This window comes from Anticarsia gemmatalis, chromosome Z (genome assembly GCF_050436995.1).
Source record: "Anticarsia gemmatalis isolate Benzon Research Colony breed Stoneville strain chromosome Z, ilAntGemm2 primary, whole genome shotgun sequence".
NCBI classification, from domain to species: domain Eukaryota; kingdom Metazoa; phylum Arthropoda; class Insecta; order Lepidoptera; family Erebidae; genus Anticarsia; species Anticarsia gemmatalis.
This window is the reverse complement of record NC_134776.1, coordinates 17,315,615-17,387,703: the sequence shown is the minus strand read 5'-3', so window position 1 is coordinate 17,387,703 and position 72,089 is coordinate 17,315,615. Positions and strand designations below refer to the sequence as shown.

The 72,089-nt window shown below is 34.7% G+C and overlaps 4 protein-coding genes across 5 annotated transcripts; 2 read left to right on the top strand and 2 right to left on the bottom strand.

Moving 5' to 3' along the window:
- Window positions 1-14,734: 14,734 nt before the first annotated feature.
- Window positions 14,735-27,705, top strand: LOC142986610 (uncharacterized). Its single transcript, XM_076135142.1, has 4 exons — window positions 14,735-14,857; window positions 15,046-15,101; window positions 25,831-26,132; window positions 26,779-27,705. Exons 1-3 carry the CDS (start codon window positions 14,840-14,842, stop codon window positions 26,105-26,107), a joined length of 351 nt encoding a protein of 116 aa, XP_075991257.1. The 5' UTR covers window positions 14,735-14,839; the 3' UTR covers window positions 26,108-26,132; window positions 26,779-27,705.
- Window positions 27,706-27,881: 176 nt separating this feature from the next.
- LOC142986506 (mitochondrial thiamine pyrophosphate carrier-like) lies at window positions 27,882-39,396 on the bottom strand. Its single transcript, XM_076135020.1, has 5 exons — window positions 39,054-39,396; window positions 38,327-38,418; window positions 37,655-37,850; window positions 31,823-32,053; window positions 27,882-28,533 (listed from the first exon to the last, which is right to left on the bottom strand). Exons 1-5 carry the CDS (start codon window positions 39,279-39,281, stop codon window positions 28,312-28,314), a joined length of 969 nt encoding a protein of 322 aa, XP_075991135.1. The 5' UTR covers window positions 39,282-39,396; the 3' UTR covers window positions 27,882-28,311.
- A 5,216-nt stretch (window positions 39,397-44,612) lies between these two features.
- Window positions 44,613-64,940, top strand: LOC142986518 (putative 3',5'-cyclic phosphodiesterase pde-5). 2 transcript variants are annotated; one of them, XM_076135034.1, is made up of 15 exons: window positions 44,613-44,720; window positions 52,378-52,474; window positions 54,273-54,398; window positions 54,703-54,750; window positions 56,464-56,591; window positions 58,867-58,944; window positions 59,239-59,397; window positions 59,646-59,816; window positions 60,086-60,306; window positions 60,625-60,909; window positions 61,079-61,643; window positions 61,819-61,977; window positions 62,493-62,668; window positions 63,295-63,487; window positions 63,815-64,940. In XM_076135034.1, the coding sequence occupies exons 1-15, from the start codon at window positions 44,685-44,687 to the stop codon at window positions 64,295-64,297; spliced, it is 2,925 nt and encodes a 974-aa protein (XP_075991149.1). In that variant the 5' UTR covers window positions 44,613-44,684; the 3' UTR covers window positions 64,298-64,940. The 2 variants fall into 2 exon arrangements, with proteins under 2 accessions (XP_075991149.1, XP_075991150.1); XM_076135035.1 differs by lacking the exons at window positions 44,613-44,720; window positions 52,378-52,474 and adding an exon at window positions 53,916-54,015.
- Window positions 64,936-68,141, bottom strand: LOC142986519 (macrophage migration inhibitory factor-like). Its single transcript, XM_076135036.1, has 3 exons — window positions 67,962-68,141; window positions 65,529-65,704; window positions 64,936-65,225 (listed from the first exon to the last, which is right to left on the bottom strand). Exons 1-3 carry the CDS (start codon window positions 68,067-68,069, stop codon window positions 65,159-65,161), a joined length of 351 nt encoding a protein of 116 aa, XP_075991151.1. The 5' UTR covers window positions 68,070-68,141; the 3' UTR covers window positions 64,936-65,158.
- Window positions 68,142-72,089: the final 3,948 nt, after the last annotated feature.

The window sequence follows — 72,089 nt, the reverse complement described above, 5'->3', positions numbered from 1 at the left end:
AAAGCTATCGTCAACCAAATTTGTAACCAACAACGACAACCAAATGTATGAAAATCTGATCAGCGCAGAAAAACAAACCTAACCGAAGAAATTAGAATAACACTATCACATCGCTTAAGACCCACTTTTTTAGGATTGCTTTGCTACATATTTAAGCTCTTTACCTAACAGTTTGGTAATCTTAGTTTAGTAACTGTATAATTGCTTAGCTATTTTTATACAAGTAATTAAAGAAATATTCCACGTGTTACTTAATGACAGTTGATAGAAATGTGTTCTGCTATTCGTTTAACCTTCAAATAATAAGTGCAAGATATTATCATAAATATTGTCGAAATACAATGTAGTGAAATTAATTCGGTTACACAATGTGGGCGTTTCTTTTCGCTAGAGGTCACGGGTGTGTATAATTATGTTGGTCGGATGTGTAACGTTGCTAATCTATAATTTGATGTTTGGTAAACATTTATCATAGAAAGTGTACAAATTCGCCCATTATTGATGTCTTAACGGTTCAATGAAAACAACTTTTAGTTTCATCTTATGTTTAAACATAATCATGAGAAATTGCATAAACAACTACTTCATTACGAGATTCCTAAGCTGTCTAAGCTAACCCGTAGACTTTAAGCAAGTTTATTTTACAAATATAAACAATAAACCTTTGATTTTGTGGACATAGAAATTAACACATAACTTCTATATCTCAAAATTTCGTAAATTTATAAGCCTAACCTAACTATACGCGTGCTTCAAATTAATTAAGTGACTTTTACAAACAATGGACACAAAGTATACACAACGCTGAAAAAACTTTTGCAGTTTACACAAACCCATGACAATGGAATTTATGAGGCGACTATCTTAATTACTTTTTGACATCAACCTAAACACTAGTCAAGAAATAAGTCATAAAGTTCCTTTAAATTCAGGGGATGTAAGTGTCAATAAGAATAGAAATACCTACGAATAATGATGTTTGAAAGAAGATTCCCGTTCTTTGTCAAACAAGTTTGTTTGTGCGTACATTGACCTACGACAACACAGACCGGTTTTATTTAGGCAACAGGTTTTTGTCACGGCAGGTCACAGAGGTCAGACGATAAGCAATTTATTTTTAGACTGTGTTTCTTGCATATGAGAACAATAATTATAGTTGCATGCAAGACCTGCTCTTTTGACCCGTGTTGCCTTGCCCTGCTGCAAATATTATTAGGTTTCCTATTACATAAGTTTTACTAGAGCACTAAGTCACGGCAAAGGCCTTCGGGCGGCTTAAATAACTTTGACACTTGGTTGACCACTAATCATACGACTTTTCGCAGTTTTGTTTATTAAAAATAATTGTCACTTGTTCCAACGGTGAAGAAAAACGTGATGCAACCTTGCAAGTCTCAAAGTTCTTTAGAACAGTTCTTAATGGTATGCAAAGTCCCCAACCTACATTTAGCCTAACCCCTCCGTAGTTCTTGCAGAAAACCCTTGCCCAGCAGTGGGCCATTAATGGGTTAAATTAGTATTTTTTTATTTAATAAACCTTTTGCTTCATTGCATGTTAAAAATACTGGCTGAATATTCAGAGTGTATGGCTACAGATCACGTGTTCTCCAATTTGATTTAACGCAGTTCGGGGGAACACACACTGTGACGGATTTGCCGATTGCGAAATCATTGGAATACGTATTTTCAATAAGATACCTGTCGTGTTCCGGTAGTGAGTGAATACCAATCACGAGGACGATACAGGCTCGGGTTGAGCGGTTTTACCAGGATTTTCCCGTATTGAAATACCTATTTTCAATAGCAAACCAGTACAGTTACATGCACGATATGTGACAATAGGCTTGCCGGCATAACATGGGACAGTATAAACGTTGGTACAAATATGGATTTACGTATTCCATACACTTTAGTTTCATAGTTCTCACTTTCGAAAATTATTGTGCTTGATGTTTGAACAGAACTATGTAACTATACTCAACAGTGGATACGGGCTGATTAGAAATATTATAAATGCGAATGTTTGTAAGTATGGATAGATACGTGTGTTGCTCTTTCAAGAAAAAACTGCTGGACGGATTTTAATGAAACTCGTTACGCTGATAGCTTATAAACTAGATCAACACAAACTCTTTACTCCAGAAACCTTTTCTCGGGGACGAACTCGCGGGCAAAAGCTGGTTTATAGTAGTTTGGTAATAACTTATTACTTATTACTAATAAGTTATGAAATATTAGTATTTTATTAGGGACCTACATAATATGTCTAGGATCCTAGATTTCCTCACGACCATGACCGAGATCACCATATGTATCTATGCAAAAACGAATAGCATTTCTCATGCTAATTTATTTAAATATATTGTGACTCACTAGTGCATAATAAAATAATTTGAGAAATATAAATGAATATCATTATAATGTGATGTATATACGGAGATAGAAGTCATATGAATGAATAATATTATAGTGACATTCAACGATTGATAATATAATCTTAACGAAATATGTCTGCCTTGTCATATGCGACGCCTATTCTGTAAGATGGTTACAAAAATTTATTGGTTTTACAGAATCACATTTCTCCTGTATTTTTAGTAGTTTTCGGTTCCTGCATAAAACCACGCCTTTTTTCATATGGATCTATGTAAGAAGGCGTGATTTTACTCACGCATGTTTTTGTTCATTAAACTTTTTTCTAGCATTTTTCGGGAACCTTTTCCTGTCGTACTGCTTTAGGATAAAGACGACAACTTATCGTGAGGTTTCTTAAAGTAGTCGAGTAAAGTAGACTGGTAACTTAGAAAATTATGGGATTCAGCCGTGTTTAATATTTTCTATCTTAACATGAGGTCTCATCAGTCCTAGTATTCTGTATCACGTATCTCAGTTGACATCTAGTGTACATCAAATAAGTGGTCACCGTTCAGTAAATTTCTGCTTTGACGTAACGTGTTAATCACTGTAATCTAAGGGAAAAATTGTTTTTTACAGCAAAGTGGCTTTTAAATAGTTATCAACTGAGTTACGTGATAACCCCTTCAGGCATAACTACGAAGATCATCGCAAATTGTAATTAGTTACAGCGTGTCACAGGATTTTTCAACGTCCTATGAAAAATAGGGACTGAATTTTTTATCGATATCGGTAAAAATGGTGGACATTTTCGTGATGCCACGAACCAAATTAGGTTCATGACGCCCTAGGCAGGTCACAGCCCCGACTGAAAAATGTGTAAAAAATACCCGTGCAGAGTTAAAAAATGTAATCAGCTTGTTATCGTAATGGTGTTATGGAGGGTAATGACACCGAGCTCTTGTTTACTGTTTATTTAGTGTTTAGTTAAGAGAAAGGGAATTTCTATGTGTTTGGAGATTGAAAAATCTATTAAGATATGGATACGGAAGGCTTTGCAAGGTCATTACCTAGATGGGTGACGACATCGTGGTATTCAAATAGAGCGTTTCTCTGCTCTAGGAGACACGTAAAATATTGGTCTGAGTTGTTGCCTATTAAGATTACAGTCGTTAAGTCATGTCAAAGGCCTTCAAGCGGCTTGATCAACTTTGGCACTGGGTTGACCACTAATCATACGATTAAATAAATTATAATCCATACTAATATTATAAATGCGAAAGTAACTCTGTCTGTCTGTCTGTTACTCAATCACGCCTAAACTACTGAACCAATTTGCATGAAATTTGGTATGGAGTATTTTGATACCCAAGAAAGGACATAGGCATATTTTTACCCCGGAAAAATTATGCATTTGGGAAAATTCAGGTGGCGGACGAAATCGCTGGTAAAAGCTAGTATTATATAAATTTAAATCTGTAGAACAAGATACTCGATCGGTTGTCACACAACTGTTCTGTAATAGGTGTCGCGCGTGATCTTTGATTCTGACACGGAACAAAGATTGGTTCGAGCATGATTGTGATATCTATCGAAGTAGATTATAATATGCATTTCGTGACAGTGATAGTAAGATGTGTTTGAAGTCTTCTGCAGTAAAAGATATGGTGCTATAGTGCGGGAGATGTCTTTTAAAAGGTTTTTAATTAGATATTTAACTAAAGCTATGTGTTATTTAATTCCTAAAGGTCGAACAAGTTAAGTTGTATCTTTAGTAAAAAATAAATACATAATAAACTAAAAGAATAAATTTAAGAAGAATCTATGTAATCAGCCCGTATCCACCCACTGTTGAGTATAGGCCTCCCCCTCAGCACGCCACTTTATACGGTCCTCCGCTTGTCTCATCCATTTCGGCCCTACACATTTAACAATGTCGTAGAAGAATACATTACTTTAATTAAACGCTAAAACTAATGATATTTAATTAACAAAATTACAACATATTACTATCGCTACATGTGGAAACTATAACACATCTCAGCAATGAAGGGGCATGGTAGGATAGTTTCAAAGGGAATGCTTTTACTAAGATGTTGATTACCGTTGCACACGATGTAATTGCGAACGCAATCTGGACGCAATGAGCTGGGGAATTGATCCTGTGACCTACATCTAATTACTAACTATGGCAATTTCTGGTACCAGTATATATTTCACTTTGATAGCTAATTATTATTATCAGCTGTTATTGTAAGTGCAATGACCTCTCTCTCTTATACAGGGTCTTCTCATAATAGCTGGTGACATTTTAGTAGGCGTCAGGCGACACTGTGATTCTATGAAAAAAAAAATGTTGAATCCTTTTGTTTTTTGCATTTTGGTAATCACGCAAAAAAAAGTTGGTAACCCGACAAGGTACATATTTACACCGTGTTTTAGAAGTCTGGTCGCTATTTCAACATATGCTACTGATTTTTTTATAATTAAACTCACGCTGTAAGTATTAAGTTAATCAATCGAGATTTATTATTTAGATATATATTTTTGCTTATTATCACTGTAAAATTTCACGAAGATACAAGTCTTTAACTAGACATTTCACAATTTCTTTTGTGCTTTAAATTTTGAGAATTCCCACTAAGCTCAAGTACTAATAAAATAAGTAAAACGAAATAAACAATGAACTCCTACAGGTTAAGTACCAAAGTTGCTCTTACCTCAAGTGGTTGGTTAATAAGATCATTAAAATTCTGAGTACTAAATGGAATTCTCGATAAAATTTTCATAAAATGATTAGTTAGGTACAGTAGAGTGAATGTTCTTTGTCATAGGAGCTCTTTAAAATAATGGAAGTTTTTAAATATGTTTTAAACTTGAGTCCCTGCTTCGTCCAGGCTGTAGAGTAATGCACAGAGTCGCATTTAAAGCAATAAATTAGTAGTTGTCTGGTATATTAAACCTTTTATTATCAAAAGGCTTTTTAAGTGCCCGTTTGTTTCTTAAATTTTTTTTTTACAAAATTTTATTTCACCAAATGCTATCGTGTTTTTTTTTTGTTATATTGGTGTCTACCACTGCATACCCATACATACATAATTCTTGCTTCTGTGTTTATACTAATTTAAATTTAGTTTTTGTATTTGCTTCTCCAATATTCTACCTACACCATAAAATTTAAAAGGCTCGCATTTGGTCGCTTTTCATAATTTTCTCCATGGAGCTAAATAAATTTAGTAATTGCAGACAGGTACCTAATGCACTGAAATAAATACCTGTAATAAGTACCAATCGAGAGCGCATAGAGGCTTTGATAAAAACTGCTTACAGACATTTTAACTGTACGTTCAGTAGAAATCAAGTGAAATGAACACATAATTATGGGTAGCCCATTTGAAATTGAGTCTCATTTTTGTTATAACTTTTTTAGGGTTCCGTACCCAAAGGGTAAAACGGACCTTATTAGTAAGCCTCCGCTGTCTGTCTGTATGTCTCTAGGCTGTATCTCATAAACCGTGATAGCTGGAAAGCTGAAATTTTCACAAATAATGTATTTTTGTTGCCGCTATAACAACAAATGCTAAAAATTAAAAAACATATATTAAGGGGTGTCTGCATAAAATAAACGTGATTTTTTCGTGTTCTTTTGGTACGGAACTCTTCGCGCGTGAGTCCGATTCGCACTTGGCCAGTTTTTAATGTCTCTTGCGGTCCCCTCTGTTTGCAGACTTCTTAATTACCTATGTCCTAGCTCTCTGCCTGGACGCATCAAAGACCAAGTAGGGCTGATTCGCCTTTGATACATATTTATGTATTTATTTACTGTCTGGTGGTTCCGACTGAATTGGGTATGTACCTATGGTCTCTTATAAATGCAAAAGTGTATGTACGTGTGTTTCGTTTTTCGCCGAATCGGCTGAATCGATGAAACTCGAAGCCCATAGAAATATCAACTATATAGTTTTTAATTTACGAAGTCATACGAGTAGTCGTCGTACATAGTAAATTAGACATTATATACTATATTTTTGTCTCACAGTGACTGCATTTTTTATGTACACTTTATACCCCAATTAGGCAGTTATAAACCCATCTCGTCGGTGCCGCCCTTAAATTGAAAACTTACATAAATAACACATAATTACCGCTAGAACTTAAACGAAAAAATAATTATAATTGCTTCATAAATATTTAGAGTAAAACGTAAGAACGTTACACAAAGATCGCTATCAGCTTCATAAATATGATTTATCTTACAAAACGAGTGAATATCGTGGAATTATAACATTGTACCAACACTGCACGGCGATCATCACTTTCACACAATATTGAGGCTTTGTTCCTACCTTACTTTAAGGAACACCTGAGATTTAATATAAGATTATATAGATATTAAACGATTTTCTGCATGCGCCTTTCTTTACATTTGTAAAAAAATATTTCCCTAAGTAATAAGAACCATATGTGTAAATCTATGTTATAAACTTTCTGTACACCAAACGTTATAGTTCGTTCAGTAGTTGTTGCGTGAATCAGTAACAAACGTTATCGTTATCGCGAAAGTATGTCATCGTTAACATACTTTCGCATTCATAATATTCGAAGGATAATAGAATCTTTTGTACGTATTGAGATATAGATATAGGTAACGTATGTAAGTATTAAAGTGAATTCTTCTTGATATTTATCAGTAAAAATGACGGAAACCCGAAATGCGATGAAGATTAATATAGACATTTCTAACGTATTTCCTCATTTTCGAACGATTATTGAAACGCTGACGCTTGATCATATGATGATAAAACCTATAATTTGTAATGTTTTTATTACAAGAACCTGCTTTGTAAGATGTGATCTAAGATATGTATATTATATCCTTGTATTGATTTTATCCGTTAAGTGATGTAACACTCCGTACATTGCAGCGAATAATTAAGATTATCGCACTTGATGACCAAAACTAGGTGACCAGACGGTACATTTTGAAAGATTAATGGCTGGTTTCACCACTCGCAAATAAGTATCCTTTAGCTAATCAGATAGAATTTTTTACAATTGTTTTTACACATTTGCTATCGTTTTAACTATTGGATAAGTTATAATATCTATTGGACACTTATCTGAATTCTGACAGTTGTTTTTATACATATGCTGTCTTTTTATCTATCGGATAGGTTAACCGACACTTATTCATAAATGTGGCTGCCTTAAGTGTTTTGGATTAGAATTTAGTGTTATACATACATTCAAAAGGTGATCGATATGCCACTTTTATTACACGGAGGAGTTGATCTCAAATCGGTACAATTATTTTTGTGATTTAAATAATATTGTGGTTAATTGTCTAAGGTCCATTAATAGACTAGAATGAAGTTTTCAAGCACGGTTTTTGGAACCTGTTTGACTTATTACGATAAGTTGGAACAGTTTACTAGACTTATGTTTACTTTGTTTTGTAGAGGTCCATAGAAAGCTGGCAAAAGCCGTTTCTGCAGCAGTCGTCATAAGAAAAATGTAAGTTTCCGTAATTTAAATTTCCTTTTGTATTCGTTCCTTACTTTGGCTTTGTACTTCACAATAGTAATGTTTTACAAAATTAAAAATACAAAAAATGTTTAATAAATTCGTTATGAGCTAATATATTTTAGTATTTCAAATGTCTAGACTTAAATTTCAGTGTTAAGCAATTACATTTTATGTAAACTAATGCACTACTTTAATATGAATGAAATAGTAAAACAAACTTATTAGGATATGCCAACGAGTTTTGATAACGATATAAATTCCAATGTATTTTTAAGATATTGTATTTGTCATAGTTTTATGAAAGAAAGCGTACATAGTTTGATGAAGACGGTCCAAGCACGATGGAAAACGACAGTGCTGCCGGTTCAGGAAGTGATGAGAAGATGGAATCTCAAACAAAAGTTTTTCCAGAAAACTTTAAACAGATAGACAGAGCTAGATGAATATGATGAATAAACTGCACGTTTGGCGCAGTGGTTAAAGTGGTCACCTCGCCGCAATAGCCGCAGTGCCGCGTGTGGTGGGTTCGAATCCCACCCGGGACAAATCTTTGTGTGATGAGCACGAGTATTTGTTCTGAGCCTGGATGTTAATGTATTTATATAAGTATGTATTTAGAAGTATATAAGTATGATTATCAGTTATTTGGTCACCATAGTACAAGCTCTGCTTAGTTTGGAATCAAATGACCGTGTGTGAGTTGCCCAATGATATTTATTTATTTATTTATATGTAGTTCGGGCTGACCATAAGTACTTAATTTACAAATCAAATTTGATAGTCCTAAGAATGCGAAGACGCTAGGCCTTTAATAGAATGACAATGGAAATTATTTCTCCGTCTGTGGATATAAACTAGCAATATATTATTAATACCAATTATGACATTTATTTTTATGACAAGATTAATGAAGCAAGGAAAGATTGTAAGATTGTAAGAGGTCTCTGCCTACTTCTATGGGAAATACACGTGATTTTTTGTATGTATGTATGTATGTATGTGCGTAATAGTAAAGGCAGGTATCCTTACCACCCGCGTCGTCAATATTCTACAAGTCTAATTGTTATGTAGTTTTACACACTTATGTTCATAGTACTCGTAACATTCTCATTATGATAAGATATACATCTCCGAAAATAATTACGATTACTTTTATCACCGCGCGGAGAAATCCTACTACGTTTTTATATTTCTTCAGTGTACGAATAATTTCAACTGGTTTGCATTAAATAATTGTTATTTTATGTATTACAGTCTTTCTGTTTGAATAATTAGTTGAAATGTTTTTGTATGGATTTTGTACTGATACTTAAACTATATGTTTTATAATTTTTGCTATTCTCTTATGACTTTCTTGATAAAATAAAATATTTCCGTTTTTGACTTGAGAGGTAAAATTTCGAATATTGCGTATGATACATTTTTTTATAGTTAAAATATTTGTTACTTACTCAGCGATTGTTAAAATTCGTGTGTATTTTTTTAAAACCTGTCGTTATCTGCTGAGATTGAGTTTCCTACCGACACAAGGAAGGGTTAGGCCTTGATTCCACGACGTTGGCCAAGTGCGGGTCGGGGACATTGCATACCCATAAGAAATGTTTAAGAAAGATAAGACTTAAGAAATGTGTTAAACCACTTTTATGTCAAATCAAAGAACTATTTCTCATCGAGATGATTTCCTTCACCGTATGTACATGTGTATGTACTTTAACGATATTTAATTATTGTTATTGTTCATAGTATTAACACTTAACAGCTAAGGGTCACAAACTATAAACGAAAATATTTAGTAAAGGCAATTTCCACCCAAAAATTAAATACCTACATTAATTAAAATTAATTTTCGACGCCGACGGCTAATAAAACATTAAAACACGATTTGAATAGTACATTATCATTTTATTGTTGCTGTACTGCAATATTGATTTGTCCAAATCTGTATTGCATTACTTAGTGTAATCCCCCAGCCATTTGCGAGCGAAGCCATTAATGGACGCATATTTATACTTGTGTAGAATCAGAAACTAATGTACTAAATAATCTCCATCACTTTGTCTGCTGATATTTCAACGGTAAATCCGAAAATTCGCATACCTCCATTAGTAAGGATTAAATTGATCTATTTCTGTCTAGAAACATTTCGGGAAACTTGTGGGTATAGTCGCAAAAAGTATTTAGTAGCAAAAAGTAAGTTTGTGAATTATAAGATTGTATTGCAATGTCTTAAACGCAATTGAAAAAAATAAAGAAGGATGCCTTATTGGCCTAGCAGTGGGACATTAATGGGTTAAATTTATTTATTTTTATTTTAAATGCTTTATTTGTTTACCTGAAGTTCTCGATCAAGTCTCATCGATCATAGTCACGCGTTGCCACGACTGTGGTATCGTAACTTTGACTTTTAAACGCACTTAAGACCAGTGTCATTATTATTATATGTTGTGTTCAATTTTGAGAGTAAAAACTTGCTAAATTATGTTAATAAACTAGGTGTTATAATACATTTTATTTTGTTAAGAATTACGCTTTTTGTAAAACTCATGTACACTTAGTGAGTATGCTGAAATAATTGCATTCGTTCTAGTTACTAAATGAATGCAGTTTATTAACATTTACCTAATACGTAATTTCTATGAATTATTATCCTACTTTACGTACAGTGTTAGTTACAGTGCAGTGGGCCAAACTATAACTACGTTGGAAAATTTAATGTAGATCACAAGAATCAAACTCATGACTTGCGAGCTCAATGGTTACAAGTTATGACTTTGTTTGTACGTCACTTCCGCGTCATGTCTTCACATTACCTATATTCGGCCTGGTTTGCGCCTTAGATTCTAGGATAGTGTGTTAAAGTAGGATAGGAGGACTCCAACGATATCTACCCGTTAAGACTCCTTGTAAGAAGGTTCATATCTCACGGAACATGTCGCGTATTATCGGTCGCGTTACGCTAGAACAGACAAATGTATAGAAAAACACTTGACCGTTCACACTCAGCCGACGATGCGTCGAAACGAATCCCATACTATTTAGGCTACGCTACATCTTCCGTCAGATATGAACCGTCCATTTATCCTTCAGCAATACTGTTTAAGGTGTACCTAGCCATAAAACTATTGCAAAACTGTAAATACCATTTTATACACGCAATATTCTCGATGGGCATGTGGGGTGACTGACCTGCCCTATCTGTCCCAACTTAGTTATAAAACTGTTGCGGTAGCCACGTGCATCCTCCTATAAAACCTTGTTATCGGCTAGGCAATTACCAGGATCCGATTTTCAAAATGTACAGCTAAAATCCCGCCACATTTTTAAAAAAACATGCTAGCTTGCTCAAAATTAGATCAAACGCTAACGACTTTATTTATCGCGCAGATTATGGTTTGTAAAATATCAGTGATATTTTGTAAATATGGGTATGTCCTGTCACGTTCCAAAATGACTGCCGAAACGCCAGGTTACATAAATACATTAATCACGCCAATTTTCTCATAGGGGTAGGCAGAGACTAAAGAACACCGCTCGCTGCGATCATTACAATCTTCCTTTGCCTCATACAAGACCGCCAGTTTCGAGTACTACGATCTTTTTGCAAGTCGTCGCCGCAGCTTATCTCAAGTATAATGCATGTTCGCGTGAATTCTTCTATATTATTAGATAGTAAACAAAAAACAAACAACGCGAATGTTTAAAATTGTATGCCTCATTAATTTTCTTTTATTATCTCATAAATGGTCTTTACATTGTAATAACTACTATTCAATATATCGTTATGTGCGAACCTAAGTAGTAACTATTAAACTCAGAGTAACTATTCCTGTATTCTCAAAGTTTTGCTTTAGGAATCGAACCTACACGGTGACAGCCAGACAACGTCTCCCACGCAACAGACTTACCTATGATACTTGAAGTGAGGTCAATGACTTACAATATCGATTAACAGATTATTATAAAAGTATTGTGCGACTTTTGGTTTTAGATATTTTCTAATTGCTGTAAATCAGTCAAAGAAGTGTATCTAAGATTAATAGTTGTATCCAGTTTTCCATGATTGTTTTCCCTAATATAGACGAAGATAAAGGCATACTAATATTATTATTATACGTTTCTTATACCCAACTTACACTAACTTATTTTATGAACTCATATACTAACTTGATAATGAAAGTGTATATTGTAGTTTACATACACTTGTCTTAAGTCGGACACGTTGATAAATCAAGTAATAATTTTCCAAACCTGTAATCTACTGGATTAAGAGAATAGAAGCACACCTCAAGTATATGTACCGCGATTACTAGAATATTCTCTAATCTATTTTTTTTAAACAAACCTACCCTAAATATGAAAGCCTTTTATTACATGGGATTAACAACAGAATTTTATTGACCACCTTTGGGTTTAACACCATTACGTTATATCAAATGCTTTAATACATATTTTCACGGTTTTATGTAAATGACGAATTTCACACAATTTTTCATCCCTTATTCAAACATTTTCCACCTTTTTCCTGAGATTTAAATAGGACACACGGCAAGCACTAGTTTAAAAAAAAAAGAATCATCATAATTGGTCCACCCAGTTATTAGGTAAAAAAAAAAAAATAAAAACAGTTGAATTGAGAACCTTCTCCTTTTTTGAAGTTTACAAATGTCTAGATTTATTACTACAAAAAGCAGCCCGGCTATCGAACCCGGAAGGTATCGCACAGATCACAGACTGTCTCCTAATGTGCTGCTAACATGTTACATCATAATGGGGCACTTTCCATACGCATGGTGATTACAGCCACCCCGTGACATGCGATATATACTCTGAATAACTAGTGGGAATATGGGTGCGCGGAAGAAACACGTTTTCCGTAAGAAAAGGTATTATAACGATTTATTTTTGATTTATCATATGGTAAGTGGTCCATCTAGTGTTTAATGCTCGGTTTCTGAGGCACATTTAGCGGTAGTTTATCTATTCAAACTGTCATGTTTATATGAGCTTAATTAGCGCATTTGAACAGTTAAACTACCGCTAAATGTACCTCAGAAACCGGGGGTAAAATGTTCGAGCCGCCCAGAAAGCCTTGGAAATGGTTTAACGACTGTCATCTTAATCAATAACAATCGACCAACTTTTAACCTGCCAGCCAAAACACGGAGACACCCAGTCCCACCCAATACCACTATGCGGTCACCCATCTATGAAATGTCCGCGCAAAGGGTTGCTTAGCTCACAGATCGTTACCGATCAGAGGACGTGACTGGGTTTGAGCGCCTATAGCGATAATATAATTTTAATATTTAGTTTTCATATCAAAAAATATGTTTGCGAATAATGGGCGCATAATTTGCCCACATTTATTTATTTAATGTCTTGCAAAAAAAGTCAGCTCTGTAGTACTCATATCCGGCGGTCCTGTATGACAAGATGCATGGAAGACAATGAAATAAAAAGAAGTTTGTAAGGATCGTACCAAGTGCACTGGTTTCTGCTTACCCCTATAGAAAGAAGGCGTGATTTTATGTGGTATTTATTACTATATATTACTATATTGGTATTTTATTCTATATTGAACTAGAACCTAGCGTAGTGGTACGGCGGTTCCTACCCGCTACTTTAAACGGATGATCCTTGTCCTCAAGAAATCCTGTTCGTTTAAAATCTAGTATAGTTATCTTGTCACGTAGATGATACAATGGTTAGATTGATTAGCGTGTTACTGTCAATAGGCACTGGGTTTACAGTCTGATTTATACCTGGATCTTATTTTATAAAGACAAATCCCGCACTAAGAAATGCTCTTGATGTCGCGTGGACCTTTACAAACATACAAACAACGGACACAAAGTACAACCGGACTTAAGAACTATTTGTGGATCGCACAAATAATTGTTCCGTTTGAGAATTGAACCCGCGACCTCTCGAGACTATTGTAACGGCATGGCGACCACCTTAACCACTTCGCCACAGAGGCAGTCAATAGATGTATTTTGTATACGTCTGTCGTTAACGATTCCAAGATGAAGAGATTAGTTCTTACTAGGAATATTAGTTAAATAAAAGGTTGTAAAATAAATTCACACTAGTTATAATAGAATAAGACAGTATTTATAGATTTGACATAAATTAGAAGAGACATTACTGAAAGAAAACACAGTCGCTTTTGCTCATATTATTTATATTCGCATTGCATTATAATAAGCACATCATGAAATATATTGATTAATGTCTAGATAGTTACTTCACAGTAATTGAAGGGATTTATCACTAATACTATAAACGTATACACATTGTGACATAGCTATATAAATTGCACAAACATATTAAGAAACTTACAATATTCCAGAAATTTCAATCAGTATCTTCTGCTATTAAACTCGGTATTAACGACTTTAAACATTTTATAATGTCCATCACACAGGTCTATAATGGCCAGTTACCTCTACAATTACGTCATCCAACAAATCCAGGATACTATCAATATACTATACACGGAACGCTTACCAAATAGTACTCGTAAACCTTTATGAACCTCATTAACTAAAATAACTAAAACTAATTAAATACAAAACTACTTTCGAACAATAAAACTACGCATCCTAAAAATACTTAAAGTTTCTCTATGGCACTACACTAAGACCACTTTTGTCACTTCAAAAATATGGAAACTAAATAAAAGAAGTGCCAACCGTCACTTGCCGTACCACCACCCGCTATAACCCCACCAAATGTACTACGAGCCTTTCTACGTTCGAATTTAAGAGGTGTGTTACCTTTCTAAATTTGTCGGGTAAATCGGGTTAGTAGGGATGGACCAAGGGGCTAGATTATGCAATTGTTGGACCCGCAAACGAACGAGTATATAAGCTTGTGGTGCGTTCAGAAGAGGAGAAAGTAAGCCAGTCACAACAGGCTAAGTGTAATACGGAATCAGTCCAGCTATCCACGCAAGATGTACGCGAAACTCGCTGTGAGTGTTCATAAACAAAACAATATAAATTATAAATAAATCAAATAATATTTTTTAAATTTATAACTTAATATTTACATTTAATAAAAAAAATACAGTGAATTTGACAGTGTAACTTTAGGATTTTTTTATATATCCCGTGAATTTTTAATTAGTAGGAAAAGTTCTAATATTATTATTGTTTCCAGCTTGTCTCCCTCCTTGTCGCCGCCGTTGTTGCCTCGCCGACTCCCGGTGGCCATCAGTAAGTAGCTTTTCATCTTACTTGAAAATCGACAAAAACTTCGCCTTATCTTAAAAGCATTTTTATAAAAACAATACTTGCATGTCTAGGAAACATAAAAACGCAACATTTGTAAATATCGCTAAGTCATTTATAAAAGCACTTGTATTTATTTCGCACTAACGATTTGTGGTTTTTCTATTTCAAAGCATCTCTTAATACCACTGGCATGTTGTAAAAAACTAAAAAAGAAATAATGTTTTGTGTTCAAAGTGTTTTGAATATCGAACAAAAAAAGATTGCCAACGTAACGATGTTCCAAGTTCAACGTCGAAGAAACAAAATAATGTCTCATTGTTTCTTTTACAAAAAATGCTTTCATTCATCTTTCGAATGTAGAAATAATTTGGTAACATTATTTAGGTCGTATTGTTTTGTTTTGTTCTTAATAGGCAAGGCTGTGCATTTTGTGTCGCTATTTATTTAATGTGACGTTTCATAACAATCAGATAAAAACACAGTGACAGCTGTAAATTATACGCTAGTAACCTTTTTTTAGGAGATAGATAACTAGATCAATCCTACATAAATCGATCTATCTATCTATCGTATGGTTAGTGGTCAACATGGTGTCAAAGTTATTCAAGCCGCCCGAAAGGCCTTTGACATGGCTTAACGACTGTTATCTTAGTTGACAACAACCGGGACCGACATTTTACACGTGCCCTCTGAAGCACGGAGACGCTTAGTTCAAAAGAGAAAAAGAAAATAAAAGATATAATCTAAAAAGATACTAACTTATATCAAAGTAAAAAATTAACATAAGTCTCGCAACAGTGTACTTGCACAAGAATAAAAATCGCATAGCAAAACGGGCCAGTAATTTTCGAGATCGCGAACGAGTTGCTTCATATTTAATCTATCATAAATAACTAGGGTAATAAATGGTATAATGCAATATAAGTTATAGCCATAATCATTTTATAGATTATTTTAATAAGTAAGGAAGACATCGTGAGTAGAATACATACATATCATCACGGCTCTTATACCCGAAGGCGTAGGCAGAGGTGTGTAAAATACACCGACACGGTGAATTCAAATTCAAATTCAAAATATCCTTTATTTCGTAAACTTTTCACAAAGTATTTGAAATAGTCATGTATTGTATTTCTTTTGTTCGTTCCGAAAAAGCTGGTAGCTCGTGCAATGTGCAATTGTGCAATGCTTAGTCCCTTGTAGACCGCCATTAGTCCCATGTAATATGTGGCAAGCCTATAGTCATATACCGGGCATGTTAAATGAACACAAGTTCTATCATATGATCGTTCCTGTTATGTATTGCCAGTGCAGTCTCCATAAGTTTGTGTTTAAGGCATTTTGCTTTGCGAAAAAGTTTAGTTACTGAACAGTGATGTTTTTAATGAAATTTTATTGCAAGATTCAATATACTAACGGCCATAAAATGTATTCAGTAGTAGTTTTTGTGGAGTCAGTATAATACTAATGTAAGGTGATCACTACGCTGAGCAAGGGTTGTGGTTTGTAGTACTTTCTGTCAGTTGCTTGTAAATGTAATAAGTGCGGCTGCTGTCTTTTTATACGATGAGCAATGTTTATTCAGTATCGTAAAATGTAAAATAATGTAACAAGAAAGTTTCAACTAAAGAATTTAGTATGTTTATTAAAAAACAGTATCATTATGATAGAGAGCTCAGTTTATGGATAGAACAATTACTCGGTGAAAGCCTTATAAAAATCGCTCCAGTGGTTTCGGAGATTGTGTCTAACAAGGCATTTAAATTGTATTAGAAAACGATGTTGATATGTAGATGTTATTTGACTATGTAGTTATCTCAACCGCAGAACAAAAATAGTATAACTAATTGTCTTCTGTATCACACACCGGTGATCACGAGATTTCTATAATAGATTTGATTCTACGGAGATGCATCTAGCGAAGATGATCTTGTAAAAGTTATTACAGAAAATAATTAAGTTTGCAATGTGGAAACGGATATTTTCTTCTTTCAATTAGTAACGAAGGGTATTTTAATAATCGCGTTTTATTTATAGTGCGCTACAGTAGCCAATAGTTCAAGAAAATATGACAAAAATTAGGAAGATTTTTGTTCTTCTCCTTCGACTTAATAGTAAACATCATGAAGAGATCAGGCTATTGAAATTAGTAACAGTATTATCTATGTTTCATCCTTAAAAAACAATCAGCTTAACACTTTCAAATACTCCCTTGTTTTCGCGAATTTTAATTCTTCAAATATATTGTAAGTACAAACTAATGAAAGCAGTAAAATAGAATACCGTATCGTATTTTAAACCACTGTCAATGATGCTCTAATGCCCGGTTTCTGAGGAAAAATTAGCTTATCTATTCAAACTGTCATGTTTATACAAGCTTAAACGCGATTGAATAGATAGACTACTGTTTAATGTACCTTAGAAACCAGGCATAATAGTTCTAATCTCATACGGCTGTAAAACCTATTTAAAGTGCACATTATCCATGGGTTACGCAACAAGGAATACAAGTAATACTGACTCATCGATCATAGATAGATCGTAGACAACATGCCGTATTACGTCACTCTGCTAACAGCCTGACAGGGGAAACTCCATCATTACCTGTGTCTTTGCACCTGTAGCGCGATTCTAGACACCATCTAGTATCGAGAGTTTGACATTTAAAATGTACTGCCAAAATAGTTTTGACGACGTCCGCTAGGGGCGCTGATCAGATTTTCATACGATTTTTTTCGATAGCTAGCCGGTTGTTTTTGTTTAAATCCTTTAGTCCTTCTTTAAGGACTTATTTCACCACTAAATAAGACGATATTCATACAGACATTACTTACTTCAGATAAAATATTTGAAAACATCGCATTATTTTGACTTACTAAATTAGCTGCGTTATTTGTCCCGAGCATTTACAATTATGATTACACATATTTAGGACCCTTTTTTTCCACGGGGACGGAGACGCAGGCGGCTTTTTACAACACTGTTTATACAAATCAAATAAGTAAAGTACACTCTCAATTCAATAATTTAAAATCCACCATACTTAAAAACAAAACCTTCGCCAAAGAACGTTCCAGAAGTTCCGCTACTGAGCATGGCAACACCAACACTGACATTCTAATCATATCACATCGCTGTTACACATTTGGGTCACAAACACGTAAGCACACGGTTGGCTGGCCGATCGATTATAATTGGACATGGCCCATTATTGATGCAATGCTTAGCTCCCCGAGGACATTATTATCCCGAATGCATCATTCGAAGCTGATTACCTTGTATACAATCATTCCAGAGAGATTACATTTGAAATGACTACGGCCCTTGTCAATCTAGAAACACGGTTTTAACATGTCAAATGGGTTTTTGAAACTTGTTTCTAACCCCCGGTTTCTGAGGTACATTTAGCGGCAGTTTATCTATTCAATAGCGTTTAAACTCATATAAAAAACGCTACTGAATAGATAAACTACCGCTAAATGTACTCAGAAACCGGGTATTATACTACTCTATTTATACAAACTTTGTGACTCGAATAAGCATTAAACTTGTATACAACTCGATCAAATCTTAAGATTACCTTTACTCTTGCTGAAAAAAGTCAAAAGATAAAAAAAGAGAATTGTTATCGTGAGACTTATGACATTAGTAGTGATTCACTGATGTTTCGCATGTAATGTAGAACTAGACAGTTAATTTCACGCATGCATATCTACACTATTAAAACAGTAATTACTTACGTAAAAAGTAACCTATTTTAACAAAGAGTAAACATAATGTTGTATAATATCTGATAATTAATAACTAGTTCAAGATACAAGACGTTTGTAAAAAGATGTAATAAACGAAAACACGGCCATTGTTTTTGTTTTAATGAATAAAAAAAAGAACATTACTTGCACTTTGTAATTCGAACGCATTATGCAAAAAGAAAACAAAATAAAATTCGAAATGTTTTTATTTATTTTTAATTTTGGTATACGGCTTTTAATCCGTCTCACAGGTTGTATAAAATAGAAATAGTTCTTATAAGGTTTCTTTTCGCGAGAACGTGTGTAACCTTTTTTGTATCGAGTCTCGTTGTTTTGTATTAAGTGCGTGGCTGTAACCGGTCGACGTTCTCCGTTATATAACAGCTGAAGACTTTAAGGCTTAACTCCGCGATTTTAACGAAGTCTACCTGCTGTGAAGATCAATCGCTTGATTAAGTAACGATGCAATCAATATTAATGTTGATAGTTTACATTGATAATAACGTTTCGATCCTTACAAAACTGTGTAGAATTGAAAATTGCTCTTTTCCCTTTCTCTACTATTGAACAGTATATTATTATGGTTTAAAAAAATACCCAATAACACTTTTCTTAGGACATGAACACAAAACGAACGAACTACGGCGATATTCAAACTTATAACAGCAGAAAAAACCGTTTTACTTTGCATTAATATAATTTATATCTATAAGAAAACATACAGAAAAAGATAGGTTAATTGTCGAAAGTAATAAATAGAAAAATATAAGTATTTTGCATGTCTTCGGTCTACTTAATTAGCCGTCAATCTGCCTCTAGTAAGATCTAGACTCAAGATAGTAATTGTACAAGTAATTCCTATGCCTATACGGAAATACGACGGTACATGTAAATCACTAACGATTACACTGTCTTTACAATTAGTTAGTGTACTATTACCGTCTATCGTAACTTAACTATTTACTAGAGATTTTGTCTAAGTATCTACTAACTTAGTGCAAAGAACGAGGGTTATAAAAAATCTCTACTTTGCAAAATTTTTCTTTTGGTTTTCAGTTTATGCTCTCAATTTGCGTTTAACTTTGATGATGGCCAGGCACAATAAATAAGATGATTGAAACGCAGGCCCGCAAGGATATTGATTTGGGAGTGACTGCTTTTTCCAAAATGTATTTGGTGATAATACATATGAACTTGTAACTATTGCGAGTTGCGAGTGCGAGGCCTAACTCCTACCTCATTACGGGAGGAGACCCTTGACCAGCAGTGGGACATTAATGGGTTAAATTTATAATTTTATTTTTTATAAAGCAATAATAGTTATAAATACTAGTTTTCCTTTTATATACTAATTTTATTTACGCGCCGGCTTTAAGTGATCTTTACGAGTAAATCTCTTGTACACAACTTTATAAGAAAGTAACTCTATTTAATAAGTTTTAGTGTTTTATGGCTCAATTTGTGCTACCAATAATAGCCGCGGAAGGAAAATATTACATACAAGCGGCATTTTGATCCTTAGTGTTATGAAATAAAGTGTAAATTAGAATGAGATTACAACGAAGCCTCCGGTTCCTTCGCCGGTAGTCCTGTTGGTCTAATTTGTACTTTAGATTAAGGGGACAGAGTTTATTATACTTCACATACTTGAAGAACTTCCGTGACAATATAAACTGAGGTTAATCAATTACTTGTTGAATCTTACCTGCGCTTGCGGCCCTTTACGTGCGTAAATATCTTTAAGCATTTATCTTCCAAATTACTATTTATCAAGCAAAAATGACTATCGATGCACTAGAAGACCAATTTTATTTCAACTATAAATTAGCAAAAAAACGACTTTTAGACTAGCGGAACAATTTTTCTTTCTTTTCATAATAAGTCCCGCAGAAATTTCAATAAAGAAAATGAAACTGTCAAACAGAATAAAACATTGATTTGTAATAACTAACTTTATTCAAAGGCAAGCATATAATTTAAAACTGCAGCATTGGCTATAATTTACTCCGACAGGTTAATACCTAGGCGTTATTTCCTCGGTCTTAAAACAGTCTTCAATAGAAATACTGTCAAAGCATTTCACAATAAGCGTATTTGTTTTTAAAATGAATAACTTCTAGTATCATTAGTGTTTTGATGTGTGACTGTGAGCGGGGAGCGGACGCGGAAGCGATTTAATAAGCATTACTTAAGCGAGCGATTAAATAAGCATTACTACTATAATTGAGCAGTTTAGTTTAATATTGGGCTTTATTAGTAAGATATGTACAGCTGGTTTTAAAATTTGTAATTGGGTTTAACAAGACAATATCACTGTGATTCGTTTAGCCTAATCGGAAATCAAACCTAAGACGCAAAAATTTTGATATATCGCTTAAAATAATTGCACCACTACAACGAGTCCAAAAAGTAGCTTATAATATATTTCAACCTACATTTTGAATCTTACAAAATAGTGGTTTGTAATATTAAAATCTTGTTGCTTATCTCTAACCTTCAAAAACGAAATCTGTTTCAAATTGGAGGTCAAAAATCTCATGACGATTAGTCTGATATTTTAATGTTCGCGTGTTGTGCGAATATTATATTTTATTACGGTCCATCAACAGTTTTATACTTACAGATATTAAATTGCTAAGACGTAATACATTTAATCTCAATGTTCCTGAAAATAAATCTATAATTAAATACCTTAACTTGACAATCTTTATCGAAACAATATTACTACCAATTAATGCGACATAGAATTGAAAAGACTTTATCGAAGGATATTCTTTAAATACTGAACTTATTTTTTAAGCTGCTATAAGCTAATGCTTATAACCATTTCCCCGCTGTCTTTAAAACATTTCCTCATTCATTTAACGAATATGATGCGTAAAAACAAAACAAATGATCACTATTTTCCTTTTCACACTTCTTTAAATTTCGTCTTAAATCTTACCGGATTGCTTTAACAGGTGGATTAAAATAAACTCCGTAATCTACTTATAACGTAACTACTTAAGTTACACTTGTCAAATACAAAAAAAGAATCAGCCGTTCTCGAGATACCGCAACACAAACCGACATTACGCACTTACATAACAAGTACTTACAATGTTGTAATTCAACTTGAAATATTAAAAACAAGTTAAACTCAAATGTTAAAACATCTGACATTTGAGAGCTCTTGTTGAGAAATTGAGAATCCCTTTCACTGTAACCTTTCGACATTCTTAAACCGGGTTCGATTCCCTGCGAAATGCCGCTTCCTCGTACATTGTTTGGTAATTTATAGACACCTCAGCTTCATCTTTAACTTAACCTTTATAATCCATACACGCAGTTTTATTCGATTGAGACGTAAGCCATCAAGTTATAGATTTTCGCTCCACACAATGATTTTGACTCGTATTGAACAAAAACTATCGTGATACCGTATAGTACCCAGCATTACATGGTCATGGTATAAAGTATAATAATATGTATGGCACTTAATATTTTCCACAGTTCTATTACTAGTTCATACAGACCCCTTTGTAAAAGCTTTATGGAAATACATAATTATGTGGAAGCTCTTTGCAACGTATTTGTACAAAGGGTACCAGGAAAACCAATATTCTATGGACAAATTAGAAAACGGCTCTAAACCTTAATTGAATAGGCAGTAATATTAATATAAGTACCCTCTTTTATATCAGACTGATTGAATCTAAATATTGATGCATTCGTTCATTTACCGAAACGCAATCAAATTTAGACAGTCGATACATAATTATTTTGGCAAATATACCCTTAAATACAGTCGTAAAGGTTTTATAGTAAGTGCGCGGTTATTGGACAACTTTCGTTTAAAGTGGCCAGTGGTTATTGTCTCCTCATTAAGCTAAACACTTAAGATATTCATCTTTTCATTTAAGTGCCCCAAAATTTTTATAATCATTTTCACTTTTTATCCGGTTCTTGCGCAGCGAAACTAATATATTAGGCCAGTTAAAGAAGCGAGTGCTCTAATAGACATCTTAAAGGTCTGTTCACAGCTTATAAGTGTCAGATAAACTATCTACTACATTAGGTGACAGCACATTGCATAATTTTAGACGATAGAAATAACTGGGCCTTAGTTTTCCACGTAAAGCTCTGTTTAATTTTCAATATTAAGGTGACATTTAGGAACTGCACCTTTATTCTAGACATAATATATCTCTAATACTTTAAGTTAAGAATTCATAACTTGGTTATTAAGAAATGGCTACAAAACGTATCAATATTTTGTAATATTCTGCATGCATATTTTCAAATCCGCTGACGTAGTTAAGGATTTGTGTTCAGTAGCGTAACAGACAGATTGATATGAGAGCAACTACGAGTGTGTTACGCCCGCGTGAGCAAACGTCGCGACACTTAGATCCTCAACCCTACCGAACGATTTTGATGAAGACTGTTGCAGCATTATATCAGACTTTAAGCTTCACATATTCTCTCATTTGCATAACTTAGTAATAACGCTCAATGTTCAGTCTATCAACACAGTGTTTTAAGAAAAATGCTTGAACTTCTTTATATTAATCGCTAGCTTAGCGACTGATTAACTTATTATATTAAGAAAAAAATGCGATTAGTTTCTGAATGCTGAACTCTGACATCACTTGAGATTGCCCATCTATGGGCTAGCCGGGACAATAATCATCATATCTTTCTCCAACTGCACATTTGGCGCAGTGGTTAAAGTGACCCGTCACGTGTGGTGGGTTCGAATCCCACCCGGGACAAATATTTGTGTGATGAGCACGAGTATTTGTTCTGAGCCTGGTTGTCAATTTATCAATATAAAAATGTTCTTAGAAGTATATCAGTATTGTTTATCAGTTATTTGGTTGTCACAGTACAAGCTCTGCCTAGTTTGGAATCAAATGACCTCGAGTAAGTTGTCTAATGATATTTATTTATTTTCCAACTGATTTTATGAATCACATTAGGTCACATTACTCTTTCAAATAGTTTTCTACAAACTACAAATTCGTAAGTAACAATTACAAAACATTTATTCATTGAAACACTGATAGTAACACTGAATAACAAATGCTAGTATGTAAATACAGACAGGTGTAGACTTTTACTATGTTTATGCAATCGACTAGTTGCCTGACCAGGCGTCGCCTGCATTTAAAGTCTTGAGTTGCTACACGACCGATTGACAGGTTCTTCCGTGTGTCCGTGATTTGTGGCACTTTATTTATAAACCTTTATATTGTAAAGGTAGAAATTGTTAGCTATCTTTATGTGTAAGAGTAGCTACAATAATTTTGCTGAGCATTTGGTTCGAGTAGCAATTACTAAAATAAAGATAAATGAATTTGAATTGACTACTAATTGACTTCAAAATTAAAGCTTGAAATACTGTAGATCTCAAAATCAAAACTTAAATACATTTGACAGAATTAGTATAAAGCGTAAATTTAAAATTTAACTAAAATTAAAGAAGTTTATAAATTCTTTCGTAAAAATAAATTTAAAAGCTTAAAAACAATCTTACAAATGCCGTACTCCAAAGTATGACATAGATAAACGCTCAATTCCTAGTATATTACAAGATGTAATAAAAAAAACACTAAACAGTAGTCAAATGTGTGTAATATACAATTAGTGTGGGTGAGCACCGGAACGCTCCTAACATATGCAAGAAAGTGATTCATTGGTATGTATGACGCGCTCTGATGCTATCATTACTACGTTATGGCTCTGAGCAGAGTTACAAGTAACTTGGATACAACTCAGTAGATTTTTAGGTAAAATACTGAAGAATTTTCACCAAGAACCTCCCTACAATCCACTTTAACGACTTTAAAGAAACTTGAAGTTTTTTATGTCCATCCTTTTTACGAACTGTCCAATTATTGTCCTTAATAATGCCATTATTAATGCGTTAATTATTCTCAAATCAATAATATGAAAACAATCAATCACACAAATCTTCCAAATCATATGAAATAATCTGCAGGGCTCTGCAGTTGCATCCTCATTAATAAAATGACCCTGCTTGGTATTCTAGAAAGAAACAGAACATTAAATATTTTCTAGCAATCTTAGCTAGATTCTAAGGCCTAAAGTATCAATTTCAATGCAGTAGCACTAACGCACTAAATTCACATGCCACCATTACTTGACCAACATTACATAACAACACCCTTACAGCACATCACGTCATTACGTCATCAAGATGATTTCGTCAAATTATCCACTTTACCAGGGAAAGTACGCATTTGTAGGCATCGCATTACGTTTGCATTGACCAAACTATCGCATCATGAATTAATTTATTTTGTATGTCGGAACAAACGACACGTTTCTTTGTATCAACCGACGTTTTTGTCGACTGTTTACTAATTTGTTGAATTGACAATTTGCGAAATACGATCAGTAATGCAATCTTGATTTCGAAATGTAATATTGCGTCAAACGAACTTGGAAATCTATATCAAAACATTTTTTTTCGTGTCATCACAAAGCATAAAACACATTTTTATCATATTTCTATAATGCACGTGTTTTAGAATTCATAGCGGGCGTAAACCCAAGTTTATCATAATCATGGGCCCGTTTCACAGCTTATGGATTAGAGTCGGATAACCTTCAGATAAAATGACAGCAAAAGTAAAAAGCTTTCGTACTTCCACTAGATAAACTATCGGATACTTAACTAGTAAAATACCACCAAAATATCAGCTTTACATAATAATATGACTGTCCCGGTTGTTGTCAATAAAGATAACAGCCCTTTAGTCATGTCAAATGCCTTTCGGGCGGCTTGAACGACTTTGTCACTATGTTGACCACTAACCATAAGATAGATAGATAGTTTGAAAGACACTCCTGTTTTACGTCTTATTGTCTGAATCTTCAGTTGACAATGATTTAAAGCCTTGCCTTTTGTGTAAATAATCTCCCATACTAAACCTACTTCTCTCTCTTTGCAGCAAACACGTAACCATCCACGTCCCCTACAAGGTGCACACAATCCACCACCACCACGTGTCTAAAGTGCACGTGCCCGTCCACGTGCCCGTGGTGAAGGAAGTCCCGGTGATCAAGGAAGTGCCGGTCATCCAGCATGTCCCTGTGCCCGTGGTGAAGCACGTGCCCTTCCCGGTGGTGAAGCACGTGGAGGTGGAGAAGAAGGTATACCTGCCTGTGCATGAGGAGTCCCATCATCATGGGTGGGAGAGCGAGGCGCTGTCTCACGGCTGGAACTGATCGGTTCATGTCAAGTAGGGTTAAGGTGAGTTCAAGGATCTTGATGCCTTCTATCTTCGAACATTTAGTTAAGTCTCTACCTAAGATTGTTATTTTCCCTTGTCATCCAATATCTCCTTTAGTATCAAAATAATAGGTAGTATCTACGTGTTTTTATTTCTCTCAGCAACATTTTAGCAATCATATTACTTTAGCCTTTATAAATTAAGGCGATAACTAACAAGCCGCTTTTTTACACGAGTAAGAAAAAAAATCCCCTAAAAACGATAGCATCATCGAAGAAAAATGAAATTCATTTCTTGTCATTATCAAATACTTATAGTTATCCTTCCACTAAGTGTAGAAGTACCTACTCAGCTTAGCTATCTAGTAAAGCTATACGGGTAGGTCAATCTCCACTTATTTAAAAATATATAACACTAGCTTCCACTCGCGACTTCATCCGCTTGAAAAGGTTTACCGAGTTAAAAAGTACTAATATCCTTATTAACTATCAGCATATCAAATTGTATCAAAATCCGTTTAGTAGTTTTTTCTTGACACAGTAACAAAGGTACATACACTCATACAGACATACAACCATTCATACTTACAACACTTTTGCATTTATGATATAAGTACGGTTATACATCAAGTTATTCTTTATATTAACATTGTGTCTTTGTTCGCAGGCTCCTAGGATTAAGGCCCATACACTGCAATAGTACAGAAGATGAAAGTCACTACATGTCACCAATTATAACGGTATGAATACATACCTGACATAATGTAGACGTAATCTGACATAAGTGTATAACATATTTAGCTTACGTTATCGAAATACATCGTGTGCATAGTACATTTGACCTAAAATGACCATATGGCGGAAAATATATCAGAAAAATAACCCGTATAGCTGTTACCATCAATAAATTTATACATCTTCAGGTCTAAAATCAAATGTATTATATCAACTGTAGATATTCATAAAGAGGCTATTTTAGAATTTATCAAAATTACTGTAACATTCTCAAAATTATGTTAGGTTGAAAAATATGACTCCGGTTCGGTTGAATATAACTGACAATTTGTAATTTTTGGTGACGTAAGGTGAAATATTTTTTCAAAGCTAATGTAAAGCTGGATTTTCACTACACTCGTATAAAAATGCTCTACACATTTTCAAGATGCACGCTTTCTAAAAAAACATCATGTGCCTTTCGAACAGTGTACAACGGCCTAGACAAGAACGCAAGCGTTTTGCCGTCTTGTTTTGGCCCTTGTTTGTCACTACAGAAGTTCTTGCAAATGTGTAAAGTGGTACGAATGTATTGACAAGCCTTTAGAGTAACATCAATCAAGTGACGTATCAATAGTAATAATGACCCCAAATAAATATTTAGAAGATCTTTAATTTCAATTGTTAAGATAGTGTTACTATTTATGACGTCACTTCTATCAATAGAACAGTTATTTCACTTATGTCAAATTATGTGTGTAGTCAGAAAGAAGAGATTTTGTCAAATACAATGTATAAATAATATAGTTACCATAGCTGTAAAACTTTATTATGTAAGGACCAAAGAAAATACAGACGTGTTTATAGTTTTCTACTTAAATATTTTGTTTTATTGCCCTGTCTATACCCTCTGACACCTATAGTACTGTCCCGTAATTAAAACAATAGAAAATATACATACATACATTAAATAACACCTTTCTCCCATTGGGGTTGAAAGAAAAAAACCCTTTAAAAAAGGAATAATAACGAATTTCCTTCATAAATATTTTTTTATTAGGTTCACAAAATAATTAATCGTAAATAAAAATATAAATAACTAAATATAATAAACAAAAAAGTTACCTCGAAGAGCTCAATATATTTATTAAATTATCAAGCATTTTACTAATTTTTTAACAGTTACTAAGCATTAAACTAACACTTGTACTTCAAAATACAGTTTTTATAGACACGCATTTTCAAAATATCTCGCATCTACTCCATGAGAAATACTAATGCCATCTAGATGTTAGAGCGTTTTTACATATTTCTCGGTTTTCAATACAAAAACCCTGACAAAAGGTTAACGCCCTAAATCCCAGATAGGTTACAATGACATTAGAGTTTCAGCAAAAACAAGCCTTTAAAAGACAGCAATTCACATCGTTACAACTACCGAGTGACCGTTGCATTTTGACATATTCCCCATTGATGGACCTACACTTCACAAGTAAAATTTCCTCATCACGTAACAAATCATTTCATACGAAGTAAATGCTACAACACTAGTCATCTGTGCCTTTAATATGGTCACAGTCCACCCTCTAAAGAAGCCCTTAAATCCTTCTTTTTGGTAACATTTGTACATACAGTCTGACAACCTCTGGCACTGCGCTAATTTCTTCGCTTGACTCGGAACTTTGTACTTGTCACTTGCAGTGTGACTCTGAAAAGAAAGTATTTCTTTAGTATCACAAAAAAACTAACAAATAATTTCTAGAATTCCAGTCTAAATCGTCCACTCAGTTCGCAAACTATATTCCTAAGATACAGGTTCTCAACCTAGTTCAGGAATCAGAGTTTCTCAATTTAAGAGCATTTTAATGTAATTTCCAATGTATGAATATAATATTGTAAATGCAAAAATATGGAAAATAAAGATTATTATAAACATAAGATTATTTAAACTATGAGGTGCTCAAAAAAGCAGAACCTAAGATCGCTATTCTAACCGTAAACTGAGATAAAAGTCACAACAAACAACAACAAACTCTTTAACCAAGGTAACTACATAAATTACAAGCATCAAACGTCTCTTTTAACATTCTTTCCACAAGCACTACGAGTATTTAGCTCATGTCAAACAACGAAAATGAAATCAGCGTCGGCGAGGAAGTACACAAGTCTCGACTATCATGAAACATAATTTAAAAAATGTAGACGGCGATCGCCAAAGGCATTGTTAAAAGCATGAATGTAGACTCAACACAATAAATCGCAGGGTCGTCTAAGCAATTACAGAGGCTCTCAGACGTCGTTACACAAACAGATCTCATTACCTGGAGGTAATGCACAAATTCCGATATTTTCCAAGTAGCGATCGATGTGCAATAACTGTTTAAGTGTCTGTTAATTAATTAAATTGGCGTGTAGACAGACGGATCGTATACATTGGTACAGGTACTTCTAGTCGCCGAGACGGTTCGCTGTTTTCTCATTCGCTTATACTGTGTAATTTTCGCAATAAACCTTAAGTGGAAATTGTGATTGCAAATTTTTGCTTGAATTTATTTAGACCTATTTGTAGGTCTAAATAAATTGAAGTCGCTTTGAAGTTTTTGTGTGTTTATAGCATCGAGAAGGATCAAGAAGCATACACGATAATGTCTTCACGAAGCATCTCATCTTTATCCGTGTGTTCAAAATCTTACTTACACAAAAGAAGTGTGGGATGCATTGAGAACAATTTTTGAAGACAAGGGAATAAATAGGCGCATAACTCTGATGAATTGTCTCTTTGATGAGAAACTGAACCACCAATCAATGCATGATTAAGCAGATCTATGGGGCTCCGCAGACACGTCACCTTAAGGGTTAGCAATCATCAATTTAGTGGTATTGATGTTGCGTCACGTTTTGGCGACTTCCTACTTCCGGACGTGCGTCCGTAGGTAGAGAGGAAGGAAACTTAAGGTGTTTAAAAATTTTCGCTGTATTGTAATAAAATAATGAAATTTTTTGATTCGCAAACGAATATGATAATTAACCTGTGGTTCATTAGTGTCTCGTTAATCTCTTGGTAACGTATCTAATGGTGGAGACTTTGATATCCAGTGGGAATTTAAAAATACTCTTGTATAACAATTGCTTCCCCCGTAAGGGTGCGAGCCGCGCATGGTGTGCGTCTTGCGGTACTAGTTTAGCGGTTATCCCGGCGCACGTCTTAGTGGTTGGACACTCGTCAGGTTTTTAGTGGGCTCCACGGAAAAAAGGCATAGTAATCACTTAAGTTCCTTAATAAAATCGCGTTCTACTACGTCAAACTACGTTTTAGCGATTTAATATTTGTGTGTTGCCTTACTGAATAATAACTACAAAACCTTCTTTGTTCTCACCAATTACCTATTGGCTATAGTAAACATCAAAACGATTTTCAATATAAATGCTAACAGACTACAATTAATAGGAAACTCCACCTACAAATAAAATTCGCAAATATCACGATATATTGGAAAATATTAAATATCTGCAATTATTTTATTCCGGGATAATTCGGATTATTAGTTTATCGGAACAGCAATAATTGCTGTCTTAATTTACAATACACGTGTAGAATAAAAATATCATAACTGGAATCATTTTTTAATAATCCTCAATTAACCTTTATCAGAATTTTATTTCATTTAGATGCACGTACTAACGGGAATATTACTTTGTGAACGATTACGCGTGGGATAAGTTTCATGAGATTGAAATAGACTGTAATATAATTATTCTTAGCAATAACGAGAATTATCCTTTTCACTTAATTATTGGACTTTCAATATTTCGTAATGAAGTCGAATGATGACGCCATTTTCTTATACTTTGGTAATAAATGAAAAAACTCTAATACATCAATACTATTCAATACTGAACGTGATACTGAAAGGTTTTTTCACCACCTAAAGTACCCAAAATTGCGATGGCACTTGTAATAGTAAAGATAAAGGGTGCTAAATGGACTATGACCAACAGTAAGTGTGATGTGATGGAAATATTTAGTAAGTGTCAAATGATGGTCATAGGCCTTGGACTTAAACGTTTCGCCATTAACAATGTTAATCCCATGTAATAAGGGGCGAGTCAATTGTCATATACCGGTCACGTTAACAAACTTCCGGCAACAATTGAGAAGTATTCTTTGAATTGAAAATACCAACGATACTTTGCCTGACTAGGGAATTGAACCCGGGACTTGGTGTTAAGCAGTCGGCTACACCACTAACCCGCTACAAAAGCAGTATTTATGTAGTCGTTGATCTGCGTGTAACATATCTTCTAAACTTTTGTGTTTCATAATTATTCTCGAACATTACTCGGAATGAACGGGGATCATGCAAGGTATGATTGTGTCAATCAGCGTGTGAGACGGTAAAGCTAATAATTTAACGTGTTATACAAACAGTAGTCCGGAACACATATAAATACAATGTTTATGGTGCAGGCTATAACATATTACGAAACATCCGTTTTCCTGTATATGTATAGGAAAAATCTTCTAGCTAGGAGCGGCTTCAATTATAGAAAAACATGGAGAAACTCGTATCGTTTACCGCTTTGTAAAAAACCTTGGTTATATAACTAAGTTAATATCTTGGAAGGCTGTATTCTAGTATTTGCGTGACTTTGGAACCCGGATCTGCTTATGATTTCGTTTTGTAGAGGGTGTTCAAAAAGCGTCTTATATAATATGATATTATAATGATAACTGCTTTTGTGGCACGTCAGATGTGTATGTGACTGTATCGCAGAGATATTTGGTGCAATGGCGGGTCGAAAATGTATTTCTGAATTATTCTGTCAGAATTGCTAAGTATATTGCCTACTCCACCTGGCTATGATAAAGAGAGAATAGAGGAATTGAGTATTGCACACACACGAACATTCTAATATATTATAAGTATATATCTGGATCTGCACAGTATAAATGATAATGATGAAGTGAAAATTTCAGTAAATTTAGGAAAAATTACCCCTATCTGCATTCTCTTCTTCGCCAAATCGAATGGGTACGTCAAGGTCTTGGAGACGAAGCCTGCCATACAACCGGCGCAGGTGCTGGCCAGCATGAGGTTCTCCGGCCGGTGGCGGTTGGCATCTGTGGACACCTGCCCCGGCTTGTCGTGGGGGTCGTCCAAAAAGTTCAGGATCAGACGCTGCATGACGCGGAATGTTGTGAATGAAATGCCGACCTGGGGACCCATCTGCGAACAAAAATAAATCACATAACATTTTTTAGAAGGAAAATGCGGCATGTTTTTTTTTCGTTACCATTATTACTAGTAAGTTTACTCCTCAAGTGTCTTCGTACCATCATGAAGATTAAATGGTCAGAACGAGTGCGTATTAAGACGAGCTAATGTGGGTGGCAAAGTCGATGGTCGAAATCTATTTAATGCGTCGTCAGCTTCAATGGTGCGATCGCGTATCACGGATGGAGGAGGAGAGAGTGGTGAAGCTTATCTTTTACTCTAAACTAGTGGAGGGCAAGCGAAAGCACGGCGGACATATCTAATCACAGACCAGACAACCATCCTCGATATTTTTTACAAAATGATTGACACTGACTTCATAGACAGTATGCGCACAGAAACGAATAGACACGTCAATCACAAAATAAAATTTATTAAAAACCAGAATAAATTCTTACCGACATTGAGACTGCACCGATGGACACCAATTGACAGAGAAATGATCAGTTGAAATGGTTAGTTTTTTAGCCATATTAATTCTTCAAGGGCTGTACCCGCAACCGGAAGAGGAGTCCTATTTTAGTTTTAATGGTTTTGGTAATATGCCCATAATTGAACATTATACTTCCGGAAAATAATGTCTTATAATAGATTTTTATTAATTAAATCACTGATCTATTTCGTCGACAACGACAAAATTACAGGACCGAATATTCGAATATTACAGAATATTCGAAAACAAACTGTGCAAAATACAAATGGTGACGGACTATTTTAACGACTAATTCTCACTCCTACGATACAGGGATGTATAGACGCGCTCCATAAAACGATGCAGCATTAAGCCCTCTCCACGAGATTGGGGGACTTGGCAGCGCCACAGCCCGAATGGTGCGGGCTGGTATGGAGGCACATACGCAAATAAGAAGAAAAGCAAAAGGGTAGTCCGTAAGAAAATAAATAATAGTTATAGGCACGGTTGTACCTATGTGCGGTATTTTCCTAATAGTCTCCTCTAGCACCGGCTTCCGGGGTGACAACTGGGAATTTTCTACCTAATCACCCGGGCGACCAATTTTCCAATCAAATTCGTGCCACAGGCATAGAAAACAAAATGGTAATATTTTTTCTCTACAAAACTATCCCAAACGTCACTCCTACTGGTTAAGAGTATATGATATGAATCCCTGATATTCAGTCAAACATCTGGCTGTTTCATCCAGATCCCCGACTTGATGAAACGTTAGTAGTATAATGGCCCTTTACGGTATTAATTCAAATCGCGATAGTTTAAAATGGTCCATCACCAAAAAATTTTTCGGGACGTAAGCATTGTAGGAAAAACAGCTCACACTTACACTCCTGACTTTGTCAAAAACGAGATCGAAGGCACCTCCAACGATGCAAACAAGAATTAACAACAGAAAACTTCTCCAATCATACAACGCATTGGCCGCTTCACACGAAAATAAAAGGTAGAAGCTTATTGCCCAAACTCCACCTTCTAAAAGTGTGAAATCATCAATGTATAGATATCGAAATAAAGAAGCTGAAATTAATAAAATACAAAATGTGGAAACATAAAACATAAACAATAATGATCCCTCGTAATAAAGTAGTAGAAATAGCAAGCTCTTCAGGCATTGTAGCTAAAAAAAACAAATTGTAAAGAGTGCCCATAGCTTGTCCATCTAATTATTTTGATTGATATAATCAATCTAAAATCCTTCCTGGCTAGAACTCAAGTGGCAGCAATATTTTTCTTTTCTTAAAGGTTCCACCCAAGGTTGGCAAAGAGCGGAAAGATCGTATCAAGCGATTTTACGCACACAACAATTTCAAGACGATATAAATGTCGTACAAGAAGGCAACATCGCTAATCAACGGCTAATAAAAACATTGCCTGGGTTCAAGCGAACTCCAAACAGCACTAATAACTGCGTATTTGAATCTTGTATAAATGCGTCAAGATGCCGAATACCTGAGAAAATAGTTATTCGCCTGTTCTGTCGGTACAATATTATTATTCCGGAAAATAGTCGAGTAGGTATGTGAAGACCACCTACATGAAAATATATGGCACTTACTTCCGCTGCAAGATAACCTCATTGAGGAGTTCACAGCGAAGTAAGTAGTTTATTAACAATTAACAAAAATCATATATCAAAAAATTTTTAAACTTTGAACAATACGAATCCTTAAATGCTACTGAAATAACTGCATACATGGACTGGTTTTACTCACGACCAGTTTTCTGATTTGCTGGAAAACGTAACAAGCTTAAATCACCAACACAATAAGCGCACAATAATTGCAGCAGGTTGGCTTCAACTTTTAAAATGGTCGAGTGCAGATTTTTCAAAAAATTAAAGATGGGCTTCGAAGCACTTTTACGCGCTTTGTACCATCCCATGTCGGTATGATCACTTGACAAGAGAGGAAGTGGTGCAGAGGAACCTTCTAGTCCCAGAACGATTATTTGGCAATCCTGATAGTGCGATCGAAGCCAGAAAAGCGATCACTATTCTCGACGGCACTTATATGCACCTACAGAAGAGCACAAATTATTTTTGTCAGAGAAAATCTTATAGTAGTCATAAGTATAGAAACCTTTTGAAGCCTTTTTTAAATGTCTGCTGCGATGGAACCATAATTAACCAATATATCACAGGACCAGACCTCACTTTCAATGACTTGTAAGCAAAAAAATTGCTGGGTATGCCAAGAATGTCGCGGTAAAAAGCCATCATTAATTAACAATCTCCACAGCGCTCGGATGGATTGATGACACGCCCAGTTACATATCATCACGAGAGCGAACTAATAGATGATTCTTGTAACATCACGATTAGAAGGAAAACAACGCAGTCTATGTTATCGAAGAATCAGAGTACGGACATACCACAACTAAACAATGCTGAGTGCTCCATTGGTACTGTGATAGCGGAACTTCGTGCGTTTTGAGAAGAAAGCGTCAACAGATACCTTGGCTAAGAGACGACGATGCATGAGATGTCCGAAAACGTTAAGTCAATTAAATCTTCCATCATCGATCTTCATAATAAACGTATTGAGGAACGATGCTGACCAAATATTAGGAACGTTGGATATTACTTCTAACACACAAGCTTCAATGCAATTACGGTGTGATAATAATACCAAACGCTTATTAGATCTTGAAGTAAGAAATATTTCACTTGACAGGGAACTTTCCCATGCGTAACAAAAAAATTATATGATTGAAAAAGTAATTCGAGAACATGCGATCTTTATAATGAGCACAACATCTGAATCTTTGCAAAAATCGCCAAACCGACACTTATTCTGCCAGTCACTTCAAAATGACAAACCGCAACATAAGCTTATACCTAAATACACCTCACAGATGCGACCATCCTCACCATCACCTGCTTCAACGCCTACACCTGTGCAACCTCAAGGAGCTACAGACGAACACAAATTTAAGAGGTTCAGTTCACGAGAATTCACAACAAGCAATCCTCAACAGACGCGACGTCGAAGAGCAATTGTTTACGCTACTGGAGACACGGATGACAATCTTAAAAATTTGGCTCCTACCAAATTCATCCATACATGGAATTTTCATCCTGACGTATCCGAAGACGATATCCGTTTCTATTTGGCAAAAAACCTTCAAACATAGATAACATCTATACTAATATTATAAAGCTGAAGAGTTTGTTTGTTTGTTTGTTTGTTTGTTTGCTTGTTTGAACGCGCTAATCTCAGGAACTACTGGTCCGATTTGAAAAATTATTTCAGTGTTAGATAGCCTATTTATCGAGGAAGGCTATAGGCTATATATCATCACGCTACGACTAATAGGAGCGGAGTAGCAACGAGAAATGTTACAAAAACGGGGAAAATTATGACGCATTCTCTCTTATGTGACGCAAGCGAAGTTGCGCGGGTCAGCTAGTTATAGATATACAGAAGCCATATCCAGTGCATTCGCGTCACAACTGCTTCATATTGCGCGTTCCGACTCACCTTTTTAATGTTTATATGGCTCCTGGCAACTGGCCGAAAAATATGTCATTACAAGAGTGGTTTACATACAAAGCAAAAAGCAAAATTACTGAACCTAACTTTTTTCGTAGTGAAAACTAAGAATTTAGACATGATATTCTATCAAAATGTTCGAGGTCTGAATTCCAAACGCTCTGATATTAAAAACACACTACACACCTTCCCCAGTAAACTAGTTGCTCTTACTGAAACTCGCCTAGATAACAGTATGTTTGACTCTGAAGTCTTCCCAGGTAATTACACAGTATTAAGATACGACATTGGACGAAGTGGCGGCGGTGTCCTGGACATTGGACTGTGAATCTGACTCAAGTGATGAAATTATATGTGCTAATGTTACCACTGGTCGTGTACGGTTTAATTGTTGTCTCATCTATTTAGCTCCTAATTCACCTGACAGTAGATATTACTCCATTTTTAATTCATCATTTTATTCATAAAGCTCTTCACTAGATACCTGTTTTTTTTAATTCATATGTAGGGAATTGATTTCAACAAAACTATTATAGTTTTATCATTAATCATTGTTCCCTTATTTTTTTTTGTTTTAGTATGTGATACAATAAGATTAGCTAGTTTTTTTGTAGTATTAATTTTATGATCATTGTATTTTATGTGTAATTAGTAAACAGTTTATATTAAGTTTTTTGTAAATTTTGGTAACAATACAATTGGCTGTCATCCCGGGGACAGAGCTAGAGGGGTCTACTAGAAATATAACTTCTTTTTTTCGTTTGTAATCTAACATATTATAAGATTAATCCATTGACTTGATTTTTTGCTTCGTAGAGCGACCTAATAAAAAGCAAAAAATGAAATCTTTCTTAAAAATTAATTTATCTTGCGTAAACCATATTCTGCAGCATGTAATTTGTAATTCATACATAAGAAAAGGTATGTTTAATTTATGATATGCCTAGAATCATAAAGAGAAAGTTATACAAAACTTTCGTACCAACTAAACCCTTTGATAAGTTACAGTTAACTGTTCAGGGCAGCAATTACCTTGATGGTCAAGTGGTAGCATTAACGACTGCTGATCACTAAGTCACCAGTTTGATTCATAGCTCGGGAAAAGTGTTATTGGGTTTACCCATTAGAACATTTTCAATAGCCTGAGGGATTTATTTGCTGAGTAAAGAGCAACGAACTTGCCCTTTGAAGTCGGGATTAAAATGTTAAATGTGCCTACTTTTTTAGTGATACAAAACTGACAAAACTTTGGTGTCTTATTTCCGAATTTAATATCATACCAATCCAAACGATTATAAAGCTATTAAAATACTTTAAAATTGTGATGTGTATACATATGAATGAAATAAGTTAGTAGGGATCGAAGCAAGTGGCGTTTTTTGTCTTTTTATTCTGAATCCCACATTTTGCGTAAATTTATGAAAAATGACAAAACATGCGTGATTTCATGTATGCACATAAATTAACACCCTGTTGACGAAGAAACTAGTGCATAAAACGCATCAGTCTTCAACGAAAACAAGTGATATGATTTCAAGTACTTTTAAAGGATGAGTGACTGTAAAAATAGCACGATTCTAAAGAACAAACCTGCAACAAGGAAGCGCTCAATCCTTCATAGAAAGCGAAGAATCCTCCAGAGCGGTAGACATTTTTAGCGCCGTGAAAGAAGCCCCGGTACTGATCGTGAACCAACATCTGACGCACTCTGATCACCTCGATAGGTATCGCCAGGGTCGTGCTGGTGCAGCCAGCCATCACACCGCAGAGGAAATTTAAAGCCGGTCTGAAAGACAGAATTGGAGACTATAATTCATAATTTTTATTGTTAAGGCTTTTATCTGAAAGACGTGGGGATCGGTAGGTTTGTGAGACTGGTGACAGCCGAGATCACTTCTACACAATGCTATGCATTCATTTAAAAATGCGTAAGAATATGTAACTTTAGTCGCAAACGAAGTTTCCCTAAAATGCTAGATAGAAACATTTTTCAAAATTAATTGCGTAAGACCTACTTTCTCAATTACTTTTGCTATGCAAATAATTGCAGTTTAGTAGTAATAGTAGTATATAGTTCTATCCACAAACAATAATAAATGTATAATATTCTAATTTAGAAATGGGCTTAATTATTCAATCAGGATGTATTTGTGTTATCCAAGCTACAGCCATTTTCAAATTTTTTATACAAATAAAATGATTCCAACTTAAAATTAAAACAATGCTCGATCTTATTAAAACTGTATAAAAATCTTAGCTTACTTGTGACTCTCGTCTATCGCTAATCCTGCAACGCTTCGTGTTGTCATCTCGTAAACAAAGAACTGGCTGCCCACCGATATTACTGAATGTAACTGAAAATATACTAGATTTTAATCCTATTGAAAAATTATTTGAAAGAAATAGTAAACTGGCTGAAAACGAAACAACTATTATTGAAAAAATACTAACATTTTAAATTACAATGACGTCAGAGAGTGGGACATAATAAAGTTCTGGGTTTGTTGAAAAAAAACAAAGGGATTTTGAAGTTCTATGGCCCCAGGGAAAAGCCATTCCTCAAGCTAAGCTGGGAGAACTGAGATCTATGCACAATTTGATAACCGAAGACTGCCAAGAATTTTATACACCCCCTTAAGGGAAATATTAGGTCTGGGAAAAGTATTTTCGCATTATAGTATGTATGAACCTGTAATAAAATCTTTTCTCTATACAAAAAAGCTCAATATTTGGATACCTCACGAGCTCACTGTACTCATTTGTGATTCTTGAAGTCAAAGAGAGCGTCTTTAACACGTCCATTAATATTGGCACTTAAAATAAGAATTTGGTAATACCAGTACCATATAAAAAATTCTAATTATTGATATAGACTTCATCCTCATGATTATCATCGACTAATTAGAACATAATATCAATCGAAACATAATTTTTACTCGACAGCAGCTAGCAGAAACTATCGTAAATGATATCGAGTCAGAAATTGTACCTGTCCTAAAGCGTGTCCATGCCAAAACGCCATAACACCTTCCTCCCAGAAAATCCTCCTGGAAATCTTCTTGAGAGCTCCACGTTTCTTCGCTCGTCGCATGAGCTGGGTGCGGATCTTGATAACATCCATGGGTTGCGTCACACACCGTGTTATAACCCCTGAGACTATTCCTGCCACAAGCTTTTGGTTAGTGGTTATTGGATCATCGTGCCGGTAGCCAACCATTTTCTGGAGTACATGGTGAAGTCATTGAGGTATATCCAACTTTATTTGATGTTCTCATCATGTTTGATCATCTTGAAGTTTGTGTTTATTTTTACGGCAATTTTGACGTATTTGAGTTTTGTTTCTTGAATGTTTCGTTTAGTTATGTTATTGTGTAAGGAGGTTTGTGTACGACTTGTTGAGTGCCATAGATATATTATTATAATTCTAATAAGCTATGCTCTTGTCGAGAATGGTCAATAATTTGGTCGTTATTTTCATGGTATTACACAGAAAATGTATTAACTGCACCGTGTTCTATCGTAACATATTTATATCCAACTATATTTTTGATATCTTGGACCACTATCAGGTAATAGAAAAACAGTCAGAATGAGAGGCCATTGATGCCTTGGACTTTAAAATAATGTTAAGTGGTCGGTCAGAGTCGCCTTGTCTCAAGATTCTTCTATAACAAATCTATTTTTAGAGTTGTTGTTTTACATGTCAACAAAGAACCTTAATTTAAAAGCCTTAAGTACGAGTAGTGACGTGAGCGAACAAAGCATAACAGTGTATTGCTCTTACAAATCTCCCAGGAACGTGATATCATCCATGAACTGTTATTTACTATAACTTACTTACATTTGTCCTATAAAAGCGTATTCAAATTATTACTCAATAACTTATAGCATTCCACAGCACCATGCTTTCAGGTAGACAATAACAAACAACAAAATAATTTTTAAATCGCCAGAAAATATACTCACGTGTTTCACGTTAAGGATTATCATTTAAAAATAATCTCTGTTTATAAAATACACGTGCAAGCCAATCCGTATTTGTATCGAAAAATAAATATACGGAATAACAAATAATTGAAATAATTGGAAAAATATTTTTCAATGAAATAATATTAAATAAAAAACGCACACGTGTGTAACAATTGAAGAACATTTTAATCGAATCTCGCATTACGAAAGCATTTCAATAGTTCATATCGAAATATTTTTGTTGAAATCATAATATTTTTTTTGCAACTATCCGAATTTGTAAAGGTCGTGTCTGGGAATCGGCAATTGAGTTTTTAAATCGAATATTTTGAATACCGATAAACGTGTATTTACTCTTAACAGAAATGTCCCAGGTAACTTATTTATCGGAATATCAAATTATCCTTCGAATATAACAATAGGATCATCCAGGACCATATTTATGAATATGAATGAAGCAATTCTTTGCTCGTCCCTACGCCTGTATGACAAAGGTTTCTGTGCAATATTTACATTTTACATGATAAAACAAGGAGGCGTGATTGTGATGAAATTCAGTTTATCACTAGTGCATTACAAAAGTAAAAACAATATTAAGCGATCCTTTCTCTCCATTTTATTGTTGGCACAAACTCATAAATTGAACAAAAGCCTTTTGTTTTTGGTACAACTTAATTATCCGTCCATCTGTATGTCAGTGCACTCAAAGGCTTAGAACTTTGCCAGTCCTTGCACTGCTAGGTGCTTTATAAAATACTTACCTGGTTTTAGCTTATTACTACCCGGCTATTTCTCGGTACGAGATTAGGCTACAGTCGGACAGGTTCTCAGTATGTTAGTGAATAGTTGGAAAACTTTAAGAAATTTAATTAGTAAGAGCTGTATCAATGCTTTACATGTCGCCAAGTAAGTTTTATAGAAGGTAACATCAATTTCAGGTAATGAGAAGCGCAGGTTTCGCTTTAGTCATGATTAGCTAAAAGCCTTATTGTTTTATATACATATGTATGTATTTTCGTAACAGAAAAACACAATATTTTTTATTTTAGTTTCAAGTAACAGTTTCTGTTGCCAAATTATGTGTTGGAAAACAGAGCAAATTTTGAATAACTTCTCGACCTGTTACTCGAACTAGGAACTTCGCCTTCCATAATTCTATGTTGCTTGAACCATCCAGGCACTATTGAATGAGTCAAATATCTATAATATCGTGGATATTTGCAATATTCTCATCAATTTGCTCTTACCGTGTACCGCAACCTATCTTGTCTTGTTTCATATAAGAAAATCAATATTTATGATTAATGTGTGAACAAACAGATCAGTTATAATGTCCACAATAATAGTCTATGGCAGTCAATTAAAAAGTCATTTTTTACAACTTCACGCCTGTGATTTCCGAAAGTATAGGCAGAGAAGCATTCTTTTCGCCTGAATTAATAACTATTTTCTGCTGAAGACTTTGTCCGCTTGAAAACTTCTATCTTTGCAAATTTTCGCATTTGTAATATTAGTTGGAAGTGAAATTTTGGTCCCGGATGACATCAAAACTGGGTATTACCAAATCACTAACGATGAGGAGAGCGTAACATATTTGCCTAACTCACATTAGGTCTGAGCTTTTAGAACAATAGTAAATAAAGTATACTGCTCTTATTTTATAAACATATTATTTTAGTTCACAGTATAATATTATTACAAAGAAAAAAGTGGAAATGGTATTGTATTATTCCTGTTCATAATGTTATGAAGTGGTTAATCTAAGAATGACCTTTGAAATCCGAGAATAGTTCCCCTACACGAGAATCTCACAGGATGTTGTAGGCGATACTTCACAACAGATAATTCTAGAAAATTAACAATAATTACTAAACAAATAATATTATATTTCTACAGAACGATAATTATAGCAATTTGCAGAACTAACAATTGACGTCATAAGCTCGATATTTTTATGAACTAATTATAAGGTTTTCAGAGAATTTCAATTGCATTTCATTTTATTAGCTTTAATTATTTTTAATTCTAGAAATGATAAATTAGAGAAAATGTATAAATAAAATTTTATTTATCTTATATAAATAAAATGGGAGAAGGAATGGGAAAATCTTATTTTTTGTGAAAGTCTCTACTTTGGTAGAATTACTAGATGTCCATGGCGTTGGGGTAAAGTGGTCACCACGCCGCTACCCCGACGCGCGTTGTCGTAGGTTTGATTTGAGTTTTCGTGCGATTCCCAAATAGTCGTTTTGGGTCCTATGTGTCTGTCGTTTTTACATTTGTCAAAGTTTTCGGAACACAGAGTAAGTACTTTTTGTTTGAGCTGTCATCGTCACTATAACTACATATTATTAAATAAAGTGACCTCGCCGCGTCTGTCTGTCTGTTCGCAGTAAACTCAACATCTGCTAAACTGATTTTCATGCGGTTTTGACCAATATCGAGGGAGGTTTTGGTGTATAATATGTTAAGGTTGACCTAGGCGAAGCAGGGTCGGACTGCTAGTTAAAAAACAATATCGAAAATAGTATTTAACAGAAAATATCTGTTGAACAAAATTTTACAGCAAAGGTGACCTTTGAAACTACATTTAATACTTCAGATTTTTTTATCGACGTCATTCATCGTTCAATTCGTTCAAAGCATCTGGGTCGTTTTATTCATTGAAGATCAAAGACTTTCACGATTTTCTTTAAGAAGTTTTCAGTAGCAGCTGCAAGTAAATAATTTCATCGACTGTTTTATAAAACTTTAAGGGAATTTTTGTGGTATTCTATTAAATTGTGTAAGACCTCTCCTCTTTCTCTATAAGTTATTTCAAAAGTATTCTTTTTTTGCAAAGAGTCGAAGAACTTAAAAGAAAACAGTTAAAATCAACAAGTTTAATTGCAAATAGGAGTGTAAAGTATGTGAGTGCGAGGTGAACTATGTATGTTTGTTATAATGTTTTATATTGTCACATATTTTTAAGGGCAAACACAGTAAAGGAAGAGGTGTCTTTATTTTTAGGATCAACTGGTAGATTGTATTCACAACTACATTACTCAAAAATGGACAAAGCTACGGTTAATGAATTAATAGGTGGTGGTGGTGGAATGAGGTTAAGACAGTGCAGTGTAAGCAATTGCTAAGAAACTATATTATGATGTCCATCGTCGTTTCCAAATTATTTCGTACTTTAGTCAAACAACTTAAAAGACAGCCTTGCATGCAAGGCTCACAGACGGCGGAGGTAAACTTAATTCAGAATTTAAATTCACGATCTGGCTACTTTCTTTAGGAAAAAGTCATTGATAATAGTCTAAATAAATTGTGAAAACCGTCCAAGTCCAAACATTCAGTTAATTCGACAGATTACGCTAAATTTTGTATTCATCTCTCACTAAAGAGCCAAATTAAGTACCAGGGAATATTTTTCTACCGTTTGTTTTATTGTTTTTATTATTGGGTAAGGTCTACGCATTCGAGGGAACGTCCGACCCTTCTATTAAATGATAACACTATCACAATATCAAAATTCATTGATTGATAAGTTTATCAGTTAGTGAAATCTGTTAGCGATATAGTAGAATATTAATTGAGTTTTTATTTGCACGTGCGAGAATATAAATCTAATAATTTGTACAATTTCAGGCTAATTTGATTTGTTGAGGCGTCCATAGCCAGTTGCGCTCACCGCTCATTCCATAGATGGGTGACCGCATAGTGGTATTTGAACTGGGCGTCTCCGTGCTTCGGAGGGCACGTAAAAAGTCAGTCCCGGTTGTTGTCAATTAAGATAACAGTCGTTAAGCCACGTCAAAGGCCTTCGGGCGGCTTGAACAACAACTTTGACACTAGGTTGACCACTAACCATACGATGAGAGAGAGTGAGAGAGAGAGAGGCTAATTAGAGGCTAATACATGTTGAGTAGGTTCGAAGATTTTGGCTTAGGTTTAATTTGTACGTTGTACGCTTGTAGGCTGTTGCATAAAATAATTTCGTACAACAAACTATTACGTCTCTCCACGATGAATGATGGACAAAATATGGCACGCGCCTAATTTCGTCTTATGTCGCGGTACAGTTTGAGACCAGTCATCGTTTTCACTTGCCAAATTAAATAGCAAAATAGTTTTACAAATGAGAACAATTTGATACGGATAATTATTTTTATTTCTGACTATTTCAACCAAATTTTAATATGTGTCACACGTTTTGTTACCTGGATAAACAAGTTTATTTTAGGAGACTTTTTTAAGCGCCAATGATGTCGTGGGATAATAAAATAATTCGTCTTCTAATGTCTTTTTATTTCTTGAGAACATTGCAATGGCTATAAGTCGGTACAAAGATTTCTATAATAATTAATATACCTTCTTATATTATATTGATTTATTAAACAAAGTAAGTCATCGTGGGGCCGCACTTAAAAGTTTTACCAGTCTTAATTGATGAGCATGATCTTTAAGCGTTATTTAAACACAAGTGTCATTTCTGAGCAAAGTCGTTAGTAAATTTAGAAAACGTTTGGTTTATCCATCTACCCGCAACACGTTTCTAACGGTAGGTTATAGTCAACCAATCATTATAAGTGCGCGGCGTCGGTGACACGCGCCGGTGTCCTTATCAACAATCATATAATATAACATTAATATAATAGTTATAACAATGGACGACAATGCTTCGGCTAAGGAAACGTTAAAGGTAAGAATATACCACTTGAATAACAGACACACTTTTAAACTCTAGCACACATCTAGCATCTACCTTTCTCCTTTAGATTTTACGAATTTTCCGATTTTCCGAAATACTTTCTCAAATTTCCCTAAAAATCCAATCACTTTGATATATAGGAAATAGGCGAAATGGCTAGCGTTTTCAAATATTGCACTTGACTATAATATTATTGTTGATATTTCTTTGTACTGCCTTTTATATCCGAAGCCCAATATTGTGCAAGCAAACTAATTAAGAAATAATAATTTGGTGAAAATATAATTTTGACCTTATATCAACTGTAAGACTTGTTCAATACTGAGGAGATCAGTGTTATTATTTGTGTTCAAGACGCGTAATCATTCACATATTTAAGCTTTTCTCTGCGATTCAATTTAGCAAAATTAGTTAATATATTTGTGTCTGTCTTTTGTGAAAAAGTATAATAATAGTTTTATAAATTATGTGAAATTCACGTGTGTTTTGTTGTGATGAAGTTTGTTTATCAACACGTTTCTATGGTCGGCACAAAGTGACGCACTTTATGTGTGTACACAAACATTGGGTGTTGGCTCAGAGTGTTTTTAATTAAAGTACCTACTTATCGCGTTCTGAGACTTCGAGCCATTTTCACAGTATATTATATTTAAGCCGAAGAAAGACATAGAAAGATCATATAGGTGATGTCTTGCAAACAATCAGGTGCGTAGCACTCGTAACTGGTGGTCCTGTACTTATATCAAAATGGGTGTGAATAGGCAAGTATGTAGGAATACCAAGTGACGTTCTTGGGTCTATTCTTATGGAAAAAAAGGCGTGAATGTTTTCATGCATGTATCTATCTATGTCTCATTAAAGCCTATTTGCTAAATAAAAATACAGCATATGGATAAACAACTACTGTTGAAATTGCATCCGATAAGCTATACGACATTTAGTAATATATAAAACTAGGCATTTGTATGTTTAGAATGTGCTAAAAAATATGATATATTGTGATATTTTAATGTTATTAGTGGTACGAATTCAGTGTGAACTAAAGTTGGAATAGTTTAGCAAAGCATTCATGTTTAAATTACGAGTACATTATTCCTTGTTATCCTTTAAAAATGTGTTGTCAAAAAATGTTATGATAATATCGGGATACAACTGAATAATGCATTGGCTGTACTTGTGATATCGTTGAAATAAATATGATAGCGCCTGCTAATACTTTTATGGCAATATATTTTCTTACAAGTAAGTAAAAAAAATACTGGAGCTTTCAAAACTCACAGGCGCTATGTATGGTATCTAAAATTAATACATTTATAATATTATTTATAGTAATTCAAATATATCGGCCTATTGATTTAGTGTCCTGTAGTGAAAAGTGTTTAAAGAATATTCAGCCCAGCCTTTCTTGCAAACGATGTTGGAGTCGGCATGCAGTCCCACCGGGTGCAGCTGAATATTATTAACTAGCTTAGCCGCGCAACTTTGCTTGCGTCACATAAGAGAGAATGGGTCATAATTTTCCCCGTTTTTTTTACATTTTTCATTGCTACTTCGCTCCTAATGGCCTTAGCGTGATGTTATATAGCCTATAACCTTCCTCGATATATGGGCTATCTAACACTGAAAGAATTTTTCAAATCGAATCAGTAGTTCCTGAGATAAGCGCGTTCAAACAAACAAACAAACAAACATACAAACAAACTCTTCAGCTTTATAATATAAGTATAGATTTACATAGAGTGACTGCCTATCGGCCCTCCACAACCCAGTTCCTTTAACATATAATAGTGTTTAACGACGAAAGTGTTAAAGAATGAGTTTGTCTATAGATCTATGCTTAGGGAGTTAAATGATTAATTAAATATAATGTTATTATTTTAAGGTTAAAGTTTAAAGAAAAAAACAATGAAAATTAACTGAGTAAATGTTAATTTTGTATGATATTTTAAAATTTATAATTAAAGTAGTGGCAAATCTTCTATCAAGGTTAAATATGCCCTGAGTATTTTAGCCAAACGGTCATCCAGCTATGGAATATCTGCGTTAGTTCACATATTACTAGCCCATAAGTGAAATTCGCTATGAGTGCTTTATATTGCGAGGAGACTAACACAAATTAAAGCGTAGCTTATATGTAGTTTTAAGAAGGTATTCAAGTTGTCGTGATAAAGTAGTGTAGAGAATCTACAAATAAATTAATACAATACTTGATAATACTATCTTGTAGGAACTAAGCGACATATGAATGAAACTTTCAAATCTCACTTGTATACTTTAGGCGATTCCCTATCACCTTTGATTATCGACAAGCGGGTAACTATTAAGAATGCTATATGAAGCGCCCCTAGGTGACTTTCCTAGAACTATTTTCTAGTCATTTTAAATGTCAAGCGGTCGCTCGTCGATACTATCGGCTTTAGAAACTAGCGCTGTTTGAGAACAGTAGGCCTACTATGTTAGCGGCCGAAATTTAAAGTAACTTCGGAAGTTTAGTTAAAATTTAGACGTCCGATAACTATCATCAAAATCGATTATGGTTTCCAACTTTCGTGGACTATTATTGAACATTCGAAAAAAGCTTGAAAATAAATTCATTCATGAAAAGAAAAATCCGTTTTCTTGTGAAGATTCGTTATCGTTTTTTATAATTATAGCAATTATTGTGGGAAGTCCCCTGACAACAATAGTAGATTAACTTCAAGTACAAGCCAGTGGCGTAACATCGTGAGGCACTTAACATCTTTTTTCACCAAAAATACTACGTGACTAACAATCCTGCTCTGACGAGAGCGAAAGTGGATAGAAGGGAGAGATTATAGTAGGCCCCCGATACTAGAGACTACCAATCATTAGATTGCCTTTCAGATCTTATGTCCCTTTACTGAGCTCGTACCGTACAGTTTTGAGTAGGTTCTATTTTGGTATCTACTGTATCATACCCATTACTCAAAGTGATTCAAATCAGATTCGGAGAACTAGCATAGAGATGACAGTTTCAGAGAAACTCCGAAGCTGGTATATGTGTCTGTTAAATTCTCGTAATATGATGTAGTATTTCGTGTGTTAATGAATATTCGTAAGGCGAAAGCCTCTTTGGCGCAGTAGGTCGCCAACGCCGGTAGGGTGGTCGTAGTTCTGATTCCCACACGGAACCATAATTTGCGTTACACAAATAGTTTTTTAAGGTCAAGCCAGGTGTGTCCGTTGTTTGTATATTTGTATTAGTCCGCGCGGCACAAGAGCAATTCTTTAAAAAAATTACACCGCGTCTTTTTCTAAAAGGGTAGGCAGAGACCACAGAACGCCACTTGGTACGACCTTGTGGGATAAATAATTTTCCGCTAGCAAGAAAAGGCTACAGATCGGCTAACGTTGCTACGTAGTGGGTACCACAAGATGATCGGTAGCGAAGGGGAAGGCCCAAAAGGAGACGGCGGGATGGCCTGTTAGCGTTCCTGGAACGATGGCCAAACTTTACACTGAACCGAGGGGACTGGAAACCTAAGGGCGAGGTCTTTACTCAGCAGTGAGTATCAGGAATAAAAAAATAAGGGTAAAGCTGGCAAGAAAACACGCCACAATTTTCAATTGCCAAATAGGTTTTCTGTAGAGTTTTTTAATAGTTCCTTTATTAATCAAATTAACATTTATTGAGTTTAATACAAATAGAAAGGTTCATAATATCTAAGTACCATAGTCATTAATAGCCAACAACCCTTATTGTGGAGTTTAACCTTGTCTGTAATAAAGTAATATTAATTATATTTAACTATACCATAGGGCGCGGTTGTAACGTGAAATATGGAAAACTATAACATATTTTGAAAACGAATCTAGCAGTTAAGACAAATTGATTAGAAACTAGCTTCTACCCGCAACTTCGGCCGCCACCGAATTTTCTCATTGGAATGCGTCATTTTCCCGAGGTAAAAAGTAGCCTATGTCCTTTCACGGGTATCAAAATATCTCCATACCAAATTTCATGCAAATTGGTTCAGTAGTTTAGGCGTGATTGAGTAACAGACAGACAGAGTTACTTTCGCATTTATAATATTAAGTATGGATATACGTATTTGTTTGATGTTTTTTTAAATCCACGGGAAAGGGCATGAAAATGGATGTAGGTAAAATCGTGCAAATCCAAAAGCCTGTAAGTCGACACACAGTGTTTGTGCTTAAAAGAGTCCAATCAATTCCTTTAAATCAGTGTAGTAATTGTGATCAACTTTTTTATCATTTTAGCTTTTAGTTAAAAAGATAAAGCAAATAAAAGAATGCAGTGTTAAGTTCAGAATAAGGTTCAGTTCTAACAGATTCAGAAACATTTTTCGCGATTATCTCAAAACGGGATTTTGAAAGTACCAGTTGTTTTGCCTTTTTCCCGTGGGTGTAGGCAAAGACCAAACCACTTGCTACGATCTTTACAAACTTCTTTTACTTCTTCAATCACGATGTTTCCTTCATCGTTGGAACAAGTGATAATTATTCCTAACTAGCTGACCCGCGCAACTTCGCTTGCGTCACATTAGAGGAAATGGGTGGTTCCCCGTTTTTGTAACAATTTTTACTGGTACTCTGCTCCTATTGGTCATAATATGATGATACATAGCCTATAACCTTCCTCAATAAATGGGCTATCTAACACTGAAAGAATTTTTCAAATCGGGCCAGTAGTTCCTGAGATTAGCGCGTTCAAACAAACAAACAAACTCTTCAGCTTTATAATATTAGTATAGATATGCACATAACTTCGAAAAGTCATTGGAGGTAGCACACATCGGGTTCGAACTTAACAAGTAATAAGACTATTAATATTGTTCTTTTGTATATTTATACCTATATTGATTGTCACATCTGTTTTCGTTATTTCCAAAAATATGAAATGGATACAGAACGGAAATAATTAGCGAAGGTAAGAGAAATAATGATAGCTGTTGGCTATTTTTATTTCATCTTAAGGGTCGGATTAGACATATCATATATCTGTTACTACATCAATATAATTTGTCTACTCCTACTTTTATTTGGCTACTTTCATTAAGAAGGTGGACTCCCTTAAGGTAGCACGTGAATTAGGCAATTTTATTTGGCACCTATTGATTATGTTCAGTGTGTATCGGGTTTGAATCCCTTAACTTTTGTGACTCAATCGGTGTAAACTGTAAGTTTAAATTTAATTACTTTCGGTTTTGTTAACCCTAGTGTGGAGTTTTTTATTGGAGAATATGGGTATTGCCTAAATTTATCGTAATCAAATAAAGATGGCGATGTTTTGTTACATCTTATAAGAAAATACAGCGGCATGTCATTACCTAACATTTATGCTTTTAACCAAGTTTCATCATTAAAGAATTTTTCATAATTTGACTGATTGACAAATCAGAACTTTTGTTTTGCACCTTGGAAACAATCCTTGGAAATAATATCAAATTAATCCATTCATCTGTGCCGTACTTTAAAAGCGAAAGTTTTCATTTTTACTTAATAGGGACATAAGCGCCAGGTATTGTAAAAAATTAATTGCAATAAAAATCCTTGGGCAAGCATAAGTAACTTTATTCAATACCTTGAAATATTCTAGAAAATACAATATCTAAGTCGTAATAAGTTTGCTTCTCACGCCTCATATTATTTACTGCAAACACATTTCCATGCAAAATGACGACTATGTAATAATTTGATGCTTGTTAGTCGATACATTTCTTGTTTACGTACATACACGAATAATACACACATAGATATATTTTATACTAGCTTTTGTTAGCGACTTTGTCCGCCTGACAAGTTTTCTTGGGGTAAAAAGTTTCCTATGATTCCTATGTGTTAAATTAGTCTATAGACCATTTGTGTACCATCAAAACATAGTATACCATAGTACATTTTGGAAGCAGTCACAAATATTACATACATACATCTTCAGAAAATTTTTACATGTATAATACACATGTAGTTATATAATTTACTAGCATTCCAACCGCGGCTTTATCCGCGTAAAATTTCACCCTCTTCGGGAAGATTTCCTAAAATTCTGTCTTAGTGTTCCTTTGCACTTTCTAAAGTATCATTATGCTACATTTCATTTTTCTACGCTCAGTAGTCTCGACTGTGCGTTGTCCATCAATCAGTCATTCACTAACGGACGAGTTTTTTGTATGTATATTGATTTATATGTCTTTATCGATATACATTTTGTACACCAAATCAATATTTTTTTGTCGCCGTATTTTTACAGCTTGTATTACGCTTTATTGCAAAAGCCTATTTGACGCTGAAGTTGCATTTAGCTACTCGACAATAAGTGTAAAAAAGTTACTCAAAACCTTTTCAAAAAGGTTTAGTCCCTGTTAATATTGGATATAAATGATTTCATGTTGGTTTATAAATTAATTGAGCCATATAGCTATCCGCTAAATGGCTCAATTAGCTTCTAAAACATTACTAGTTTCCGCTCGCGACTTTGACCGCGTGGAATGATATCCCGTGCTCTCTAATATTCTATGAGTTAATCTCCGTTATAAACTACTATTTAATCAAACTTAGTTAAAATCTATTCAGCAGTATTTTGTGAGAGAGTATAAAACATACATCCCTTCTCACAAAGTTTCGCATTTATAATATCAGTAGGACTGTATATTGCAAGGGCTTGTTCTACAAATTATAGATAAGCATCGGATATCCCACCCAACGAATAAAATTATAGCTAACGTACATAGAAAAAAAATCGAAATGCTACCTGAGATAAGCGATAGTTATTTAAATGTGTTAAAATGGCTATAAGTAGTGGTTATTTTGTGGTATCTTTGCCGAAGCCTAGCGCGCTACTACACAGGTACCTTAACCATCGATTACCACAATTTTCGTTACGAAGCCATCAAATTAATTACTCCGCGCAAACGGCAGACCATTTGGACAACCATTACCGTTGTCGTGACAATGGCTGTGGGCAAACTGTTGGTTTGTATGCGTGCTGCGTGCTAGGGAACTACTGGATGGATGTAATTGAATGATACCCATTAATAATATACAATGTCAATGGTTTGTTTGACCAGTGATACCTTGAACTGTTTTAAATTGCGTATTGAGTTGAGACAAACTGTAGTTTTGAGGGTATTTCGTATGTTGCACGTAGATGCGAATAACGCTATTTAGCTTATTGAATATTCAGTTCACATTCCCAATATGATAATGTTTTCCTTCTTCAGCGAGAAGGGCAGAGTTGAACGCTTAATTTAACCAGTAAAAAGAAGCCTCGATTAGACTAGATATGATATTGAAATAAGGGACAGCACGTACAATAATTATTCATATCAAGTTTTAGTATTATGTACCTATTTATAGGTACATAGCACGGTCGGTGCATGCGATTGGTGATCATGGAGTCTCGAGTTCAATTCCCGGCTGTCATTTTCGAAGATCTTTAAAAGTCGTTACAGTAGTCAGAAGCTTGAAAGTCTAACAAACAGTCTTATCATCGAAGGGTATCGTGTTATTATGCTTTGGTCATATGCTGCACAATAATAATAAACTCGCCCACTATGACATGGGATTGAAGATGTTAATGGCGAAACATGGCTATACTTCATCCACCTCTGCTTAAACTTTTGGGTGTAACAGGCGTGATGATATGTACATTATGTTATTGTTGCAGACTTCTACACATTGTGCGCGAGCCACCTCAAGGACACTTGACCTTCGGTCACCACGTCTCCTGCCGCCCATCACTAATGGGGACGGCTGTTCCTCTGGTAAGGTTAAGTACAGCTTTTTATTTTATTACAATACTACATACTTGAAAAAAAAACAGAAGATTTATTTATTTATTACCACCTTATTACACTATCTACTACAGATGTAAGTTGTACGCATAAAAGAATTTTCCTAATAAAATATAACATCGTAATAACAAAATAATAATCGTAATAAACGTCCCTGTCGCCCCCTTGTTGCATTTTAGCGACTAGCTTAGGGTGGCCCAGTTTGTGAGTTGGCAAGTCTCCGCCTGTCATTTTTACGTGTTTTTTACATTGTTATGGGCAGGCGCCATAGTTCCCATAGATTCCCAGTTTTTCTAGTCCATAAGCACCCCTTCCCAATATCCCGTTAGTTTTACCATCGTTCCACTCAATCCGGTGATTGTCCTTGGGTGCATTTTATAGTGTGCACAGGAATAATCACCGGATTGTGACATCATACATTTTTGAAATATTAAATCAGTCGATAAGGGCCTCTACGTGTTGGCTTTGGACCCACGCACGCTTTCCAAAAATCCGGGACTCCATAGACCCGAGATGTAGACTTACATAATAATAATAATTAACAATGAATAGCGCTAGGATTAAGATAAAAGAATTTATGCGATTGCTGATCACGATTTTTCGAATAGGTCAAAGGGCAAAGTGTTATTACTCTTTTGTAATAGCTATAAGAATATTGAAATTTATAGTAGCTGGGATTTTGATAACATGCCTGGTACATGGTATCAGGCACAGCCCACATGGCATAGGACTATCACTGTTCGAAACATGTGAGAATATCATGCTCCTTAGTCAACATATTATATGTGATTGTATCATTGTATTATCTTAGATTTCACTTTAATATCTCCAATACTTTTTAGTCACGTGAAGGATATTCCATACCTGAAATTGATAAAAAAGTATCTAGCACGTATCGTGAAAATTTTATATTGACGTCAACGATAAAATGTACTCAAATGTGACGATTCATGATGACTGGTATATTCAGTATTCCACCTGAAAGACTTTTAACTGAAGGCAGTGCGTATTGTTTGAAGAAACACATCGTAATTGAATGTAGGTCACAGAAGCACTATAATTTTGATGGAATATAAGTATGTAATGTAGAAAACTGGCCAAAAAGTTGGTATGGTAGTTGATAACGACTCGACCTCTCACACGAAGAGAGATAGTTGCATTGTTGCCCATAAATATACAGAAAAAAGCGTTCAAATAGAAACATTTTAAACAACAAAATAATAATTCATTACAACAACTTATAATGTACATCAAACGCTATAAAATTCTTAGAAAAACAGGAAACAAAACGCAACAATAAGCATAGTGGTAGCGAAATTCAACTACTACATTCTCATAACTGTTTATTATTGTAACGAGAAACCTTAACACACAAAATAAAATTGCAACCCGATCTGCTTACTCTGCGGGACTACGAAGCACGGTGCTAGCATTAGTTGCATTGTAACAAACACTTCAATAGTTTTATACCGTCTGCACGAACAGTTCCAGACAATCAAACTTATAACCTTGTAAGTGTTACCTTTTATTTAGAATATTTTTAATTAGGACTACGATTTTTTTTTGTAATTAGGACAGATAATTACGTCATTATTTTTCTTTAATTCGGTAAAAAGTTGCAGCTTTTAATTTATGTTGATTTTTCGGCCAACGTGATAACCATCGTGGTATCCGTTCTAATACAAAGCGACTTCTTCTAATTTATAGTTATTTTAAGGTCAATAATAGTTCTTTTAATTTATAAAACTAATGTCTTTTTTATATCCAGGTCATCTCTCGCCCGGGTACAGGTCGCCTAGAGACAAATCCTGGTCGAGATACCACAGCGGCTGCAGGGACAAACACTCAATCTACCTGGACTGGAGTTCAGTGAAGACAGAGAAGAAAAGTCCAGGTAATTTACATTACCTTGATCATTTGGAGGTTAGGTTCTGTTAAGTAAATGAAGCCTACTCACATCGCGGCCAGTGTAACCCACGCCGTAACCGTTTATTTCCCATATAATATTATTTAACGAATACATATAAAGTTTTTTTTGCATTTGTTCTAATTTCGGAAAATGTGACCTTTGCGTATTAATGAGTATAATTCATTTACCTGTTATGAGACTATTGTCTTTTTGGTTTTTTAGAGAGTACAATATTAATTAAGATTATTTTAGCATTCAGTATTTGTATTGACAATTTATTTTGTTTCAGGCAAAGTGCCGAAGCGGTGCAAAGCCAGATCAATGACGTCGTTTAAAGGTAAGCGTTTTTAAATTAGTAAAATACACTTATGCAGGATTTCATAGGGTACATTTTATTTTTGTATAGTTAGGTTAATCATGTTTTCTTTTTGAATTTATTTTTGATTCTCTAAAGTGAGTTAACGTGTCGCCACGCTGCTTCCACTGTGTCATGGGTTCGAGCCTTCGCGGAACACAAATTTGATGAACAAATTTTAATCGTTTTAACGATTGATTAATTTTTGACGCAGGTATCACGTTTTAATAAACGAATTGCTGACATAATGATATTAATATTATAATAAATTTATGCTCGGTACGAGTTAATCTATCTATATAATATAAAAGAAAGTCGTGTTAGTTACACTACTTATAACTCAAGAATGGCTGAACCGATTTGGCTGAACATTGGTGGAGAGGTAGCTTAAAGACGGCCATAGGATTTTATCCCGTTCAACCAAGTTTGTACCTGGTGGAAGCACAGACCTGACCAGACCAGAATTAATTTTGTAAAATTGTATTCAAGACACGGTAAAGGTTTTGGATAAAAAACATAAACAAAAATGCGTGAGCGGAGCTGCGAGGGCTGGCTAGTTTTAATACAATATTACTAAATTACATTAAAGCATTATTATCATGATCATGTATACTCAGTCGAGATCAATTAATTAATTATTATTAGCAAATTACATGTGTATAAAGGAGATATTGTAGTGATGTATCACAAAATGTATGTTAGTACGTACATACAGATATAACTGTACTATTAGAACCAAAAGTATGTTGGATTTAAATAATTTCTTTTGAATTTTGGTAATGGGGTTGATTACCACGTGTAGCACCTTTTCTAATTCGGGCGGGTAATTTGTGGTCATTGACTTCTAAAAAATTACTTCTTAAATGACAAGTTTTATTGTTTAATAATATACTAAGCTATTGGAAGCGGCTATCGACATTCTGCGGCATATTTTACTTACATATAAATATGACTTGCCACGTGTACTTAAGCCCAGTTTGCCCTTACCAATAATTTACTGCATAACAACCAGTACTGACCAAACTCGAATAAACACTCAGAAATATAAAAATATCAAATTTATTGATTAAAAAGATCAGCCGTAGGTTTCTTACAAGCTCTTTTAAGGTTACCTGTTTTTGGAGCTTGTTGTTGATTCGTACTAATGACTATTATAAGTGTCAATATTTGACCTAAATAAATAAACAATTTGATTTGAAATTACTTGGTAATATTATATTGTATTCGACTAAGTTTTCGTTATTTAGATATCTTTATTTTTTTATTAGCCTATTTCTGGTAAGCAAAAGCGTCTCCCTTGGATTTCCAGTCCCCTCGGTCGAATCTTGTGCATCTAAATATATACCTTAGCTTACACAATTACTCGGTACTCGACTAACTAGCCTAATTCTGAATTAAATACATATTTTTGGACAACTCGCACACGGTCATCTGATTCCAAACTAAGCAAAGCTTGTGCTATAATAACCAGGCAACTGATAAACTAACTTATATATTTCTAAATACATACTTGTATAGGTAAATTTACAACCAGGCTCAGAACAAATACTCGTCGTGCTCACCACACAAATATTTGCCCCGAGTGTGATCCGAACCCGCCCCCCGTGGCGTTACGGTTATTGTGGCAAGGTGACCACGTTAACCACTGCGCCAAACGTGCGATTAATTATTACTAATAAGTAGATTTTGCTGCAGACGCGGAGGAGCAGGAGGTGAGGGAGTATTTAGATAATAACAGGGAGTTCCTAGACCACTACGTCACAGAAAATATTAATAAGGAAACCATTGCAAAATGGCTCACTAACAAGTCGAAACTTAACCAAGTAAGTATTTGCATTTTAAATACTCACCCTTTTTCATAAACACACTATAAACCTATTTTAGTTAAAAAGCTACTACAATATGTTTTCTCTTTTTCATTTTGCTTAGGAGTGAAAGAAACAAAACTCTTCATAAGCCTTTTATAACTTCATATATTTTTTTATGAATAAAACGGTTACAATTATAGTCGAACAAAATAGTAGAGATCCCTTGTATGCAAGGTTCGCGGATGTATACAAAATTCAGACTTTAGAACCTAAGTCGCGGACTTATGCAGCGGGCAGTGACCCGTTTGATTCAACTACCTTATTTTGGAAACTCAGATATCTCTCTATTTGAATCTAATTTAAATAAATCTTGCATGAGACTCTCTACTAAGTTGTCGGTCTGTATTAATCGTTTATTTATTTTACTAACTTCTAGACTTCAACCCACCTAATTATAGTGTAAAGGATTGATGGCAGGTCCCAAATGAAAAATAGTAATAACTTTAGGTAGCTGAAGTATGAAACAATGCAGAATTATGCCTTTTCAGTAAGCTAGTAGGACAATGTACGGTATGCGGCTACAATAATCCAACCCTGGTTCGATTCTCAGTAGCAAACCATTTCGAAAGTGCTTTTTGGCTGTGTTGTCGCTCTATTCTCAGAAACAGCTCAGTTATGTAGCTTGACAAATATGACAAAGGCTAGAAAAGCCTGTATTTCCAGTGGTTCAAATATGCGGTTGTATTCGAAAAAGTTTCAGCTGTAAAAGTAATTGAACATTTTTCTCATCCTGGAATTCGAGTTTGGGATTCCTTCACTAACGATACTAGCAATACCTTCATATAAAGGATTGTATGGCTTTTATATTCGTATTTATTCGAGATACATTGCAGTTTTTGTCAGTCTTTACGATTAAACATACATACGTACTACAAATTGATTTTGAAAGGTCGCCAAATTGTAATTCTTATATGTATATCTGACGATAGAATTATTAGCTCTAACCTTTGTGATCAGCTATTTCGACCAAAATTCTGATTTTGCAAACCGTCATGCATTTCTATCACAACACGATTTTTATTTTAAAACGCCATTTAACAAAAAAATATGTAGCGGAATCAATTCAGGACTCATTACAAAACAAGGCCTTTGATTGGCCCTACAGCATAATCAAACCTGCCTCGTCGCAGACTGATCAATGTAACCATACGTTGATACGGTAAACTGATCAGGGGTCACGTGTTTGCAAATTTGTTGAATACTGCACACGATTCAAAGGTTTTCTAACCAATACCTCAGTCCTTTTACACTATTCGATTTCCTGCTGTTATTTTTTGATAATCCCACGTTTTTTTACTTGAATAGGCATGTATACTATATGAAGTATTTGCAATGTTTCACTTCTTGTCAGTTACGATACCTATATTATTGGCTGAAATTCAGATGTATAAGTAGCTAGGTGGTGCTTGACTATTGTATATAGGAGACATAGGAAAAGATGTAGTAGCTACATACACTTTGAAATGAGTGAACCCCTACTTTTAAGGAGCTTCAATATTCAAACTAGTGCTATTATACTTGAGTGTATCTGGCTGGATGAGATGTGCAAGCCATAAACAATGACAAAAAGATGTTTCGTATTGAACGACAATCCTCGATAGTTTGTACACTTGGCTAGCACATCTCTAATGTTTTCGTTAGTCACATCACTTTTCGCCATTGTACAATTAAAAAATGACACTTCCATACATTTTGACAGATTTCTTTCTACTTTCTCTAGGAGAGAAATGTAACATGGCAAAAGCCCCTGGTGTAAGTACCTATCTGCTTTCTCTCAACACTTTTGTATTATAGAAGAGTTACAAATAATAATTGTTCAAATAGTATTACGTTTTATATTCTACGTCTTATAAAGTTTTTGCTTAGTAATTACATGCCTTTACATATCAAATTATCATCGCAACGTCGTAAAATCGGATCCGATGTCGGCTCCAGTAAAACGATCTAAATCATAACAATTGTTTGTTAGCATTTGTCAAAGCGATTATTTCGTGTCGTGTGAAATTCACACCTGTCTCCCTTGCATTCAAATCAAAATACAAGCAACATACTCCAAAACTCTGGCAGAGGATTCTAAAATACTCCTTGCGTAGCAAAACCGACTGTACTCGTATATTTGAAGGTTGAAATTCCCCTAGCTATGACATTAATACAAAATATAATGCCATGTAAGTCCTGAAGATTAAATAAAGCCTTGCAGGTGCTTGCATACAATAATCTTTTATTTCAGGTTCCACCCTCATCGTCGAAGGGGGACTGGGCGCAATATAGGCTGAAACAAAAGAGTTGCAAAAAGCAGATATTTTTGGTATGACAATCATGATGCATTCGTAGATTTTTCAGAGAGATGTCGCTAATGCTCTTTTTGTAACGTATTTAACGTTACACGGAATCAGGAACAAAGGACATGTCGAACAAAAGCTACTTTGACTTTGGTACCATGCGTTGTCAAAGACCGGTTATAATTTGAATTTTCGAAATGGCTGTATTTTACATGCCCTTACATCACAAAGTGATATTCATAACAATAGATTCTCTCTATGAATGCAAATGCATTTTCCCTTACAGATTCCTATGTTCATATTACTGATTGTTTCAATAGGATCTGCTTAAAGTGTTGAACGATGAATGCACGGAGCACACCGTGCTATGGCAACTGGCGAGCTACATCAGCTGCTCGGTGGGCGTGGATGCCCACAGGGTCTACAAGCTGTTTCCTGACCATCCCAGCTTCGTGCAGTACTTTCTTAGCGATGCTCTGGTCAGTAGTAAATTGATCACTTTGATTATATTAAAATGATTATAGTATACTTTATGCAAAATAAGTAAATTGTCCTATCTCAGTACTGCTTAGCAGGAATTTCAAAACGGCAAAGAAATTTTCAAAAATAAAAAAAATATAATTGTTGCACAAATATATCAAAACTTGCAATGTACTAGTATAATTGTTATCTTTTCAGTATTCAGCGTTTTTCTAAACAACCGCAGTTTTATTTGATTATATTGCAGACACCTCAAGACGAGCCTCCTAAGGAATTGGTCCGAGCTGAAGCGGAGCAAGTCCGTGTGGTGCTGGAGGTAGCTAAGAGTGGCACCTGTCGTCGCTTATCCAGAGCTGATGATCCTCAGAACTTCCCCAATGTCCCTGAGATGCTGTTCAGAGGATTAAAGAATTCTGCTGTGAGTTTTCCTACTAAAGATCAAAGATATATTTTTGTCTTTTACACCACAATAATAACTAAGCTTTTACCACCCACGATAGATTATCGATAGATATTATTTATCTAAAAGTAGTTTTTACCCGCGACTTCGTCCGTCACTGAATTTTCCCATTCGAATGCGTCATTTTCCCGGAGTAAAAAGTAGCCTATGCCCTTTCTCGGGTATCTAAATATCTCCCTACCAAATTTTACTTTCGCATTTCTAATATAAGTATGGATCAATTTCAGGTTACAGCCGATCACGTAATGTACCAGCCTATCCTTGGTAAAAATGGTAAGACAACCTATGTCATTGAGATGTGGAGGGTCCATGATTATTTCGATGACATAGACGAGGAGATCAGCTCCAATTTCCTGGTGCTTGGCAGCCTGGCACTGCATTATTGCAACCTCTACTTGGATAAGAAGAGGGAAAGGAATATGTCGGATTTCTTGCTTGATGTTGTTAAGTAAGTGGAATTGTTGATTGCTTCGACATAAGTTAAGCTTGTAGGGATCTTAGTAGACGGTGTTCTTTAGTCTCTATAAGAACAAAGGAGAATTCTCTGTCAACTTGTCTGTATTTGGAAATTTTATACTTCACATTTTAGTATAATACGCGTTGTTTCATCTGTCTATTATTATTTTTAAATTTTACAATGTATTATTGTCGAACATAATATTAACAATACAAATGCATTTTATCAAACAATGTTCACACTTCACTTTTATACAGAGTTAAGCGCCGAATATTCTAACCTCATTAATAATTCAAGTTTGTTTCGCAGAGCTATTTTTGAAGAAATGGTATCGTTGGATCAGCTGATCAAGAGGATTTTGGAGTTTGCTCAGCGTCTCGTCAACGCTGACCGAGCATCTCTTTTCTTGGTAGACTATAGAAACTTTGAGCTGGTTTCCACGGTCTTTGATCTGAAGTTCGAACCAGGTCATGAGAGAGACATGGAGAAGAAGGAGATAAGGATGCCGATTAATCGAGGAATAGCAGGCCACGTGGCGTTGTCTGGAGAGACTATGAATATTCCTGATGCGTATTCTGACTACAGATTCAATAGGTGCGAGATAATTAAATTGTAAATTATTATATTGTTCCCGTTTGTTAAAGTCTTGAAGTAAAGAAAAAAATTTTTTTTGTAGATTCCCTTACAATTCCTTCTGATGGAGTGACCAAATCATCACTTAATTTTAAGAAATGTTTGAATACTAAAAAAAATACTTTTTCAGGGAGGTAGACGAGGCTACTGGATACAAAACTGAGTGTATTCTCTGCATGCCCATCAAAGTGGAGGGTAGTGTCATCGGCGTCGTTCAGATGGTGAACAAGCGGAACGACGGCAACTTTGGTCACGAGGACGAAGTGGCCTTTGAGATCTTTTCAACGTTCTTTGGCCTGGCCTTACACCACGCCAGGTTGTATGACAGGATCATGAGAAAGGAGCAAAAGTATCGAGTTGCTCTCGAAGTGCTCAGCTACCATAACACTTGCAGAGAAACCGAAGTAATGGCAATGTTGGCTGATCAAACCCCCATTACTGTAGACTTGGACGATTTCTACATCGATCCGTTCAGATTCGATGATTTTGAGAAGTGCAAATGCGTGATCAAAATGTTCAGCGAACTTTTTGACCTGGCCAACTTTGACCTTAGCACGCTGACCAGATTTGTACTGACGGTGAAGAAGAACTATAGAATGGTGCCATACCATAACTTCGACCATGGATGGACTGTAGCTCACGCTATGTATGTTATGCTGAGAAATGATTTCAAGAAGCGATTCAACTACAAGATGGTAAGAATACTTTTTAAATTACAACAATTTTTTTAATAGAGTAGTGATGTTTTATTAGAAATAGAGCCTTGGTTTTGTAACTATTTTATGTATAGGAATTACTGACTAATGTTCTTTTTCTTTTACTAAAGCTAGTGTTCTTAATAAATATATTTTCTTATTCTTCTTTTCCCAGCGCCTGGCGCTGTTCGTGGCTTGCCTGTGCCACGACTTGGACCACCGCGGCTACACCAACAAGTACATGAGCGAGATCGCGTCCCCCCTGGCGGCGATGTACACCACCTCCACGCTGGAACACCACCACTTTAACATCACCGTCACTATTCTGCAGCAGGTATTGTCTCAACTTATTCGTATTTTAATCTTTAACTGTATTTTTCATATCTCTCTCTCTCTCTCTCTCTCTCTCTTCCATGCTATGAATCCCATATCGTTTCTTTTTAACCCATACCTAGTTTTCAAAATGTATTGACAAAACAATGTAGATCTAATAGGAATGTGGAACATGTTTTTTATTAGTAGGATAGTAAATATCAATAAAAATCTTAAAATACTTTTTAATAGTTATACTTGTACCAATCATTTATTTGCCTAAATATTCTGGTTATTATAATGTGTTTGTGCATTAAAATTAAGTTTAAAGAAATATTTACGCAATGAATTGACTTACACTAAAAATTAAATTGAAATGAGCTATTAGACCCCCTTTTATCTTGTTTAGTTGGCAGTAAATAAATCAAAGAATAATCAGTTTAAGTCGTAATATTGAAGAAAAATGCCTATCTTCATTCATTACCCACTATTCCGCTATTGATGAATTTTGCCTAAATCTTGTACTTTATATTTCAGGACGGCCACAATATTTTCTCGCACATCACTAGCGAGGAATACAAAGAGATCCTGGGCTTCATCAGGCACTGCATCCTGGCTACTGACCTGGCCAAGTTCTTCCCCAACGTGGACAAACTGAACCAGCTCCACGCGACTGAGCCACCGCAGTTCGACTGGGCTTTAAATAGCCATAGGTAAGACGTTTAATTTAACTGTTTGGCGCTGCGATAAATGCATTGCAAGTTATGTTTGTTGAGTTATACCACAATATTCCTGCTCAATATTCTTCTTTTGCCCACATTATAGTTTAAACTAAATTTCTATAAAGATAAATGTGTAGCGACTTGTACCCATCAGTCTATGTATCTCTATTTGCAAAGCGAAGTTAACTTTGTTTGCTGTGTGCATCTTGCTATAATTTATACGAAAGGCGCTATGCGAATTTTAACTATAGCATCAAATATTGTATGATTAGTAGTCTATTGAATGTCACACCGACTTTTAAAATGCTTTTCGAAGCTTAAAGATGCTCTTATATAATACTATTAAGTGCAAACAGCTCTATGGAGTAACGGTGCTAAAGGATGCTTAATCCACAGATTTTTTACCATACGGTCAGTCTAATTAGCCGTAAGCGTATTTAATAATAAACTATTAATTATCTCTCCATATGTCTTTGAGAGTTATTGTTTAAGTGACCACATTACAGGACAAGCGCTTGATCCTGTCTTTGCTTGCATTGGAAACCCTACACGTCTTTAGAAATATGGAGTTTGAAACAACACACTTTGTCATTCCAAGATACTTTTCTTTGTTACAGAGACTTGGCTATGGCTATATCCATGACGGCAGCCGACCTCGCTGCCTCAGCCAAGCCGTGGCACATCCAGATCAAGACGGTGAAGGTCATCTTTGAGGAGTTCTATGACCAGGGGGATAAGGAGAGGGCGGCTGGAAAAGAGCCTATCCCTATGATGGATAGATACAAACCTGATCAACAGCCTTCGAGCCAGGTAGGAATGAATACATGGAATAATTATGTATAAGAATATTAAAATTCATAGAAAGTGTAGTGTATCACTTGACAATTATTGTTTGTGACAGTATTTTATGCAATACTTACATTTTTCCTTGTTTACTCTTTTATTACAATGCCCGTGTTTTAATAAAGTTTAAAGCAAAACCACTAGATAATTCACTCAATAGCCACACGATTTTGTTTCAAAATTCCCTGCAACAGAAACTAAATATTTTGGTTGTATTCTTGAGTCAAACCAAAGACCTCACTTTTGTCCGTCTTATACTCTTGTCTTAAATGAGTATACAATTTTCCATTACAGGTGGGCTTCCTGAGCCAGATCTGCGTTCCTTGCTACAGCGCTCTTTACCGTATCTTACCAAACACAAAGCCTCTGTACGCCATGGCTTTGAAGAACTTGGAAGGGTGGAAGGCCAGGGCTGACGAGATCCAGCGCAAACTCGACAGGGAAAAGGCGGAGAGAGAAAGACAAGATGAAGCTGGATGCGCTGGAACATCCGATGCAAGATTCAAAACTCTTCTTAAAGTCGAAATGGAGGAAGAGGATTGTGTTGTACCGAAAGCCTGCATGAGTCGAAGTGTTGAGGGGAAAGAGGACGAGAGGAAGCTTGAGCCTATAACGTGGGAGGAAGATGAGGTCGGGAGGGAGCACGTGGCCACCAGGAGTGGAATCTGGCGACACATTGATGGAGGCACCTGGATCGATGAGGAAGGGGTCGTGATTGAGGGCAAGGCGATGAATTCCATCGTCAGGAGGGATAGGAATGGAGACAATAGCGACTAATTACGTAAGCCAAATAACTGGCTTAGTTTAGTTTTAGTTCTTAATGGGCGCTTTTTATTTCCTAGTGTTAAGCTTTTTTTTCGTTTTATTTAGTAGAGAGTTGTGAGATGGAACTCATCCACATCCAAGTGTGTGGTAATTTTTTTTATGTGTTACGCATTATGGTGAAAAATACGTTATTAAATGTTCCAACTATTGTCCGCATATGGGAGTTGTATGTTAATTACCTTACTACTTATATTTTTTGATTCAGACACCCTTCAGTTGAAATTAAAATAATATTTTTTTGCTATAAGTAGCAAACTTTGTGGTTTTTAAAGCCAAAATGTTGAGTATCTTTATTTTTTATTTCATTTAGACATTAAGTAAAAAATGTTAAAGCGCCCATAATAGTTTTTCATAAGATTTTTTTTAGTTCAAAATTATGAAGATACATAATTGATAAGTAAATGAAATGAGTAGCGAGCAATGATACTTGCACCCAATTAATTACTAAGAGTGGGTAAAAAATTGTCGTTGTATCGTTACTTTTTTTGGTAAGTATAAGTGATTATCATTTTTACATTTCTTTCAGCTTTTTTTTTAAATAAAATGCTTTTGATTTGTTACTTTCAGATATATTTAGAAATAAAATACAATAGTTAATGGTCTTTCATTTAACACCGACCTAAATTATAAATATTATTATTATTATGTCTTTATAATTCATATTACTACTTTTCTCATTATTTTTTATCAGAAAGTGATGAAACACTTTTAAAAGATAGTTAATAGAGTTATATTTTTACAAAATAGGTATGTAAATGAAATTGTATATTTTCTTCAGTCAGCGGGAATACTACGAAGTACCCAAAGTGTTATTTAACCGTGAATAATTCCTCCCTTTCCAATATTTTGTCCGTGCAGGTCGTAGAAGGACAAGAAGAAACTGTAAAAAATAAAACATGTATTTAACAACCCGCTTTTCCTCTATAAAGAAAATATTGAGAGAAGAGTGTGAAAATATAATAAGTTTCTGATAATTTTTAAGTTTGTAGAATATCTATAAAATAATAATATGCGAAAATTAAGAAGATGTGCTAGCAAATTATTCGTGTAAATAGTAATATAAAGTTATAGATTCATAGCAAATACATTTAAAACAAGATTTCACATCTCACACCAACTACGAACACACAATATTTACAAGAAAAGCGAAATAATAAAATACCATCATGAAATGAACACTTACTCATCAGCAGAAATTCCAAGTTCTTTGTGTATGAACTCGGAAACTTCCTTGGTGATAAGCTTGTTCTCCTCCTGGCCGAGGTGGCCGATAGATTCCAGACTGGCCACGGCGCTGGGACGCGGCGGGTCCGAGGCAAAGTACACTGTGCAATCAGGTGATACCACGACTACGAATTTCTGTAAACCAACAGATCAATATTATTCTGAGAACAATCAAAATATAAGAGTGTATATAGATTACTAAAAAATTACATATGTTCAGTCAACTTCAAAAAACGCTAAAAAACTAAATTGTTTATTGCCGTATATTACATGCATATTAAACATGCATATTATTAAATTAACGCGCCGGACTTTTTGCGCGTTGTGTGCGTTACTGCATATAATTGCATAGGTTCTATTTTCACAGACTAAAATGTGCGTCACGGATAGTCTGTCGTCTGCGCTGCACCTATGATTGATCAAATTTGTTAATAGTGGCAAATTTTAACAGGTTTTCTTCAAGTACGACAAAATAAAGTAGATTTGAAGATATTAATTTCTGTAGTTAATCGTATGTCTGTCTGTCATAGCGGAGACAGTTTTTAACCAGTATTTCTTTAGCCAGTGCCAACAAGTCAAACGTAGAATAAATGCAGAATCGCATGACACTAACCCCCGGTTTCTGAGTTACATTTAGCGGTAGTTTATCTATTCATTGGTGTCAAAACTCATATAAAAAACGCTATTGAATAGATAAACTACCGCTAAATGTACTCAGAACCCGGGGGTAAGACAATTAGGATAATGAACGTCTCAATGATAACAAAACAAACGTTTTTAAAATCAAAACGATCTTATTTCTTGAATAATTATTTACTTTTGTAATATAAATATCTACAGTTTGGAGACATCAGAGATTAAGGAGAACAAGTAGTATAATTATACTAATTTGTCAATATTTCTATATCAGAATCAATGCAATAAGAAATCGATTGGTTGTTAATTAAATAATCTGTATGTTGTAGAAGTAAATTAATCAAGAGATAATCAATGTAATTGTTTAATGTTAATGTAAAATTTAACGAACAGTAACTACCACTCAATAAGGAAGTGATTTTTTCGCCTCATTAAACATTGAAAATGCTTATTTATCCTCGATAAGAAATCAAAGCAAAAGAACTGCTTCGATTAAAAAAAACATGAGCCGCCTCCGTTCCTCGTAATAAGCTAATTATTACCAGTTTCGGGTGAATCTCGGCGCAATCAAATTGAATTATCCCATCGGAAAAATCTTCAGCGCATTACATAATTAGGAAATATTCAAGTTAATTTGTTTAAAATCGTGCTCCTCTCTTTACATCGGAGTTCTATAAAATTATGATGTAAGTATCCGCAGTAAAAATAGGAAATACTATATTTAATATAATACCTTCATTTCAGATCTTAAATCAAGTCATTATCTAGTATGATTTCGTGTTGTACATGCAAAAAACTACGTTGAATGAGAATTCTAACATGAAGTGGATTAAAACAATACTTTTAAAAATAATTTCATTTAGTCCAGTCCAGTATATTTTCATGAGTCCTTTGCCCAGCAGTGGGTGAGTATAACTGTACAAAGAATTATTTAGACTTTACGAAATGAGTCCTGAACCATAACCTTGCTATCTTAGACAGAAAATTCAATATGCTCCAATTATTGCACAGTATTCCTAAGGTGCAGCGCAGACGGCACACTTTTTGTGTGCGATCGAGTCTGCAGAGTATCATGATAGACATTTAAAAAGAAAAATGTGGGATGAAGTGTGCTGTATTGTTTATTCCGCTCCTGTTTGGATATGTATGAGTCTAAAGAAAAAACAAAATACGGTAAGTTTAAGTTTTTAATAGACTTTACCACATTAGTACACAGACTCGATCGCACAAAAAGTGTGCCGTCTGCGCTGCGCCTTAATATATTATTATGTTTTTGTGATGAAAAGTTAATAATATTATATTATCATTCGCTAACATAACTGATAATAATGTTTTTAGGCAGTTATCATTCGCTGTTGCTGTTTATATCGAGTTATCATTAACTGATGAAATTGAATAACAAAGTAGCCATACAGACTACCAATATTATTTTAAGAAAACAGTGGTCTTGATTATTTTAAATTTCGCAATACATACGGTTAAATTTCATTATGACTATAAGGGAGCAAAAACTTTACAGATCTTTATCGTTATTATATTTCAGTTATAAACAGTCTTATTATTTAAGAAAACTAATAAGTATTAGGTATTATTTCTTCGATCTGTGATTTGGGCTTAAAGTTATTTTGCTTAACAATTTTTTTTCCAAATGTAATGGTTGATAATAATAGATCAAAATAAATTTATTTCGAACAAAAAAGTATTGTTTTCATTATAATTAAGTTCAATATTATTAGGAATAATTAAAAATACTCACGTCTTCTGGTTTTCTTACAGTCCTGGCCAGCAGCGGTACGATTTTGCGAACGAAATTCTCGGGAATTTTGTCTCGGCTAAGATTGGTGAAAAACTTGAAGCACGGCATTTTTTCTGTTGTTTATCGTCCGGCGTCAAGAAGCAACAGCAAGTGACTGATAACCCAGAATCAATGTTATCATAGTAATAAGTTGTAACGGACTTTTATCAGTTATACAGTCATATTTCAAGACCACTCGTTCATATGTCACGTAGGATTAAGTCGATAAAGAATCGATTTTTACAACTCTAATACCTTGAAATACTCGCTTTCTATCAATAGCCTACTAACTTACATAATATTATGCAATGAATGACTCAGCTAATGATAAAACTATACAATTGACTTTTATCTCGTTAATCCATTTTTATTTTCCAGGAGGCAGTGTGCCTTAATCTATTGATATTTCTCATTAAGCCTTAAAACTAGGTACCTATATTTTCTGTGTTTGTTAATTTATCTTTCTGAGAAAACGACTGAATCGATTTGACATAAAAATACAGGGTGAGGGAAATGTCGTGAAAGAAAAAATACCAAACTTTCGTCCGCAGGCTGAGCTGCAGGCTTATATTATATGGTCGTAGATTATGTCAAATCAGCTACAATTATGAGATATCAAACACACATTTTAGTATAAAAATGAGAGACGGTAACGTCACAATTTGATATTGTCGTTAGGACCAAATTAGGGACTAATATAATCTTTCAGTCTGTAATTATTATTATTCCAACATTATTTACGAAAAATGGACATAGCATTTCGGATGAACCTTTTACGAGTACCTACTACAAGTTTAATTTCTTTTCGCTAACGTAGTCGACTCCATTATAATTATTATGCATACCTTTTTTTTGTTTAGCTTCGTGATCTGTTAAGCCATGCTTGCCGAGGTTGATTTGTGGATGGGTGACCATCTTATACATATAGAGTTCCTCCGTGTTTCGGAAGGCACGTTAAATTGTGGGTATCGGCTGTCATTTTCGAAGATCTTTGACAGTCGTTAACAGCAGTCAGAAGCTTGAAAGTCTGACAACCAGTCGTACCGAAGGGTATCGTGTTATCCCAGGTAACTGGGTTGTGGAGGTCAGATAGGCAGTCGCTCCATGTAAAACAATGGTATTCAGCTGAGTCCGGTGAGACTGGAAGCCGACTCCAACATACCTTGGAAGAAAGGCTAAGCACATATATGTATATCTATATACATATATATCTGCCAATAACACATTATTAAATAAAATATTTAAAAGTCGTATTTATCGACTGCTAAGAAACCATGTCCTTATGGAAACAAATGTTCTATTCAAACCTTAATATTGAATCATAGTATCTTTATAACAAAATATTCATTTGTATTAATAGGACCCTTAAGTAAACATATGTAACTGATACATTTCTATATTTGTCTTAAACAGAAGAAGGGTCGTCACTGATAGGAAACCGAGCACCTAATTAGAAACATAATCGCTAATAATTGCCGCCGGTAAAATAACGAGAATATTCTTATTAGGGTGTGTTTTTTGTATTTGTTACTATGTAACACGTTACAATATGAAAGTGAAAATAAGTTGTCTGTGTGTAGTTCTGTGGAAAATAGTCTTACTCATTAAATTTTAATATGAAAAGGTACAATTTTATTTGATCAGTTGTCAACTTTACTATATGAACACAGAACTATAGATTTACAACAATAAATATTATGATTTGCCAATTCTGGATACTTTCTTCAGTGGTTCTCATACATTTGACTTATCCATAAACTACAAAATTGAGCGAAAATGTCAGAAAAATTATTTTGTATGTCTGCTTGTTCAGCGAATCACTGCTAAATACCAGCGCCGAAAATTGAAGCTAAAAAAACACTTCTACTTGCGGGTGAAAACGCGGGTACAGATTAGTGATAGTATATAGTTGTAGGCAATATAATAATTGACCTTTTGTTTCTAAATCGGTTGACGCAAACGTAACTTAATACTAATTAGGAGAAAATATGAGAAACGACTGAGCGATATCTAAAATGGTTCGCTCCTGGAATTATTGGTGGATTATTTTCTTAAGAATCGTATAGCTAATCCCGTGGGTTTGGTTGACATTTTTTTACCCAGGTTTTAGAGGTATTTAATGCAATGAATATGAAATATATTGCATGTTTGGTATAGGGCGGACTTATTTTGTTTTAACATGGTTGCTTAGTAATCGAAACAATGTACCGAAAAATATTTTTTGACATATTTTTGTTCGCCTCTTTTGCATGTCTACCTACTTAATTGATTTAACACACAAATATTTTAAACCTAGATTAATCGAAAAGAAAATACGGTTTATCTTAGAAAATAAATTATGAAGTCTAAAGTCTTGCAGCCAGGATAAAAAGGGTAATGAAAGTTTGTATGAAAATTCTGTCCACGCGGACGAAGTCGCGGGCAAAAGCTAGGCATATACACGGCATCGATGATAATACGAACAGACATGACACAACACACAAACGTACGATCTTTCTATATATCTATAGACTGTAAATAAAAGATTCCTGTTATCGTAACTGTATATACGTGATACAATGACAATGTATTTATTCCTTGTTTACTATGTCCGTGACTTGTCTGTCTCAATATAGATTATTTATTTGTAAGATTACATCTAATCTTTTACCTACCTACTATATGTTCAAAATTTGATTATTTAGTAAATATTGCGTGCTTATATTCTTGGTAAATGTATTGCACACGTTTAAAATGAGTTCCGGGGGGTTATCGCTGCTGTAGGTCCAATGTTCGGTAGGTGTATAGAAGTCTGGACACCTATTGTCAGGTGTAATTATACAGCGCAAAATTAATATTTTCTACAATGCGCTTCAAAAATATGTATACACTGATGCAATTTTACAAAAAACATTACAAAAATATGCAGGACTGTCGTAAAAAATCTTTTTTTTAACCCCCGACGCAAAAACAGGGGTGTTATAAGTTTAACGTGTCTGTCTGTCTGTCTGTCTGTCTGTGTGGGTGTCTGTCTGTGGCATCATAACTCGAACGGATCCAGTGATTTCAATTTAGTTTTTTTTTGTATTAAAGGTTACTTAAGTGCGAGTGTTTTTAGTCACGTTTGATGAAAATCGGGTGAGCCGTTAGCTGTTGTAGGGGGTGAAAGTGAGGGGAGGAGAAGAAATTTACTCGGATGGGGTCTCAAATAACTTTGTATAATGAGAAAGTTGGTAGTGGGAATATAAGAATGGCTTAACTTAACTAGCCAATCTATAAAAAGTATGAAAAAAAAAAGTATAAAATCGGGAGTTTTTAGAAATTTTAATTTACAGTTATATTATGTTGCGCAATATCAAAGATTACGTGTCATATCGCAGATTAGTAACAATTAAACAATATGTTGCGAGATAATCACAAACATAATTACTTCAGGGAGCAGGTCCACCCGCAAAATACTGCACACGGTTTTCTCTGTATCTTGCGAAAAATCACTTAAATCTGTCGCGCCGTATCTTAATTTATCGTTGCTTGCGTAAATACTACTCATTTAACATAATGTTTTGACATTTAGCACTTCAGACTAAGTATTACCTTATCAGTGGGAATTTTGACATTCGTTTTCCAATATTTGCTGATAATTTGTCTATCGGATAGATGATTCGGCACTTATTCATAAGCTATTATGAATCTCTGTCTATGTTCTTTTGGAGACAAACGGAGAGTGAAACGTTACAAAAATGCTTACAGTTCAAATAATATCATCTAACAAAATAAACTAGGACTATTGAAACATTGTGATGAAATCCGGAAACTGTTTAATTTGGCTTGGCTTCCTGAAAGGAAATTGTGACATACATTCGGAATGATCTAGATTTTTTTAATTTCAACGCAAATTACTCAAGGAATCTTTTATTCTTGTCAATTAATTTAAGTTTATAACCGATTTTTTTATGTTACTGTTTTTTTCCAAGGTTCTCAATTATTAGTCTGTATTTTAATTATATTTATAAAATTTGTTACATCATAGCTTTTTGTAATGTGGATCGATTTTGATGATTCCTTCCCATTTGAGAGGTGATGCATTCGATGTGGTCTCAATCAAACTTT

What these genes read in the sequence shown, in the direction of transcription:
- LOC142986610 (XM_076135142.1), top strand. An exon ending in CCGACTCCCGGTGGCCATCA is followed by an intron (nt 15,102 to 25,830) that starts GTAAGTAGCTTT and finishes CTCTCTTTGCAG; the next exon opens with CAAACACGTAACCATCCACG.
- LOC142986506 (XM_076135020.1), bottom strand. Translation starts at nt 39,281, where the DNA reads ATGGTTGGCTACCGGCACGATGATCCAATAACCACTAACCAAAAGCTT. An exon ending in ATGGACACGCTTTAGGACAG is followed by an intron (nt 38,419 to 39,053) that starts GTACAATTTCTG and finishes GTATATTTTCAG; the next exon opens with TTACATTCAGTAATATCGGT. An exon ending in AGAAGAGAATGCAGATAGGG is followed by an intron (nt 28,534 to 31,822) that starts GTAATTTTTCCT and finishes CTTTCTTTTCAG; the next exon opens with AGTCACACTGCAAGTGACAA.
- LOC142986518 (XM_076135034.1), top strand. Translation starts at nt 44,685, where the DNA reads ATGGACGACAATGCTTCGGCTAAGGAAACGTTAAAG. An exon ending in TGGGGACGGCTGTTCCTCTG is followed by an intron (nt 52,475 to 54,272) that starts GTAAGGTTAAGT and finishes TTTTATATCCAG; the next exon opens with GTCATCTCTCGCCCGGGTAC. An exon ending in TTCTTGCTTGATGTTGTTAA is followed by an intron (nt 60,307 to 60,624) that starts GTAAGTGGAATT and finishes TTTGTTTCGCAG; the next exon opens with AGCTATTTTTGAAGAAATGG.
- LOC142986519 (XM_076135036.1), bottom strand. Translation starts at nt 68,069, where the DNA reads ATGCCGTGCTTCAAGTTTTTCACCAATCTTAGCCGAGACAAAATTCCC. An exon ending in CTGTAAGAAAACCAGAAGAC is followed by an intron (nt 65,705 to 67,961) that starts GTGAGTATTTTT and finishes GTTGGTTTACAG; the next exon opens with AAATTCGTAGTCGTGGTATC. An exon ending in CTTGGAATTTCTGCTGATGA is followed by an intron (nt 65,226 to 65,528) that starts GTAAGTGTTCAT and finishes TATTTTTTACAG; the next exon opens with TTTCTTCTTGTCCTTCTACG.